The sequence below is a fragment of the Benincasa hispida genome, chromosome 12 (assembly GCF_009727055.1).
Source record: "Benincasa hispida cultivar B227 chromosome 12, ASM972705v1, whole genome shotgun sequence".
Lineage (NCBI taxonomy): Eukaryota > Viridiplantae > Streptophyta > Magnoliopsida > Cucurbitales > Cucurbitaceae > Benincasa > Benincasa hispida.
Genome location: NC_052360.1, coordinates 11,351,142 through 11,423,230, shown reverse-complemented (window position 1 = coordinate 11,423,230; position 72,089 = coordinate 11,351,142). Strand labels below are relative to the sequence as shown.

The following is a 72,089-nucleotide window of genomic DNA, read 5'->3' as shown; positions in this document are numbered from 1 at the left end:
GCCTATGATACAAATCCCCCTTGGTTGACCCGAACTTTCATTCCCTAATCCTTCTTAGTTTCGGAATCCTAGGTCCACCCTATTATAAATAAGAGGTCATAGACATCACCTAAGATAAGTTCTTCTTCCGACTTCTAACTGACTCTAACTCTTAACTAATTATTGACTTAAATATTGGAAGTTTTGTGGTAGGTGCCATAATAGTGTTCTTTTCTTCTCTATGTCGTAGGTTGTCTTTCTTCTCCTAATTACAAATTTACTGTTGAGGGCACGTGAAGGTCAAGTGAGTATTCCCGTTTAGATTTTTCCATAACACCCTATGTCAGAATTCATCTGAAATTCAAAATTATAAGATAATTAATATATATGATCTCAAGGAATAGATAAAAGTAGAAAAATAATCTTATGTAATACATGAAAATCCAATACGGTAGGAAAATATTTAGGAGTGGTCAGATACACAATAATCAAGTTAGTCAATGAGCATTTTTAAATTGTCATTGAAAAAAAAGAATGAATTATACGTGCGTTACCTCTTCAATTTAGGAAATTAAATGTTGATGTTGAAAAAATGTTGAGACGATAAAAGGCCAATATCGATGGATATTTATGAAAAAAAAATTATAAAAAAAAGTTAAAAAATCAAATCATTTTAAAATAAATTAACATATTTATTATTTATATGATATTTATATTAGTGATATATTGTTGCTTATTTTATTATGTTTGGTAGATATAATAAATTTGTTGATTTCCCTCGTATCGATGTCGCATTCACGTATGAAAATATTGATATGTTTGAGAAAATTGAATAGCATGGTTTATGTTATACACTGTCGTTTCCCTTTGGTATTAAGTCCATACATGACGAAGCAGGCAATCTTTTGGGCCAAAAGGCCAGTGACCTTTCTTTGGGCCCAAATATGTGTTCATAGCAGACTTCCAATTTTTGTTTGGAGACTCGTACAGTTTCACATGACTAAAATTCAGCAACAAATTTCGCCATCGATTCTTATATTTCTTGTACTTGAGTTATGGTGACGCATTCGGATGGGGACAAAATTCAGTCGGAGAAATTTAGAAAAATATTGGCGAATGCGTCTTTTGAAGTGACGTATTCGGATGGGGATAAACAAAAAAAAAAAAAAAAAAAAAACCGTTTCCCTTAGATAACTTCAAAATACCCTTTTTCCTAATTAAATTTCAAAAGCACCCCAAATCTAAATAACCTGTTTTTGATGCGAGTGGAGTTTATAAAAAATTGAAATTGAAATTTAGAAACCGTGACTTATGCAACGTTGTTGATACCTTTTTGTCAAGTCTAAGACTTTGTAACTCCATAATTACCTTAGACGTCAAACTTGGATACTAATTTGCATGGAAAAGATGTAAGAAATTAGAGAACAATATAGGAAGTTTCTGTCCTTATTTGAAGATTAAGGCATCATATTTTAAAATCATCGACAACAGCAATCTCTCCATCCTTAACCATAAGTTGAGCCCTTTGAGCTTCCTTTCCCCAATCAATCCTCCCAACAAACACCATTAACAAAACCAAACACCCAAACATCCCAACCAAAAACCCAATCAACAACCCACTAAGCCCAACCCCAACTTTAAACCCCAACACCACCCCCAAAGGCAAAGCCACTCCATAAAACCCACCAACACTCGCACCCAACCCCATCAACGGCTTCCCCACTCCTCTCACTACTCCGCCGCAAACCGCCACCGGAAAATTTACCACCTCAATCGCCGCCATCAAAACCAGCATCTTCCTCACCATTCTCACCACCTCTTCATCTCTAGTAAATATCCTCCCCCATTCCCCTCTCCCAGCCACCATCGCCGCTGCCCCCATCAACCCAAACACCACGCTCCCCACCACCGACACCCCCGCCGACCACCTCGCCTCCGCCCCACGGTTCCCACCTAGCTCGTTCGATACACGCGCCGACGCACACGTGGCTAACGATAACATAACAGAATAAAGCAAATAATCGAAGTTTAATACTATAGCTATGGTCCCAACGGCTTGTTTGGCATTGGGAAGACGACCGGTAAGAAGAATCAGAATCTCGTAACACCACCATTCAAGGCAGGTGGTTAAGCAACACGGACCTGAAAGCTTCACTAAACGAACCCAATCCTGAACCGTTTGATCGAACCATCCACCTTCTTCTTCATCATTACTCCTACTCTGTTTCAACCAAACGTAAATCGCTAGTGAAATCATTGCTACAAAATCAGTTAACCAAATCGCCATTGAAACCCCAGTTAAGCCTTTGGATTTAGCGAGAAAAATGTTGACGGGTACATGAAGAGCCAGAGCTAGAGCAGAGGATAACATGATCGGAAGCGTTTCGGTTTGTGAACTGAGATAGGATTTCAATGGGCAGAGGAAGGAAGTGATTACCAAATCAGGGAGGAGGTAGAGGAGATAGGTTTTAGCAGCGAGTGAAATGTCCTTTTGTTGACCGAAATGGATCAAAATTGAGTCGACGTTGAGCCAGAGGAATGAAATTGGGAGTGTAGCGAGGAGTAAAAGGAAGATAGACATGAGGAGAGTTTTGTGGAGGAGTTTGAAATTCTTAGCGCCGAAGGCTTGGCCGCAGATGGGTTCCATGGCACAACAGAGACCGTTCAAAACAGAGAACCCAGTGACGTTAGCGAAGGTGAAACCGAGTGTTCCAGCGGCTAATGGAAGGTCGCCGAGACGGCCAAGGAAAGCGGTGGTTATGGCTATCTTTACAAACCATGTTAAGTTCATAGCGATGAGTGGAAGAGCGATGCCTCTCTGTAATTTGAGCTCGGAAAGAATGGAGTTAGTGAAATCTTTTGAAACCCATTTTGTAATTCTGGGGCTTGATCCAGATTCCAATGTTGAAGAAGATACAGACACAGACATCGAATTTCTTTTCCTCAATGAATTGGGGGAAGAGGTTGTTCTTGAGGGGTTTTTGTAATAGGGAGTAAAATAAAGATTTAGTTGACGTGTGATTGGGATACTCATGCTTTTTATTCTGTGAATCTATTCCCATGTTGATATATTGAACTTTAGTGAATTAAAAAGAAAAATGTGTATATGACATAGATATAAAGATGATTGGGTCATTTTTTTCCCTATATATATAGCACTAACGGTAAAGCCAAAGACCATAATGCAAAGTTTGGCTCAATAATAGCCTTTCTCAGATGCATGCAAAAGAAAAAGATGGTGTTCATTTTTTTTTTTTTTATTTAATCAGACAATTGTTGGTTTTAAATTATAAATGTGCATCCCAACAATATCTATATTTGTGTATCATAATATGATAAATTTCTTCTACTTATTATTATTTTTTTAATATTTCAATTCATTTTTTTTATCTGTGGGATGCATAAAAGTGCATCCGAATATGGCTCAATTCAAGTATTACTCTCTTATACATCCCATATTAAAAAATTACCAACTTATCATATGTGTAGCTTAATTTATTTATTTTTTTTAAAAAAAAATTTAAGAAAAAAAACCTTTTTTTGTATACAAAGGATGTCTGTGATAAAATTCATAAGCGATGCTTTATGTGTATTCTCCAACTGGCTAAAGTTGAAAAATCCAAACTATATGATTGATGGACAGGCGAAGGCAGGTAATGCACATCAAACTTTATTTTTCTTTCTTTTTTTTTTTTTTTTTTTTTTTTTTGTTAAATTTTTAAAAATACTCTTATAAGCTTTTGTGGTTTAAAAAAAGTCCTACTTGATCATGATAAATAAAACCATCTTTTGTGTACTATGTAAGATTAAAATTTTCATCTTCTACCTTCACATTATTTCTTTTCTTTTTTTCAAAAAAAAAAAAAAAAAAACTTTAAGATGTTTAAGCATTAAGATTTACATAGTGTTAAATGATTGCCTAAAACCATTTTGTTATTATATTGATATTTAGATGAACATTTTACACTTTTTTTTTTTTTTTTCTTTTTTGAGATTTACATAATTTAGGAGATAGACAAAACACATCTTAAACAAACTTTAATTTTACTAATATGCTTGAAGTAATATTACTTTTTGTTATTTATACTTATTCCTTTCAAAATCACGGCTACAATAGTTTATATCTATCTAATTTACACAAGTCATTAGTTGATTATCAATATATTATATTACATCATACGATTGAACAATCAATATCAATTTGATAGATTTTAATTAATTTAAACATAACTTAACTTGTTAAGATACATACATTTGACCAAAAGGTAAAAAATCCGAATCTCCATATTAACTTGAGTGATTATTTAAAATTATATTTTTCCATCATAGTCAAATAAAGTCTTATAATTTCAATTTATGTGCTAATATATCATACATAGAATGAAGTAAAAAAAAAAAAAAGAAAGAAGCATCACCCATGGGTTTTACTAGAGAGTCCATTATTAAATCTTAAAATGTAACCAATACTTCCCATAAATAAACTAAAATTCGAATTAAGTTGTTCAAAGCTTATCTAAAAGAAGCATGGGAGAGCAATAATTATATAATATGATATAATGCAATCTTTATCTCCCTCTTTTTGTCTTGAGTGAGACCCCATTGCCATTCCCACTTGGTTACCCATTGTGAGAGTGTGATGCTTTCACCCTAATCCCACTTACCATATTTTATATTATTCCCTCTATGATTCACCACTAACTCATCTCACACACACAATTTCAACTATTTTTCTATCATATATTTTCTAGCTAAAAAATTTAATTTACTTACTTATCTGTCTTTTTTATTATTTTTCGTTCAACAATTATATCAAAATAGAGATCAAATCATTAATCTTTTTGAGATGGTAATTTATATTTTTATCAAAACATACCAATAATTTAAAGATTTTCAATATCACGTTAGATGAATGATGACAAAAGAGATAGATAAAACGAAAAAGAAAGGTTAGTGTACCGTGACTTTGTACATGCGTAGGAAATTAGGTTTAATCATACAGGAGATTATTGGAAAGAAATTCCATTTAGTTACATTTATAATGGTTGCTTTACTCAATGCAACATTCAAAAGAATACAAGGTAGATTTTCTTTTTCTTATCCGTACGATATTTACGAGGAATATTATTAGTTATTTTTTAAAAGAAGAATATTTGGGTTGGTATTTCTGATATGAAGGAATACATATCTGAAAATTAGGCATCCAACCCGAAAAAAAGGGGGGAATATATGGAGTTTCTAAATGAAATAAATTACTTTTCATGGCCAAATTAAAGGAAGAAGATAGAAAAATGAAACTTTAACAGAATTAAGCACCCATTAAAGTTGATGCAGAGCTAAATAAATCGATCATAATTTAACTGACATATAACATAGGTTAATTATCGTAAAATTTGCATTCGAATTTCTATCTCTATTCTAAAAAAAGAGAGAGATGGTGCAATAATTTTAGAAAAGGTTTCTTCTCACTTTTGTTTCTCTTTTCTCCTTCTTTTGAGAAACAATCTCATTGGGATAATCACGATTTCTTTGATGGAATATAAACAATCATTTATAAAAGACCCTTTTCAGTTATGAATTTATAATTAACATTATTAATTTGAAAACTAAATTATAGATTTGTATCTAAGCTTTCATTTTTGTTTAACTAAGTTGTTGATATATTTATTTTTTCAAAAAAATTAATTGATCTATTTAATATAAATGTGAATAATGTGTGGCTAAAATATATTGGAACTCTATAATCTTACCTTTGTGTTGAGTAGATTTGTGAACCTTTAAAAATTTTGGTATATGTCGGAGACGTATCAGACACAAATTTAAAATTCAAGGATCTATTAACATATACAAATTTGAAATTTAAAGATCTATTACTAGACACAAATTTAAAATTTGAAGACCTATTAAACACTTTTTTTTTTTAAAAAAAAAATAATAGTTCATTAAACCTCAAGGGCATATATAAACATTTACATCGTTCTTACAAGCAAGATCACCAAATTTGGGAAATTATTACACCAAACACTCGAGAGCCTATAACATCTAGCTCTCTTTGTAACTTCATGAGCTACCAAATTTAAGTGTATAGACCATAAATTTGAATATACTTAAAGATACACTTTTTAAGTATATAGACTAAATAAACATAAAATTAAAAGTCCATGGATAAGACTTGTAATGTTGAAGAGATTGGCTTAAAAGGAAGAAAAACAATCTCTTTTTGAAGAAAGAAACTTTTATTTAGAAATACAAGGATGAACACTTAGAAATTACTCTTTCACTCTCAAGACACTCACTTTTCTACACTAGCTTTCTAACTTTATTTGGCTCACATATAGGGTCACACCTCCTATTTATAGGCATGAGATCTTAGAAACCCGAGTAAAAGAATTTTTCTAGGCTATTCTTGGATCCTACAAACATTCTAGATATTTAGATTATTCTTATGTAAAGGAATTTCGAATTCCTTGAATCTATGGAAAATCTAGGACATTTCTAGATTTTTTTCTTTTGAGATATTTATTTTACATATTACAACATGTCTCTAGAAAATAATCTAATTTTACATTTTTATGTTATATATTAGATACTTGAAGAATCTTTTAGACTAGTTAATGTTGCTATATATTTAACACTCCCCCTCAACACTAACTGTTTTGGGTCGTTTAATCATCCCGAGCTGCTGTTGAAACTTTGCATGTTCATTTGTTGGTCATCCTTTTGTAAATATATCTACAATTTGATCTTTTGTCTTTATTGGCTTCATCTCAATTTCCTCTTGAAGTACATTTTCTCTAATGGAGTGGTAATGTACCTCCATATGTTTGGTTCTTGCATTGAATACTGGATTTTCAACTAAGTGAACTGTAGATTGGTTGTCGCAGTATAAAGTCACTACATGATTAACTTCTTAGTGCAAATAATTAATTAGTTGCTTTATCCACATATTCTTTTGTGCTGCCATGGTTGCTGCTCTATACTCTGCTTATGTGGTAGATAATGCAACTGTTGGTTGTCTCTTGCTACACCAAGAAACTGCTCCATGACCAAGTTTGAACACTTAACCAGTAGTTGATCATCATGTATCGTGATCTCCAGCTTAATCAGCATCGCAGAAGCCTTCTAACTTGAAATTCTCCCCTTTCTTGTATAAAAGGCCATATTCACTTGTTTCTTTTAGATGTCTTAAAATTCTTAAAATTGCTTCAAAATGAGGCTTCTTCGGATTCTGCATGTAACGACTCACAACTTCAACGGAATATGAGATATCAAGTCTTGTCAAGGTAAGGTAGATTAAACTACCTACCTACTGATGATACATTGTTGAGTCAGCAAGATCTTTGTCTTCATGTATGCAAAACCTTTTATTAACCTCCATCGGTGTAGATATTGGCTTGTAGTCACTCATGCCATACTTCTGTTATCTAAGGAGCAATCCTTTTTCTAAGCGTTTTATCTTTAATATGAGGAAATGCTTTAGTTCTCCAAGCTCTTTCATTTCGAATCGGACTAGTAGATTCTACTTTATTTGTTGAACTTCTTCTACGTGGTCTCCTGTTATAATTATATCATCCACATAGACTAATATGATTGTGATCTTTGAATCTTGAGCTTTAACAAATAAGTTGAAATCTACTGGAGCTAATGCAAAGCCACTTTCAACTAGAAATTCTGCAATTTTTCCGTACCAGGCTCTTAGTGCTTGCTTCAAACCATATAAAACACTTCTCAATTTGTAGACGTAGTCATGATGAGCTTCATCCTCAAATCCTTTTGGTTGCTCCATATATATTTCTCAATCTAGCTCTCCATTTAAGAAAGCATTCTTCATATTCATCTGCCATAACTTCCATCCCTTACTAGTAGTAAGTACTAATAAGACTCGAACAGCGGTGAGTTTTGCTATAGGACTGAACGTCTCAGCATAGTCCAAGCCATACTGTTCAGAAAATCCTCAAGCCACCAGTCGAGCTTTGTATCTCTCTATCTTGCTATTTGCTCAAGTTTTAATTTTGTAAACCCATTTACAAGATATGGGTTTAACATTTTTAGGCTTCGGCACCAAGTCCCACATTTGATTTTTTCTTAATGTGCTAACTTCTTCTTCCATGGATTTTCTCCATCAAATATTCTTTGACACTTCTTCATATGGTTGCTTCTCAAATCTTGCTAATGTCGCATTCACGTACTTGGATATTAGGTTTTCTTAGTCTTGTTGATCTTCGTAATTATAGCTCTTGACTATGTACTCCATTTTGCCGACTTTGTGTCCTCAATTACTCTTTTTTGTCTTCGTTGTTTTCTTCTTCTCTTTCTATTGGACCTTATTATACTTGACTTATTTCTTCTTCTAGTCCTTCTTTGAAAGATTTCTCATCTTTGGACGTCTTTTCTAATTCGAGTGCCCACCATGATGATGCTTCATCAAATATCAAATTCCTTGATGTATAGCATGGTCCACTGATAGGGTAATTAATTCCATAATGAGTAAAACAGTACTCATTATGGAATTGATCAACAACATTGTCAAAGCTCATGGAGGTGTATCCGTATTTGGAGGAGTAGGTGAACGTACTCGTGAAGGAAATGAACTTTACATGGAAATGAAAGAATCCGGAGTAATTATCAACACATCTCCACCCTTTTCTTTGGTTTTCATATCCAACAAAGATGCATTTGATTGATTTCTTGTCAAACTTATTTCTTAGATGATCTGGTACAAACACATAACACATACAACCAAATACTTGAAAGTGTCCAACTGTTGGCTTGATATTTAGCAATCTATCATAAGGCGACTTGAACACAAGCCTTTGTTGGGGAAGTCTGTTAACCAAATGGGTTGTTGTTCTCATAGTCCAAAATCTTCCTGGCACGTTATTTACATGTAACATGCTGCAATGCAAGATGTCTATTTTTTCTTTCTACCACTCCATTTTATTGTGGAGTATTTGGATACATCAATTGATGACTTATCTTATATTTTTCAAGTACTGAGAGAATTTATTAGACGTATATTCTCTCATATTATCCGTATGTAGCCATTAAATTTTCTTTTCTAATTCACCTTCAACTTGTTCTTTGAAGTCTTTATACTTTACAATTGTTTCAGACTTCTCTTTCATAAAGAAAACTCAAACATACCTGGAGAATTCATCAATAAAGGTCACCATGTAGCACATACCACTGATTGAAGATTTCTTGATACGACTAAATACGTCAGAATGTACTAGCTCCAATGGTTTCTTCACTCTGAATTTGGACTCCTTGAATGGTAGTTGATGTGCCTTTCCATATTAGCAACCAGCACAGATCATGTCTTCTTTGATATCAAGTTAAGGCAGACCTTTAAGCATAGACTTGTTTATTTTTTTTTGTGTTTTATTCACGTAGATGGTCTTTGCTGACATGACGAAGATGAAGTCCATTATTCGCCCTTCCATCAACGTTGTACTACTGACTTTGAGGTTATGGTACATCTTAACATCATCAGGTCCAAACACGATAAAGTTACCTGCTGATGTCAATTGAGATACTGACACTAAATTCTTTTTCATTCCAGGCACATAAAATACGTTCTTCAATTCCACTTGATTGGAATTGGAGCAAGGCATTATCATAGTTTTGCCAACGTGGACTACTGACAACTTCGAGTTGTTTGTAGTTACAACTCGACTTCCTTTGTACTCATATGTGTTTTACAGTTTTCTCTTATCTCATGTCATGTGGTTAAAGCAACCTGAATCGACAATCCGATCATTTTCATAATTTACCTCTTCTGCATGGAGAGCCAATACTTTGTTCTCCACCACAATGGATGTGGACTGGGAGTTGGGATCTACTGTTGCATCTGCATTCTACTCTTCTTCACTCATGCTCTTAGCCTGGAAAGTGACTATATTGCTTTCTGCTGCCTTTTTCTTTTGACGACAATCTCTAACGTAGTGGCCTATCTTTCCACAGTTATAATGTTCACCCTTTTCCTTATGCTCGTGATTTTGATTAATTTTACTAGCTCCCCCTACTTGAGAGTGTTCTGAAGTTCCTTCATCTTCTTTTGATCCTTTTTCTTTTGATATTTTAATTGACCTTTTCTTTGGCCACTAAAGAGCGGTTTTTTGTTATTGCTCTTTATTGTGACCTTCGACATATGCTTAGCCAATGTTTCTTAACTGTAAAGCATATTTTCTTGGTCAATTAGAGAAGGTTGGACTGCCCAACCTTGAATAGTAACAATAAAGCTTCTATATTTAGGTTTAACTCTATGAATAATAATTCTTCTCATCCTTAAGTCTGAAATAGCGGAAGTAGGATCTAATTCAGAGATTTCATGGCATAGAGTTTTTACCTTAGTGAAGTAATGGTTAATAGTCATCTCCCTTTGAGCAACCGATAAGAGCTCATTCTTTAGAAAATGTAATCTTGCATCATTTTTCTTCGAAAAAAGTGAGGCAAACATATCCCATGCTTACCTTTGGTGTCTCCGTTGTATCTGTCTCTTATACACATCTAGATGTGTATAAGAGACAGCCGTTGTATTGATGTGCTCCAACATTTCTTCATCAACTATAGGTAATTGCAAACATGGCCTTATCCTGTCTCTTATACACATCTAGATGTGTATAAGAGACCATTTCTTCATCAACTATAGTTTTGATTGTAAACATGACCTTACCTGCCTTGATATTCGATTTCTTCAAAACATGACCTTACCTGCCTTGATATTCGATAAGAGCTCATTCTTTAGAAAATGTAATCTTGCATCATTTTTCTTCGAAAAAAGTGAGGCAAACATATCCCATGCTTACCTTTGGTGTCTCCGTTGTATTGATGTGCTCCAACATTTCTTCATCAACTATAGTTTTGATTGTAAACATGACCTTACCTGCCTTGATATTCGATTTCTTCAAAATAGCAGCATCCTTAGGTGGACTGACTTCAATGCCTCCCATAACATCCCACAAGTCTTAGCTTTGGAGATACGACTTCATGCATGTGGACTATGTTTTGTAGTTCTGAGTGTTGAGCTTCTTGATTCCTCCAAAAAATTGAAAGTCTCCCATCATCTTGTAGTGATGAATACACTCTACGAGTAGCTGTGTCCCAGTCAACAAGCTTCACAGTCCCAGATTGTACTCGATCTTCAGAAGCTCAATCACAGCAAGCTATGCTAGCTTGGATCTAATACCACTTGTTGAAGAAATTGGCACAAAAGGAAGAGAAACAATCTCTATTTGAAGATATAAACTTTTATTTAGAAATATACAAGTATGAACACTTAGAATTTACTCTTTCGCTTTCAAGACACTCACTCACTTTTTTATACAGTTCTCTAGCTTTGCTTGGCTCACATATGGGGTCACATCTCCTATTTATAGGCATGAAATCCTTGGAGCCCAAGTAAAATAATTTTTTCGGGTTATTCTTGGATCCTACAAACATTCTAGATATTTATATTATCCTTATCTAAAGGAATTCCTGGAATTCCTTGAATCTAAGAAAAATCTAGGATATTTTTAGATCTTTTCTTTTGAGATATTTGTTTTACATATTACAACATGCCTCTAGAAAATAATCTAATTTTACATTTTTATGTCATATATTAGATACTTCAAAAATCTTCTAGACTAATTAGTGTTGCTATATATATTTAACAAGTAGTTTAACTGTATTTCAATTTACATTTTATTTCATTCAATTTCCATGGTTAAGAGTGACGAGAAGATTTCATGACGTTAAAATACAAAAGTTTAGGGACTTCATTGAATTATTATAGAAGAATCCAAAGTAAGTTTACATCAAGTTTTAATTCTGAAATGAACTATATGCATCGCAAAGAGATGATGTTTCAAATATAATATTTAGAATGTAAGGCAAAAAATTGGATTTGATGATTGATGGTCGCATCGCTACAAATAAGAAAAGGTTATTCCTTATAGAAAATATAATATAAAGTAAAGAGATGTGATATCAAATATAAAGTTGTTGCTTAGGATCAAAGTTTGGGTTTGATAATTAATAATCTTGTGTATTCTTCTCTCTTACTTCTCTTTGAACTTTTAGAAAATGCAAATGCAAATGCATATACATGATTGTTTTTGAAAGATTATTGAAGATGAACAGCAAAAGGGAGTTTCCCCACATACACATATATTGTATAACCTAATTTAAAGAAGGTTGAGGAATCTACTTTCTTTGAACTTTTTTAAATGAAAAGGATAGATGTGGATCCACTTTGTTTTATTTGAGGACATTTTAACTAAACCCATTTGCTTTCAAATAATTGGGATTGGCTTAATAACAATAGAATTAGTCAAGGACAATAATACTTTTAAATGGCCTTTATAGATGCTTCTCTAATGGGTAGCTTGAACAAAGAATTTTGCAATATCTATATATATACCTCCTATGTTTGCCCATTTTTTAATCAATGGGTTGCGCAATAGAATATATAGAATTGTAAATATAATATTTTCAAACGGTAATTATTTTATATGACAAAATCGTTGGAAATATTTTTAAATATAGCAAAATGTTATTGTCTATCAATAATAGATACTAATAAACGACTCATATCAATAGATATCTATTATTGATAGACAGTGATATTTTACTATAATTGTAAATAAGTTGACTATTTTTTTATATTTAAGAATAGTCATATTTCAAAAGATAATTTAAAATATGAATAGATATATATGATGTGTGTCATAAAAATTAGTATGGTTATTTCATTTAGGATAGTCTTTATTTATATTTATCAATAATTATTGCAAAATTTTGTTTTTATTATCAAATCAATCGCTTAAATGTTTTCCCCCTAAAATAATGTTATAGTTTTGCCAAAAAAAAAATCCTTTAAAAAATTTATATTTGCAATTAGCTTTTATAAAACTTTAGAGAATAAAGCTACCAAATGGAATTTTTTTTTTTTTTATTTTTAAGATTCATAACATTTTTCTCATTTTTCCACAATAACAATTGATATCATCATATCATCATCATGAAAAGAACTATTGATATCATTATTATTAAACAAAAATGGAGAGGAGAAAATGAGAGCAAGTTATTATTTTTATAATTGGGTTTTATGAGTGGCTAGGAAGATTCTTAATGGAATTAGAGTTGTACCTCTCTACTTTGCAAAACCAATAAATTAGATATTTTTTTCTTAAAAAAAAAGGAGCTTATTATATTTAAAATATTTGAAATATTCCAAATATATTTCAAAGAAAGATTAAGATATTTTTCATTTTATACTACTTAACACCATCACCTGATCTCCACTTTGCATACCTCAACATCATGCTTCTTTTTCTTTCTTCTTTTTTCTTTGTTTTTTTTTTAATTTTGAAGAATTTGTGCAATTTCTTCACTATTCCTCAATTTTTTGTTTCTTTTGGTTCAATCATTGCTTACTTTTTATAGTGATCCATAAGCATACACACATATACACATATATATATTCATCCCCTTTGGTAAGAAAAATTAAATTTATCTACTCAGTTTTTTGGTTTAACCTTTCTATTGATTTTTGTGATAAATTTCTAGAGCAAAAGAAAATTTTGGAAATTATGATTTATTTTAGGGGAAAAAAAAAAGAAGAAGAAACCATGTGCTTGTTTTGTAGCAAACTTTTTTCGTTTTGAAATTATTATATTTTTTTTTTTGAAAAAAAAAAAGTTAAAACATCTAACTAATCTTTTTTAAAAATAAAATAGAAATACAAAGAAGAAAGAAATAAATAAATGGTTTGCGAGAAGCTTTGAAAATAAAGGTTGTGGGTTTTCTTTTTCATGGCTTGTGAGAGGTCTTTATGGAAAGGTGGGATAAGGAAGCACTTTCAATGATTTTCAAGTGATTTTTAATTTTTGCATGACATTATGAGGGAAATATCATTTATCCTTTAGTAATTAAATGAAAATAGAAGCTAATAATTCGGACCTAAAATTTTAAAAATTATTAATGTCTTCATATGAGACTTCATCCACAAATTAATTGGCAAGGAGAGAGAGACATTTTTTTCCTAAAAATTTTGCTAAAGGAGAGAAATAAACTAAGCATTATATATATATATATGAAAAAATTTGGGTGCAGCTCGATTGCGGACAACCTCTTACTGTATCTAATTAAAGGCTGCCACCTAGCAATTTGTATTTTTTAAAAAAATTATTAAAAAATTATTTTTTTTTTCTATGCGTATAAGAAAAGGGTGCATGGACTTCTCTTAATAACGATTGTAAAATTGAAAATTTATACGCCCCTAATTAAAAATAGGATACAAATTTGAATTATACATTTAAAAATTCTCTCATACATCAAACGGTTCAAAACTGCCCACTAATTTCTCCAAAACCCAATGTTGTAGTATTTATAATAAACCAACATAATAAGACCAACGGTAACCAACCATAATGGGCATGGGCCATGTTAGAAAGAACTTAATGGATGAGTTTAAGGCCCAAAAGGTATTGGGCTTTAACACATGAAGCCCAATGAAAATGACATTTGGGCTTTCCTTCAATTTATCAAAATGCACAATCTTATGAACATAGTTAGTTAGTTGCATATATCTAGAAGTAAGAATTCCTTTCATGTTAAAGCATAACTCAATTAGTATAAATTTATATAATCAATTTCAAGATTTGAAGAATCCTCTCATCTGTATATTATTAGAAAAAGGTAATAAAAATAAAAATAAATTGAAGAACTCATCTCCATATATTTTAATTTTAATCTTATACCAATGAGATCTTGATCCCAATTTAGAAATTCTTGACTGCGAATTCATAGTCCAATAATCTCGAATTCTTATAGTTTACCTTTTTTTTTTATCAATTATATTCTGTTTCATACAACTTTTTTCAAGTCATTGTAACTACTTAAATATTACCTTAAAATAGTCTAATTATTTTGTAATGTAACTATCTCTAAATAAATACTCAAAACAAACACAATTTAATTACTAGGACAGAAATCTTATTCTTTCATTTATCTCATATACTTTTTTTTTTTTTAAAAAAAAAAAAAACAATTATTTCCATGCTAGTTAGGGAAGTTCAAGAAAAATTGAAAATAGTTATTTACGTATACATAAAGTTCATAATCCTCCCTCCGAGTTTGGAGACCTATAATCTATTAATATATGCTAAAAAGTTTATATAAATAAGTTTAATACATGGCTTAAATTATAAAAATTATCACCCACATTAAAATTTATTTCTTTCTCTCTCTACTTGTGATAAATTTATGATATCCAACGAAAAGATATGATTATTATACAATAGGGGTATTTTAGTGACTAATATATTCCTAGAAAGAAACTAGTTTAAAAAAGAGCCTTTTTTTTTTTTTTTTAATTGAGAATCAACATAGACAATATGATTTTTATGAGATTTCCAAATATTGTAGTTTTTGTTGTTGTTGTGTGTGTGTGTGTTTTTTTTTCCTTTTGGGTGTCCGTACAATGGATTAAAGATTTCAATGCCTCCGTAGTTGTAAATAACTTTTCCTTTTTCAAATCTTTAATTTATAATTTTTCCTTTTCTTTGCTCTTTTTATTTTATCTCCAAATCCAAACGTACAAAGAATGAAATGTATCTTATCTTAAACAGTATTTTGGAACTTTCAAGGTTAATTAATTAATTAATTAAATACTATATCAAAGTTTCTTTTTTGTAAGTTAAACTATCAAATCATTATTATAAAATTAATTTGATAATTCCTATATTTGCTTTCTGTATGAATGTTGTTATAAAGTTTTAAATAATATTTTGGAAACGAAGGGGCATCCCCCAAGATGGGAGATCCATATATAAAACGAATTTGGATTTTGGGTACCCATTTCCCTTTTAACTTTAATAAAGATTTAATGAGATTGGAAAAACATAAATTTGTTTGGTTTTGTAAATGAGTTCAATAAATTATAGGTTATATGATGATGAGAAACAAACTTGAATGGAACCAAAAGTATAATAATTATTAGCTTCAAAAGGGGAAGAAAATAGATACATAAGTAAGAAATTATATCTTTATTGATATAAATATTTTTAAATTGACGATATTATATTATTGTGAAGATAGAAATATTTTCGTTATCCCTAACGAACTCAAATATCTTTTATAAGTATAAATAATGAAAAGAATATTTCAAAAATATATATAAAGAAAGAAAAACATGTAAATTCATCCACTAATCAATTAGGTCTCTACGGTACAATTAGGATTTTTGTTAGATGGAAAATACCATTTTAAAAAAAAAAAAAAAAAAAAAAAAAATTCGACCCAGTATTCATAAACAAAATCCCACCCATTGAATAAATTGTAATTTATAATTATTAATGAAAGCACCATATTTTTAACAGGTCAGTACGGATTTTCTTCTTTTCTTTTTCTTTTTAGTTTTCTTCTTCTTAAAATTTAAAAAAATAATAATAAAAAAAAAAAAGAAGAAGAAGAAGAAGAAAAAAAAACTGGTTCGATAAGGACTTTTTGTTTCTTTCCTCTTCTTTTTAATTGGAAAGAAAAACAGAAACATGCTTGAATAATCATTTATTGTTTATAAAAACGTCAAATTAAAAATATAAAAAGTTTTACATGAAAGTTTTCAAAAACTCTTATATTATATTTATTTAAAAATATTTAGTATGCATTTTTAAGTAGTAAAAAAATGATAAAATACTACATTTATTGATGTTTTGGAAAATACTAGAAATAAAACAAAAAAAAAAAATGAACTTGATTTATTTTTAATTTTTATTTTTTAAAAATTAAGCTTATAAACATTCCTTTCACCTTTCTATATTCTGCTTTGTTATCTACTTCTTATTAAAGTTTTCAAAAACAAAAATCATTACCTTAATTATCAAAATGGAGTTTTGGTCTTGTTATTTTCAAAATTTCTACACAATTTTAGAAACATCTCTAAAAATTAAAAATAGTTATTAAAATAGGAAAATTTTCACCGATAGAAAAATTATCAAACTATCTATAGAAATAACAAAAAAAATACTGATAGACACAGAGTAATAGACAATTGATATATCAGTATTTATTAGTGATAGACTTCTATTGACTTTATAAAAAAAAAAAATTATTTAGAATAATTAATTTTCTTTATTTTTCTATTTTTGAAAATCTCCGCATCAAATATTTCTCTTTTTCAAGGAAAAAAAATCATAATCAGTAACAGTATGAAGCTGATTAAAAAAATACGAAAGTAACAAAAGTATTGAAAGTAGTAATTAAGTAAAGGCGAGTTATATTGAATCCTTAAAAAGAAAATAATGAAATGTTTATTTGATATAAATTTAATCTCCCAACAATTAGTGTAATAACTAAATAGTCAACTGATAAGGATGAGGTTGGTTGAACCAATAGGAAGCCAAAGTTTAGATGTTTTTAATTAAAAGAAAAATAGAAAGCAAAAAGATTCTAAAAAAGAAATCATGTGGGTTTCTTGAGCTTCCATTGTCGTGTAGCTCGAAAAATCAAACCCCTCAAACGCATCATCAATTATAAAATTATTTACATATTTTTTTAAAAAAAAAAAAAAAAAGAAAAAAAAAAGAAAAAAACTGCCTTGAGAAAAGCAATTAGGTGGAAATAGAGAAGAGTTAGAGAAAGCATCCCAGATTCGAGGCATATTATTGTTGCCTCTCACATGCCCACTTTCTTCCCTCTTCAATATCCACTTTTATCATTTTTTTTTTCTCTTTTTTCTTTTTAATTATTATTAATTAATTAATTACTTGATTAACACATGATTTTAATATTTATATCTATAATTTTGCGTGTCACTTTCATCATTGCCGTGACAGTTTCCTTAGCCCATCATCCTCATCTCTTCATCTTCTTCAATGCCTTTTTAATTGCATTTTTTTATTATTATTATTATTATCACTCTTTTCCCTTTCTTCAATACTTCAACTTTTCACCTCTCTATTACCTTACCAATGCTGCCTTTTTCTCTCTTAAATAAATCACTAACCTTGAAAATTTATCATATATATTTTTTTAACTTTTAAAAGGATTATTACAAATATAACAATCAAATTCAATGTATTTACCATTATAATACAATTTAAAGAGAATTTATAAATACAACAAAATTTAGATTTAGTTCTCATTGTCTTTTCATGATAAACCATATCATTAATGTTTATCAGCGATAAAGTCTATCACTAGTAGATTTTGCTGTATTTATAAACCTTTAAGAAAAGTATTATATACTTAATTATTAATCCTAAAAGTGCTATTCTTTGTAATTATACACTTTTATATTTATATTCAATTAGTTCATGAACTTTGAAAATGTATAATGAATTCTTAAATTAAACTTTTTTTTTTAACTTTACGTTATTAGTTCACTAAAAGTTTCAATTGTGTGTATATATAAACTCACGTATCTATTAAACCTAAATTGAAAATTTAGGATTCTTTTAGACATAAGATTCAATTTTATATCTAATAAAAAGATTATTAATTAATTTTTTTAAAAAAATTGAATATATCAAAGACTTATTTGATAAAAAAAAATTTAAGTTCAACAAATTGTTAGACATACAATAAAAATTCAAAATCTATCCCACTTTTAAAAGTTCAAAATTTAAATAGTTAGGAAGGTTGATGAATTAAACTTTAATTTAATCCAATTTTGATGTAGCTAATTTTAGTTTTCCGATTCAGTATATATCTAGGTTGAAACTGAAAACCGTTATTGTTTTTGGTGTTTTGTAGGATACGTATAATTTTGGTCGATTAATTATGGACACTTTTTATGTAAGATTTTATTTGGGATTTCTTTTTTATGTCGAAATATTTTAAACATTTGTGATTTTAAAATGAAATTACGCTTCTTTCTATTAGAGAGATCAAGATTGAGGACTGAATTTGAAATTATTTCATACCATATGGATTGTATTTATTTTTAATTTTTATTAGACCCTATCATTTTTTAGATATATATATATATATATAGTTTCTTAGAATTTGATTGTTGTTATTCTAAATTAGACCCGATTGAAATTCTATAAACCGCTTTAATTCTTAAAATAATAAAAATAATAATACTCATATATAGCTAAATATTCTATTTTTTATATCATATAAATGGAAGCAAAAAAAATTAAAAGGAATTTGGAATACCTTCTGAAAAATTGTTGCTGAGTGAAACACTTTTCCCTAAGCACCTTGGGAAGAAAAATATTTAAATGCTTGGTCTAATTTTGAAAGTACTTTAAATACCTCTTCTATTACCTGTTTTCAAAATTTCTCTAACTATTTTCTATTATAAATCTACGTTGAGTTTTTGTTCTATTTTGATTGTTGTATTTTCGACTGTTTAATTTTAATTTTTGTAGTTTCAAAATAATTTTGAAAGTTAGTTTAAGCAACTAGATTATTATTAGTAGTTTAATGTTGCTTTTATAAATTGTGAAAATAGATTCCTCTACTGTCTTTTCTTCATGAAAACTATTATTATGAACTAATTTTAATAAAAGAATTTAACCTTAAACAATTAAATATAAGATTTGTTGAAAATACAGTAATTAAATTCAAAATTTATTGGATGTGCATCGATTAAAATTAAAAAATGGAATGAAATCTTTACAAAATTAAAATACATTTGTTATTGCTTTCTAAAATTTTAACCAAACACTATTAATATTTCTTAAAAAAAAAAAAAAAAAAAAACTAACTAGTTCTCTCAAAATGAGAACTTTTGTTTTTATCATTAAAATTCATATCAATTTCTCTCTTTTCTGAAAAAAGAAAAAAGAAAAAAAAAAACATATATATATTAACATATACAAGGAAACAAAAATGAAAAAAAAAATGTCAAACTATTTAAAGAAATAGCAAAAAAAATATTGATAAACATGAATAGACTTTTATTAGCGTCTATCACATAGTATCAATGATAGACTTCTATCCATTTCTATCATTGATAGACTATTAATTTCTATCGATCTCTATTAAAAAAAATTAAAATTTGTTATTTTGTATAAATAATTTCTCTTATTTTTTTTTTTATTTTTAAAAATCTCCCTTAAAAAAAATTCAAAACTTATGGCACATTTGAAGTAAAAGTTATTTGTTGAGTTATTCTCCACCTCGATTATCATTTTAAAGTATAATAATATATGGGATAGAAATTTTACACCATATCTAATATTTTTGTCGAGGAAATAACAAATTAAATGATAATAATATTTAAAAACTATGTAATTAGTTGTCCTTTTATTAATTTTCATTAAAAAAAAAAAAGGCTTAGTAATATCTAACAACTGGATGATTAGTGAGGTATAAAAGAATAATTAATTTAAGTAGTTAACTAACCCATTGATTTTATAATCCTTAAATTGAGGCTACAAATGTTGAAAATTGGTTGTGTGTTTTTCATAAATGGGTGGCCATCATTTCCTTATCAAAGAATGGAAGTTGCCCCTACATGACCTAAATCATTTTGTCCTTAATAAACACCTTTAGGTTTTTGGTTTCCTTTACCTTTTCCTCTTTAATTATTCTTCCCCTCTCTTTATGCTAATTAATAAAAATTTAAAGTCAAAGCAAAAAGGATAACACATAATGTTTTCTTTTTTCAATTTTAAATATACCTAATCTTACCTGTTAATCATCATGAAGAAGCTTAAGGAGTGACCAATTCATTTAATCATAATTTATTAAATGCAATATTCATTTTTTTTAAAAAAAAAAAAAATATTTTGATACAACAAGGTAAGGGGACCAAAATATAAGGGAAATTCTCCCTAAAGACTGAGAAAGTAACTTTCTATGAACAAAAGTTATATTTCCAAATGATTTCTATTATTATTCTAAAATGAGTATATATAGTTTTACAAGAAAATAAGATTATTAACTAATTAGTTTTCAAATACTAATTAAACAATAATTAATCTAAATAAACATCTAAACAAATATTAAACTCAAATATACTAATTATCTCCTAATTCTCTCTATTATAGCTTAGTTTTAAAATAAATTTGTATTATTAAGTGGATAGGAGGTGATATATATAGTTGATGGTCTTTTATTAATATATATATATATATATTTGTGAATTCTAAGGACTATTTCACTTACAGGGGGAAAAAATCATTTTCTAGCCTAAACCTTAATTCTTAGTGCTTAATGCTTAAATATTTTATCTTTTAAAAAAACAATTGAATTTAAGTCCAATTCAAAATATAAAAATAAAATGTAAATAATTATTTATTTTTTTAGTTTTCAAAATTTAGCTACGGATTTTAAAAACAATCTTATAAGTTAGATAACAAAACAAAAAGTTCAATAGACCCTAGTGGACTAATCAAAGTAGTATTTATAAATTTATTTTTTTTTTTTTTTTTTTTTTTTTTTTTTTTTTAAATAATTCATCGGAGTCGAGTGCACAGAACTAAAAAGCCAATAGGTGGATTCTAAGGGAAAGAAAAATGATAAGAATAAGATTGACCTTGTTGATGTATTACGTAAGATGTGATCAATAATATATCAATAAATTAATATGTATAATTTAAGATTATATGTCTGACCTTTAAACTGTCATTTTCTTTCCCTGTAACATCGATGTTTCCTTTTCCCTAATTTCCTGTCAATTTGATGATTTCGGACAAATATATGTAGCTGTCTTGACTTTCATATTAATTAAGTTGTTGTAAGCAATAACTATTTAGACATGTAAATTAAATTAAAACCAATTTAATGGTTACAAAATTACAAGTGGGACTACTGATTTTGGAGAGTATCAAAGGATCTATATGCAATTAGATTGTGTCTTAATAATAATCATTTTGGATAAATAAAACTGATTTCTAAAACCACAATTACAATTGTGAAATTTTCTATATGTGTGTTTAATTTAGATTCTATCATAGATTAAAGTTTTTGTTTTTATTAAAAAATTTAAACTAAATATCTACACAAATAAGAAGTTGATTTTACAACATCAAACGTAGAGTTCTTATGAGGTTTACAGTTGATTATCTAATAATTTGATTAACCCTAAATTTTAAACTAATGATTGACAGTTGTACTTTTATAAAAACCAGCTGTTAAATGAAGTAAATTGGTATTTGGTAAATTTGAACTTAAGCTTGAAAAAAATAGGTTATAAGTGTTCGGTAAATAAATACAAAAACACCTTATTTAGATATAATAACTAAAATAGACTTATAAATATATATATATTTTTTATTTTTTTGTAATTTAAAATTTTAAATACTTGTCTTGAATGATATATTTTGTATGTTACAGATTAATCTTAAATATTAAGAAAAATAAGTTTATTTTTTTAAAAATCAATATGATATATTTTAAAAAAAATGATACATTCACCTCTCATGAAAATAAGAAAATAGATTTGATTAGGTGAAATATTGATAGATATATAAAATAAATCTTACTTTTAAAGTATAAAATTGAAATTTTAATTTTAATTAGAAACTCTACTTGATTTGGAGAGAATTTAAAAACTAGTAGAATAATACCTTTGAAATAGACATAAAATTAACGTGTTTTTAAAAAGTAATTTTAACCGATTTTTAATTCAAATATATATATATATATATATATATATATATATATATATATATTATAATATATATATTATATTTATTACTTCTATCTCTTCCGAAAATAATCCCAAATGCACGTTAATTTATCTTGAGAATAGTTTAACTGGTTAAGGCATGTATATCTCCGACCATTAGATTAAAAGAGCAATTTTAATCTATCTTGAGTTTGTTTTTTTCTTTTTTTCTTTTTTTCTTAAAGAATTTTTGACACGTGGGAGTAAGAATTTAAATGTTTGACTATTTGGTTTAGTATATAATTGTTTCAATGAATGATAAATGTATTTTTTTTATAAAAAAAATAATACTTATATGTTAATTAAATAGTGATAGATGTATTTTCTTAAAATAGTGTGTTACAATACATGTACGTAGTAGTATACAATCTTTTAAGATTTAATATATATTTTGGTACTATTGAATATTTGAGTGGGTTTTTCAAATTTAGCTCCCTATTGTTTTTTTATAAGAGAAAAATCAATTTGTTCTTTTTTTTAAAAAAAAAAAAATCAATTTAGTGAATGTTAATTGATGATAAGCTTACTAGCATAATATTTAACGAATTTCCAAAATCTTAGAGGAGAAAAAAAAGTCATCTAAGAAAAGAAAATCTCTAATCCCAATCCTCTTCCTAAATTTTAAGAAATTGAAAGAAAATTTTCAAGTTTTATTTCATTAGATAACTTATTTTCTCTTTAAAATTTTAACAAACAAATTTTGACATATATTAAAATGTTAAATCATAAAAGCCTTCACTGAAAAACCTCACAAATAAGAACATCGAGACTCAAACATATATATATATATAGGCTAATCCTAAATAGGGATGAAGAGTAGACAATGTTAGTAAAATAAAAGATAGGGTTTACCAACAAATTATGTCATTGTTTACCAAAATTAATGAGCTATTAGAGGAATAATTGATGTATTTTATAAAAATTGTTAAAGAATGTTATCTTAACAACAGGTGGAGAGAGGAAAGAAAGTAAAAAAAAGGAGATGATGAGGAAAATAAGATGCGAGTGTGTGTGTGTGTTAATTGGTTAGTTGTGTGTTTAGAAAGTGAAAATAATAGGCATTGGAGGATGAGAAAGAGACCGACAGAAAGCATCTTTGTGGTGCATGACTTTGCGTTCATGGAAGTTGCAGACTCACAAAAAAGAGAGATTAAGTTTTAAGTGGAAGTGGAAGGAGAGGGTATGTTATATGTTATGTTATGTGCTGCTTTTCATTGCTTTTATTTCTTTTATGCTTTCTATATCAATTCACGACAACAATGGTGAATTTATAATCTAAGGAAGGCGTAACCTACACAATAACAAAAATTTAGACACCAATTGGATACTTACCATGATGCCTCTGATGCCTAAGTTAGTAAGAGATTTTAGTCATAGCATGAGTTTTAGGAATAGAGATGAACGCTTACTTCTTTTGAAATAGCATTTATACGAAATTCTTAACATGGTGTCCAAGTCAGATTAGGCTTATCCTCGAGCCAAATGGATTGGGGTATGCATTTAACATGCCTCGTTCATCAAATAGGAAAAGTTTGGCCTCAACCTCGTTGGCCAAGGCTAAGCAGGGCATTTAGGACTTTTTTCTCTTTTTGAAGTTGAAATATGTTGGGGAACCAATTGAGTATGGTCGGTTTATTGAAAAGAGAGTCTCATCCTCGACCAAGCTCGAGGTCTAATAGATTAGTTTGAGTCTTTGGCCCAACGTTTCTTATATATTCTTCATGAATTGGGTCCAAGGAAGTGATTTTTTATTCGAGTTTTGTTGTTTTCATGTTTTGACATTATGTGGACTTGCACAAAGTCGATTACGTCATCTAGTCCAACTCTACCCATAACAATGTATAAATTAGTTTCTAACATAATTAGTATACATATTAAAATTTAACTTATTTATCAAACATAAAAGTGAATTTGTGTCTGATAGAATGCTATAAAAGCCCCATTCGTTAATGTCTTGTTTTTTTATGATTATGCTTGTTTTTCATAAATACTTTATGATATATAGTTTTGGTATTTCTGAATTAAACGTTTAAATTCCTTGCCTAAAGTTCTGAAAAACTTAAAACTGATAAAAAAAAAAATTGAAAACTTAATTAAACATTAGTTTTAAAATCTATCAAACATCAAATGGAAAGTTTAAAAAAAAAATTAAAAATCTTTTAAAATTAAAAAAGGTATTAAATGAGGACTTTGATTTCCTTGAAACCTAATTAACGCAAACTTGAAAGAAAAAAGAAAGAGAGTTTGAAATTAAGATTGCAATTTAAGATGCTTTAAAGAAAATGTAATTTAAGTTTGTTTAATAAAAAGATTATACACAGAGATGGGAGAGGGATGCATTTGTCACTTGTCAGCGCAGCCCACGCGGCTTTACCTCCCCCGACACTCTGGATTATGCGCTCAAACTCCCCTTCCTCTCTCTCTTTATTTATATATATATATATATGTTTTATGGTTCATTTGACCCATAGAATAATATTTTTTTAAGTTGCAAAAAAAAAAAAAAAGTAAAATAATTTAAAGTTTAAACAGTTTTCTTAAAACATTAAGCTTTAAGATTAGGATTGTAACACTTTAATATACGTTTGGAAAGTTTAGGATAAAAATTAATTGTTTTGTTAAATATTATTATCCGAAAATTATAATTTCTAATTAAAAGTATTTTAAATTTTTACATTATATTAGAACTTTGTTGATTGACTCTATGTTTTTTTAAAGGTTGCATATAGTGATTTTGTAGTTGTCACAATTGTTTTCTCAATAATTGTCACAGAAGATGTTATTTCCGTCATATATTTTCTTCTCTTATCTAGAAATATTCTGCATATTTATTTTTGCCTCATATTTTCTTTGTTTGAGGCTTAGTTTATTATTATTATTATTTTTTTTTTTAAAAAAAAGGATCGTGTTCCCTTTCTTGGCTTCAATTTTGGAAAAGAAAAAAATGGTGTTCTTTTAAGACTGTCGCATTTGATCATTATTAGAGACGCGTTTCTATTATTGGTGGCCGAATTGTGCAACATCATGTTTTTTTTTTATCTCTACTCACTATGTTTTGTTGTGCGATTTCATTAATTTATGTCCTAGAGGGAGCTTAAGGCACTACTCTTGAGAAGTGATTCATTAGGGAGAGCCTAAGACTTCATTTTCGAGAAGAAATACTTCATCTTTCGGAGTACCTAAGATTCTTCGGTGAAGGGACTTCACTAAGTAAAAGAGAAAATAATTTGTTAGAGCGGAGTCTCACACACTTAAGGGTGTCCAAAAAACCCATGAGGTCGTGACCCTGTGGGAACTTGCCCTAAATGGGACTGGGAATCCTCGAATACACAGGGAATGAGAGAGGGTGTGGGGATTTTTTTTCCCTGTTTGCAATTCGAGGCTGGGGACGGGGAATATATTCCCCAACCCTGACCCTAATCCCAACCCCGCCTCGACTTTTGTATATATATATATATATATATATATATATTGTAGACTTTGTTAGGATAATTATGGAAGTTTTAATTATTTAAGTTTAAGACTTTATTATTTTAATTCCTTAGATGTTGTATTACTTAAGATAAGATATTCTAATTATTGAATTTTAATTTATAAAAATTATGAGAAGTTGACATTTTAGCCATATCTTTTTAAATTGAATGTATATTATTGTTGTTATTACCGAAATTGATAATATTTTATTTAAATGAAAGTTGTATGAGATATGTTTAAGAAATTGTTAAAAATATATATTTCATTAAAATAAAAAAAAATTGTTTAGAAAAATGATGGCGGAAAAATTTTCCCGCAGAGAATCCCGTTCTCCATGAAATCCCCGGGGGAATCCTTGCCCCGAGGACGGGGAATGGAAAAGAAAGGTGGGGACGGGGACGGGGAGGGTATCTTCCCCTCCCCCCTCTGTGGACATCTCTACACACGCTATCAGAAGTCAAAATGTTCAACACTAATATTAACATACTTAGGGTGAGCTCAAGTTCCAGTGAGAGAGAATCTCACATCTAAGGGGAGCCTAGTTGATTTATGAGTTAGGCTCTACGTGAGTCGTTATAGTAGTCATTGTATTGTATAGATAAGTACTACGTTGTGATTGTTTGATTCTTTAATATTAGTGAATTATCTTTCATGAACACACTACTCCCAGACATAGGTGGATTTTCATCGAATTGGGTTACTAACTTCTGCGTGTCTTTACTTGATTTCTTGTTGTTAGTATTCTATTGTTACAATACTTGTCTATGTCTTTTGTTTAACATTCATGTTCTGATGACGAGTCATCTTATAGCTTTTTTAATTCATTTAACATCGGCCATATAAAATGAAAAGAAAAAAGAAAAAAGTATGTAGAAACTTCTACTTTTAGCAACTTGTAATCTTGTATAGAAATAATAACATACCCTTTTCCTGTATAATATAGTTTACATCTCATGCTTTGTGTTTGCTGTATCATTTACTTTTGAATCTTTATAATTTGTCGAATCTATCAACTTTAATTTTAAGATTTTGGTTGTTTCTCTAACCATTATAATAACAAATAACTAATATAAATAATAATAACTAATAACAAATTGGAATTAAAAAAAAATGTAGACGACAAACTACAGCCATGACATATTAAAAAGTATACGACTTTCATCAACCAAATTTAATTTCTTCAAATTCCAAAAAACAGTTGTATTTGGATTTAAATTATTTCAGTCTATGCCTTTAATTTATTTTTCTTCTTCTATTGACTATATTTTATCTTGTTCTCTACCGTACATTTATCTTATATAATATGGTGCCTAAAACTATCCATTAATGAAGTAGACATAACCATATAACTAGAAATTAAGTTTTTTTAATACAACAAAATAAATAAATGAAGTTGAGAATTTGAACTTAGGGATAGTACATGTTAATTAATGTTAAGCTTTGATAAAAATTAAGGTGATAATTAATGTAAGAACTACTTTTCTTGTTCAAATAAACATATGAATTTAATTAAAGGGGTTACTTGTCCCTAAATTTTGGCTCTAGTTTCTATTTGATCCATAAGTTTTAAAATGTTACATATTTAGTCATGATCTTATTTCAATTTAGTCTCTCAGCTTCAAAATATTACAATTTTGCTAAGGTTTGAATTTTATTTCAATTTGGTCCCGAGTTTCATGATTTTATATTTTTAACTTCAATTTTCATTAAATACTACTTACTTTCAAACATTGATGTCAATTTCTATTAATTAATTAAAAATATTATGAAGTGAATTTTAAATTTAGTTTTAAAAGTGATAAAAATAGTGAAATTTAATTAATTATAATTCTTTTATCGTTTTTTAATTTATTAACATAAACTAACTCTAAAGATGGAAAATGAGTGTTACCGAAAAATGGAGATTAAAAGTATATATCTTGAAACATAGGGACCAAATTGAAGCAAAACTCAAATGTCAAGCATAAAATTGTAGCATTTGACAATCTATAAACTAAAATGAAACCAAACTCAAAATTTAAAGCCTAAATGTATAACATTTTGAAACTTAGGTTCTAAATAGAAACTATACCCAAAATATAGGTACAAAAAAGATATTTTTCTTTACTTAAAAAAATTGAAAAAATAATTAAAATATGGAAAAGCATAGTGAGTACTAATTTTAGGTTAAAAAATTGCTTTTAGTGTAATAACAATTTAGTCCCCTAATTTAAATCCATAAAGATTTAAGTTTTTTAATTCAATCTCAATCATTTGGCTTATAAATTTTAATAAACAGCAATTTAGTTCCAATATTTTATAATTTATAACCATTAAGTATCTGCCATCAAACATATTATTAAGTTTTAATGAAATTTTTTATGCAGGTAAAATTGTTAATTTAAGTAGAGATCAGATTTATTTATAAACAAAGAAAATTAAGTCAATATTAATATTTAAGTTTGATGAGATTTATGATGATAGGAACTTAAATTATTAAGTTCAAGAATAAATAATCATAAAATCAATCTCTATAGCTATTTGGTGAAATGAAGCAGATTGTGTTGGAAACTTATACAATATTGACATGCAGCATAGATGATAAAAAGTGTGCCTCCCTCAGGCATGCTCTTTTTAAATTAATTGTTACATATTAAAATTTATAGATCCTACAGACATTTCTTTTTTTTTAATCTCACAGCTGAAAAAAGGTATTGTGCATGGTCTCTATTTTTCGTTAGATAATGTTTTTTGAATTATTTTTAATAATTGGAATTTTATTTTATTTTATTTTTGTTGATGGAAATATTAAATTAATAAATATATAGATATACAAGGGTCTTATTAAATATAAAAAAAAAATATTTACACTTAAAAATTAAAAAAAAAAAAAACATTTTTCTATTTATAAGAATTTTCCTACGTATAACCCTTTAATAGGAAGAAAACAAAACCGCCTGCAATCATACTTTTTTTTCGAAAAAAGAAAAAAGGAAAAAAAGTTATGTGGGTGATTCCGGTCACGGTGAAATAGACCCGAAAGAAGCGGGGGAGAATACACGTGGCGAAATATGTCTGTGGACCCAACATGTTTAATAATAAAAAAAAGAATTAAATTATGGTTAAAGCATTGTGTTGTGTTGTGTGTGCCGAGTGGCTTGACTTCGTCTAACGTGGGAGTAGATGATGTTTCAATCTTATCTCTCCCTCCCTCTTTAATTTTTCCATTTAATTTCCGTGATCTGCTATTAATTCAAAATCATACACATTAATTATTTTCTTCTCCACTTTTTTTTCCTTCTCTATTCTAGGAATATTCTTTTTTTAGTTATGTCTGTCTGATAAATATCAAAATGTCAAATTATCAATTTGATGCACGTAGGTTTTCCCTATGTTTTATAACTATACCATTATGGAAAAGATTAATTTTAAGATAAATATAAATGTAAAAATCAGTTCTTCCAAAAATAATTTTTTACAAGTCAATCCAAATAAGTTCTTAATTACCAAATTCACCTTTAATTTAGTAGAAAACATCAAAGTTATTGTCACATAAATGGAAATGTCACATATTTAATAAAATAACAATTGGGATGATTTTATGATATTTTTCCAAACTATATGAATAAAAACTTAAATGTGTCTAAGATTACATTAGTAATTAGGTAGGTTTAGTAGCATTTTTTTTTTTAAAAAAATTAAGTCTATTTATCTATATTTCTTACCATGAATTAAATTTTTCTTGAGTACAATGGTTGAATTTTTAACCAAATTAAAAAATAAAAATAATTTTTTGAAACCCAATCTCCGGTCAAATCGGGGATTTTCCGCCCCAATCGGAGCAGGGATCTGTGGAGATTTTTGTCAACCCTACCTATATCTTCAAATTTCTTCTTTTATTATCTACTTTTCACCAAAGTTTTAAAAAACTAAAGCCAAATTTTGAGAACTAAAATAAAGTAGCTTTCATTTTTTTTTTTTGAATTTGACTAAGAATTCAATAATTGTACTTAAAAATGCAAATCATAGTAATAAATGTGGATAAAATAGACTTACTTTTCAAAAAAAAAAAAAACTAAATGATTATCAAACAGGGTCTTAATAATTTACCTTTTGTTATTTTATGAAAATTAAAACCAGCCCTTATTTTTTTGTTTTTTTCTATTCAATATTGTATGGAAAAAATAGTTCTTATTATGATTATTATCACTTATTTAATTGTTGAAAGAATCGAATAATTATTCTCTAATTCATAAAATTTGACCAAATCATTGCGACAAGGATTGGTAATAGAAAAATTGTATAGTTAATTTTTAAGGATCATTTTCTATACCTATTTACATTTTAATTATGTGAAAATCAATTAGATTTGCTTTCTAACCATTTTATTTTTTTAGTAGTATACTTTAGAAAAAAAAAAAATTTGACAAAGGAAGTATATCTTACTTTGAAAATAATTTCCGAATTCGTGAAAATTAGTATATCTAATTCTAAAAAAAGGTCCTTTTTAAAAAGTCTAAGAAAAATATTTTTTAAAAAAATTGTATAACTTATTCCTGTTAAAACAAATTGTATATTTATTCGGTACCTTTTAAATTTACAAATCATAAATAAATAAAACAGAAAATAATATCAATATTTCTCGAATTTTGGTTAATTTTTCAAACATTTTTATTACTATGAAAGAAACTTACCTATTAACAAAAAATGAGAAATTTCACTAGGTAGCATTGGGTTAAAAAACAAAATCACAAACTTTCAATGTTTCCAAATAAGATAACGTAGGTTTGACTCTTTTTAAATTATGTTTTATATTTAATATAAAATTTGAGCTTGATTTGGATCATCAACTATGCCTTTATATATATAAAAATATATATAAAAACTAGTATATTCAAAATTTCAAAAATCGTATCTATTTCCTGCCGGTAAATACCTCTAACAAATAATCATGATTTTCAAAAAAAATTATTTTTATTTCTTTTTTGGTAATATCTGCTTACTTTTTAAATATTTTTTAAAAGTAGAAAAAAATGTGCGAATGAAATCAAATTATATAAACTTAATTTTGAGAAATTGTAAAGCAAAGGAACCATAAATAGAGGTATACGTCTTGTTCATTATTCATATTTTTTTAAAATATTAAATTACAAATGTGGTGTGAAATTGAAATTTAAAACATTTTGAAAGAGTTAGAGATACTTTTAACAATGGGATTTTTTATCAAGTCTTAAAAATATTTAGATCTCATGTCAATAATGAATGGTTTGAAGTTTAAATTAGATTTGTCATTTTGTATATGACTTTTATTCAACTCAATAAATTTATTTATAGTTGCCAAGTATTTTTTAAATACAATATTTACAAGGCTTGTTCAGATCTCGATAAGAAGCTCATCCCATCTCCTCAATTAATTACTTGATATAGGATCTAAGTTTTGTGAGTTTATTCTTATTTTAAATAATAGATTCTCTCCAAGCATCATTTGATTCTATATAGATTCTTTTTACATTTTTTTAAAAATACTTGACAAATAATTTTCATGACAATATTTTGAAATTTTTTCCCTCTCAAATTATATATAATTTTTTTATTCTACTTGTTCAACACCGTCAAAATGAGTTCAGTTTAGTAGTAATTAACATTCACTCCATCTTTCCTTTGAAGATTTGAAAATAATACTTGAAAGGAAATTTGAAGTTGTTTATGCAAAATATTAGTTCTTGTAGTATACTCTTTTGTTTAGTTTACTAAACTTGGTTGTATGTATCTGTGATAAACTTTAAAATGTTTTAATTATATTATTGAAATATTGTTGATTTTGATTTTATTTTGATTTTAATAAGCCATTGTCATTAGCATCCTTCTTGATTTACGTAGACCGCTTATTAGAATTAAAAGTGATGATTTGTCACAAGATGTTACACTAGAGAGGAAACCAAAAAGTTCGGTGAAGCGGATAACTTAATAACCAAATGTATGTTGAATTAAAATTTTAATCCATACACCAATTACTTAAAAAAAATAAAAAATAAAAAGTAGACTTTTATTTATTTATTTTTTACTGTATATATAAGACAACAGATTAAACCTCAGACTTCAAAGTTGGTGGTATAAATTTATGTTAGTTGAATTATCCACATTTAAACATTTTCATGTGTTGTCACGTATCTTATCAAAGCATTTATATGTTTTACTTTACATAGCTAATCCATTGGTTTGTATCACTTTGTTGTCATGTCTTATTAAATCAAAATTCATTAGATATATCCGATAATTTCATTAACCTTATTACCTTATTTGAATAGGCATCTCAAAAGAAGAAGAAGAAGAAGAAGAATAGGCATTAGAATGATGTATTATAATTAAATTTAGCTAACAAAATGGGAAAATAATATCTAAGAAGAACCGTCACGTGCCTCTTGAATTCTTCACATTAGATGCACGTGTATTCTGTCCTTTTCTTTAAAACATGATCGTGTTGTAACTTAATTGTATGCATGTGAGGGTCTTTTCCTTTTTTATTTTCTGTTAAAAGAAAATGTTATATAAACTTATATAAAATTACAAAACTTCCCCTATATTCCACAATATTTAACTTACGTGTCAACCGGAGCGATGGAGTTTTGTATGTGGGGAACATTAGCTTCAATACTACATTAGTGGCAGCGACTTTGGAGCTTTAACAATTTATAAGACGACTTTTGCTTTCGATAAGGACAAAAATATTTATTATTTTACTATTACATGCTACTATTTTAATTAATATCTGCATTTTGTTCATCAAATTAATTCATTTATAAATTCAGGTATAGTTAAATTGGTTGCTTTCATATATTTAAATTCATGCTTAATGTTCATTAACTCAAAGGGTTGATCCATTCGAAAAACATAATTTAAACATATAATCATCTCTAATAATATCGTGGATATGGTTTGATCCTTCACTCTTACTATACTTGAACCAACTTCAAATTTCTTAGATTAAACAAACAATAATAATAAATAGTGATTCTTGAATTGACTATTTATTTCTCTTTTTTTTTAACTCTACTTTCCGTGAGGGAAAGATGAACTTATCTTTCCTTGAGAAAAAAATAACTTTTGTTCAGAGATGCCCAAAGAGAGGCAAAAGGATACTGGGAAGAGCACAAGGGAAAGTGCTGTTGAGTTTTTGGCAAAATATTAGAAACACACTTTGTCCCACATTGGAAACATGGAAGTAAGTGATGGACTCCTATCACTATAAAAGAAGCATATGCCTTTAGTTTCAAGTCGTTCCAATTAGAAACATTTTAAGTTTAACGTGCTAACTCTAATTAAATTTCTTTTGTAGTCTCTAGTTTGAGAGTTGAAAAAATGTGAGTAGTCAAAAACTTTTAGAGAGTGTTGTTGTAATTGGGTTGGAAGAGAGAGTTATTTTGTGCGATTGTAGTAATTTTTCACACAATGGATTTTTATTGCTTTATTTTAATTTCTCTATTATTTTTTCCGACATGCGCATTAGAAAAGGGCGAAATGTTAGCACCTCGGGTTCTAGGCCAACCAACTGAGCAAGTGAATATATACAAATTGGAGAATAAATGAGCCTACATCGATGGTCTACTTAGCTAGGAATGACCCTAACACCCCTACCATCACACGCGTAGCTTCATTCAACTAGGGGAAGAGTAAGTGATCTCCTAGAGAGAGACCCAACCTTATTTTTTTTTTTTTCGTGCTTAGTTGAATTAACCACTTCTAATATTAACTTAAGCCTCAAAATGTAGTAGGCTCAACACACCGGTACAAAGATCTCTTACGCAAGACAGGGAAGCAAGTCGGAGGTCAAGGCCACCACATACCCAACACGAACAAGATCCAAGCGTAAACAACTTTCTTTCAAAATTAAAAAAGAAAAAAACAAATGAAAAGCATAGTTAATGAGCATGTGTCTTGAATCTAATTGGAGGGGGAGACATAAAGTTAAAATGAACAAAATTCTAGGAGACAATTAGCTTAGAGAGCAATTTTTAATTTTCCTAAAAAGTCGATTATTGAGAGAGAGAGAGAGAGAGAGAGAGAGAGAAACTAGAGTATTGATAAACTCATCTCTTTGAAATCCGTTTTTACCTAAATAATTTATATACAAATGTAGGAGTACTTTTAAGTACTTAACAAGATTGAATCCAAAAAAAGAAATATATATATAAAAGAAATCTCTCCTAACTTTGACCATAGTATAAATAGCAATCAATTGAACTTCCTTATCTAAAATATAGAATATAATTATATTCAATGAGGGAGCTAATAGGATGTGGTTCATGCCACTTAGCATATAGATTAAATAAGAACTAATTAACTAATAACTTGCGGCAACCTTATTTCAATTTGTGGCTTATATTTTTTTTTTAATAAAATGTTTGTGACTAAGCTTATATAGTTCAACTACCATAAACTTATATTATCGATTTTAAAGTTAGAGGTTCGATTTTCTAAAAAAAAGTAATTGAAATGTTTTTTTATTTTATAATAAATATTCCTAAAATGATTAGTATTGAGTTAAAATAAAAACGTGGCACGCTATAAGTTTGTGTAAATAAAGAAAAATATAGTGAGAAAAATGTGTTAAATATGCATGTAATAAAAAGTTTTATACGTAGAGAAAATAAAAATCACAAAGAAACTAAAAGATTTTTAAAATACCCCATGTATAAAAAAAAAAAAAAAAAAAATGTTGGCGATTAAAAAAAATGGAAATCAAAAGATAAGATATCCAAAGGAAAGAACTATAAAATTATCTAAATTAGTTAAGAAAATGCTTTTTGAAAAGAGCTTATTTAGTAAGTTTGGGATAACTTCTTTTGAAAATATTAATAATTTAAAGTGTGTTTAATATGGTTTATTGAGTTATTTTAGGTGATCAAATTTTATTTTATATAATTCTTACTAAATATTTACAAAACTTTCTAAAGTTGTGTACAGTAGAAAACTTTCTAAGTTGTGTATGTTTAAATCTTATACATTGAAATAAATTCTAATAATACGAATTAATTAAAGTAAATGATGTATTAAATACAGCATAAACAGTAGGTCGTCTTATTCGATAATTGTTTAATTTCTTAAAATTGCGTGCTTGTAATTTTCACAATTTCTTAACATTGATATCTTCGTTTTAAGAACATTTTAACTATTAGTCGAATTTGAAAACAAAAAATTAGTTTTTAGAAATTACTTTTCTCATTGTTTTAAAATTTTGATTTGAATTTTGAGAACATTTTTAAAAAATAAAAAATAAACCAAACATATTCTTTTCATATCCTAAACCAAATAACTATTAAACGAGAATTTATGAGTAATTCGTAAAAAAAAAAATGATAGACTTATTACAAACCTCCAAACGGGGAGACAAAAACTATGTAAATTATCCTTAAAGAGGAAAGAAAAGAGAATTTCTTATAAATAGAAAAATCAAACAATATTTACATTTCATAGCAAAAAGTTCAAGAGTTCTTTTGAAACTTTTGCTATAAAGTAAAAATATTTTAAAATATTTTTTATAATTAAAAAGACCCTTACTTTCAATAAATCTTAAATTTAGTCCCACAAAATTAATTTTTATTAAAATTGATTAATTAATAACAATAGTTTTCTTGCAAGGAAATACAATATGTGAATATGTTTTCAAAATTTATAGTAAAAATGCTGTAGATAACCAAAATATTTTATTTTTTAAAAAAATTAAATATAAACTAATATTGGAGCCTTAATTTAAGATTTATTGAAAGTTTATTATTAAAATTGGACAACTAAAAATATAAAGATTAAATTAAATAAATTTCAAAATATTGGATCAAAATAATATTTTAACTAACAAATCATACTAAGTGGCTAGCTACCTTTAGTATTTCACTCTAAGAAAGTAACTGCAAAAGGCACTCTAGATTTAAAAACTAATTAGTATATCTTAAGTCTTACATTAAATTTTTATAAAGTCAAAATAATAAAAGTTAAATTTTTATTAATACGTACCTACATTTTCATTGATATTTCTATACGTTCATGTGAGTTCAACATCAATATAAAGGATAAACTGACATTTTCATATATAATCCAAACGTAAATATAATATGAATAACAAATATGTTAATTACTTAAGCATAACTTTTTGTTTAAAAAAATTTTCTAGAAATATCCATCAAAATTTATGTAAAATTGAGACATCGAACTTTTCATCGACATCAACGTTTTAAACCTTGATTCTATAATCCATCGAATGCTACATCTATATTTGTGCATCATACCTTCTTACTTTTTAGAAAGAAAAAAAAAATTGGGTACATTTTTGTGTATGTTATAATTATGATTAGAGTGAAATGTACAAAGATAGACAATAATTAGGTTGCACCTAATGTAATTAAAAAAATCAATTAATTACTTTGAACATATGACATACTTTTATTGGGTGTAACTTGGACGACACAACGTATAAGTGTTGTTTTCTACAAAGATATAGGTGTATTCAACTATTACTCTTAAATTTATATCTAACTCTTATTAGAAGATAGATAAAAGTTCCTTTTTAAGGATTATGTGGGATGGGAATTCTCGAACTTCTAACTTCGAGGTTAATAGTAACCTTTGTTGTAATTCTTTAATTTTGTTTAGTCGTTATCTCATGAAAGAGTAAGAGTGTAAATGGTGAAACTTTATATGAATTGAATTAGAGTGGTTTAGATAGATGTTTGGAAAATGTGACAGAAGATTGAATAATGGAGGAGATTTAGAAGTTGATTAGAGAGAGAAAGTAAAGAAGGGCATTAGATGAAGTGAGGAGAGAGAGAGGGACCCATGGCACCGCCCATAGGCATAAGCACGCAGCTCTAACGAATCCCAACCCATCTCCCATCTATTTTTCTCCCTCATCTAACCCTAACCCACAATATTACTCTCTCTCTCTCTCTTTCTTTCTTTCTTTCTCTCCTTCTTCTCTTCCAAATCTTCAACCAAATCCAGTTTCCATTCTTCTTTCCTTTTCATTTTCCTTTTCCTAATCCTTTGTATGCTTCTCTTCTTCATAAATTAAAACCCCAAATCTTAGGAATTCAATTCCCATGGATTCCCACTCCCTTCCCCCTCCTTTCCACACCCGTGATTTCCATCTCCAACAACACCAATTCCATAACAACAACAACAATAACAACTCCGAAGAAGAACACAGCACCACCACCACCCGCCTCAAACGCGACCGCGACGATGACACCAACAACTCCACCGGAGACGCCGCCCCCGGCCCCGCCGACGGAGAAATCACTCGACGCCCTAGAGGTAGGCCTGCTGGATCCAAAAACAAACCCAAACCCCCTATCATTATCACTCGCGACAGCGCCAACGCCCTTCGTACTCACGTCATCGAAGTCACCGATGGCTGTGATATAGTCGACAGCGTCGCTACCTTCGCTCGTCGTCGCCAACGTGGGGTTTGTATTATGAGTGGTACTGGTACCGTCACCAACGTTACTCTCCGTCAACCCGCTTCCCCTGGTGCAATTGTTAACTTACATGGCCGGTTTGAGATCTTATCTCTTGCCGGCTCTTTTCTTCCTCCTCCCGCTCCTCCCGCTGCTACTACTTTAACTATTTATCTCGCTGGCGGTCAAGGTCAAGTCGTCGGCGGTAGCGTCGTTGGTACTTTAATCGCTTCCGGTCCTGTAGTTATCATGGCTGCTTCCTTTAGTAACGCTGCTTATGAACGGCTTCCGTTGGAGGATGACGACCAGCCACCGCTTCCGTCGTTGCAAGCCGGCGGCGGAATTGGGTCTCCGGATGAAGTTGGACAGTCACAAACGGCGCATCATCAACAACAGCAACAAAATCAACAACAGCAGCAACTTCTTAACGACGGGAATGCGCCGTTATTTCACGGTTTGCCTCCGAATCTCTTGAATTCAATTCAAATGCCACCGTCTGAAGCGGCGTATTGGGCAAATTCCCGTCCTCCGTACTAACCCACCACCCAAAAAAAAAAAAAAAACCATATCCTTTTGAGTTGTTCCTTTAGCTAGCCACTCAGCCATGGAGATTAATCAAATTGGGGTTTGTTTTTTTTTTTTTTTTATCAATTATTTTTCCAATTTCCTCAAGTTTGTTTTTTTTTTTTTTCATAATTTTCAGGATATTTCTTGATCTAGTTGGTAATCAAATTAGATTACATGTCAAATTTATCATATTAATTACTACCTGTTTCTTCTTCTTTTTGTAGATGTGAATTATGATTATTAATTCCTCTACCTCCAATTTAATTTTCCTACATGAAATTTTACAACTTTTTTCAATATTACATATTATTGGCATGTTTCTGAAATACCCATGATGGAAAAAAGAAAACTTTTTTAGGTAGCTGAAATCAGAAGCCAAAATGATATATCAGTGAATATTTTTGGTTGAATTATGAAATGGGTTTTATTGTTTATTCTTTTTATTAGTTCCCCTTGCCTTATGGATCATGAGCTGATCAAAGTCAAAGAATGGCTAGCTTCAACATATAAAAAAGTCAAAAAAAGAAAAAAAAAATAGTGGATTAAGGAAAAGTTTAAATCTTTTTGTGATTTATATGTAAGTGTAATTTTGGAAGATTTTATGATGAATGAATTGAATGAATGAATGGGTTTTTTTTTTTTTTTTTTTTTTGTGAAATTGTGGAGAGACAAATGAAAGTAATTGACACGTGCAGATGTTGAGATTCCAGAGCCAAAGTTCTTTCTCGAGGCAAAATTTACAATTCCAATTAATGAAATAATGATCTCTTCTTCTCTTTTTTGTTTCTTCAATTTGACAGATTCTTTTTGCAATGGAAAGTTTCAAGCTGTGGTACCAAAAATAAAGAACAGTGTGTTTAATTTTGTGTATAATATGTGAAAGTTGTTGTTCTTGCAAAATGGGAAGCTTGTTTTTTCGTATACAGGCAATAATAGGTGTGTTTAATTTGAAAATTACTTTTATTTGTTTAATTTATTGCACAAGTTCCTATACCATTGCCGGCTCAAAATATGGAGAGATCACATTGATTCTCTTGGTTTCTGTTGAATTTTAATATCTCATGATTTCCACACTTTTATTATTTCTATTTTGATATCAAAGGAATGAGATCTCTATATAATTTTTTTTTTTTAAAAAAAACCGTAAAATTACTAGTTGAGTGCTTGAATTTTGAAATTTGTGTTTATTTGAATCATATACTTTAAAAATTTAATGGATTTTTGAATTAATTGGAAATTTTTAAGAATTTATAAGTCTTTACGAGAAGGAAAAAGTGAAAGTTCAAAAACGAATTAATCCATAGCTCATGCTTAAGCAACTTTAGAAAATTTAGCTTTTGTTGTCTTGCATTTACCTTCATCTTTGAATAATTTTACTTGACAGGAGTATCACTCCAACTACTTCGCAAACTATTAGGAGACTTTTGGGCAAGAAATTGTTATTATAATCGTAGGTTATTATATTTGGGTTACAATAGTTTATGTTTAGGTGGAGATTATTTTAGTTTGGGTTAAAATAATGTGTTTGAGGTGCCAACTATTTTAGTTTGAGAATGAAATAGTAAATATTATAGAAAAGAATAAAAAAATTATGAATGTAAAATGGTAAAATCGGTAGCAAATAGTAAATATTGTAGTGAATTAGAATTTTGAAATAGTGTTGAGTGTAGCTAATTGGAGATTACAAAATAGTATTTACTAGAGGTGAGGACAATTCTGCCTCAGACCGTCCTTAGACTTTTTGGAGTTGAACAAAGGTTCACCTAGCAATAAACTCTATTCAATAGGCTAATTATTTGATTTTTAGCTGTACAACTCTATGATAATGGGTCATATGTAAAACTTTCTTCTTAGGAATTCTCTTTAATCAAAATTTATTAAATTTTTTTTTTTTATCTTATGGAAAAAAATCTTGTAAAGAAACATAGCGGGGATTAGAGGCTGGTTGAATGGTGGTATTAACTCTTTTATATCATCCAAAAATTTTCTATTCTAAGTCATATTTGACATCAATATATATAATTTGTTTAAACGATTTATGAAAATGTCCAGTTGATAGTTCTAAAATTAATAGTTTCAAATAAATTATTGAATTGATAAACAAACATGTTATTGGTTTTAAACTAATTATAATGTTTATTGTTTATGTTATATTTACATTTGTATCATTTTGTTGTTTTTCTTTTTATATTTTATGAATTTTTTAGGATATAATAAAAATGTTGATTCACATCTTAGATTGATGTTGAACCCATAAAAATGTATAAATGATACATGTAGGCAAAAATCTAATCTATGAAGTTAATTTTGATAAAGAAAAAGTTTTATGGATGATGGTTAACATGAACACAACTAACATAAGCCAAAAATAAACTTACATTCCCAATAATGATATACTATTACTTTTATTTTATGTTTTATTTGTTGTAAATCTTACTAATGTCTAAAAATTAATAATAATAAATAATAAATAAATATACATAAGAGTAGTTTTTTGGTGTCTTTTTAAAAGAAATGATTTTTTTTTTTTTTTTTTTGGGAATATTAAAAAAAAGTTGTTTTTTGGGATTTTCCTCTTTAAGCGTGACTTTCCTTTCTCATATATAATTTTTTTTTGTCTTGTTTCTAAAAAAAGGAAGCGAAAATTCTATATATAATATATATATTAGAAAGTACTCAAATTTTTTACTTGAGTTTGTTATGTAGCTTCCTTTTTTAAGAGTGAATGATTAATAGTACTAAAATTGTTTCAAATGTAACATAGATGAATAATTGAATTAAATCTAATAGTTTGATCATATTGTTTAATACAAGAATGAATATCATCTGTACACTCATGCCTCCTAAAATGATAAGTGTTAGTTAAACTTGGGTGATCAATGAGTATTAGGGAATTTAGATGTATAATTAAAGTAATTAGGGTTGATATTATGTTGTTGATTGAAACCAAAAAACCTGGTGGATTTCAAACAAATAAACCTTCCAAAATGAGAATTTACATTACATGGTAAACCCATAACTTTTCTATTTAGCTACTTTTATTTACTTAATATACAAATCAATTTACACACTAAGTTTGAAATTACAGATCAGGCCAGCTCCTCAGTCTGCCTCTAAGAAATTAATATGATTTGATAAACTATTACAACACCAATCTCACACTACTTTTATGACAAAAATTCAGCAGACTTCTAATTTTTCTTTGACAGGAAGCAAAGCAGGATGCAAGCCAGACTTTGGTGCCATTTCAGATATGATTGTGCTAATAAAGATAAAATATTTCTGTCAAATCTACCACCTTGAATAAATCAATAATCTATTCGTAATCGTCTCATTTCAGCTTGAAATGTTGGGCTTGATATTAATGTTCGATGCGCAAGAGTTCTTATGTCTTCCCGTGAACAGTCCCGTGATATCCGAACCAATTCCCACAGGGCACCTCCACTGATCATGTCTTTTGCATTCACTTCTGCATTATCAGCAATTTCATGGTTTTTCGAGTAAATATTTTCGGGATTACTTGTCAAGCTAAACGATGAAATTCAGACGACAGAGATAGAGAGATTGAGATTACCATGCTGTGCTAAATGACAGAGTGCAAGTTCGATATGTCGTTTGATCGTTGATGCTTCATTGTTGGCATTCTGTACAATCCATGGGAGTGCTCCATCTTCAATTAAGAAAGACTTTCCTGCCTTTGTCCCTGTTCCTTTCAACAAGCCAAATCCGGATCAGATCATGAAACATTCTTGCCCAAAACGCTTCCAAGATTTAATGTTAAATTAAACGCTGAATCAAATTGAAGGAAAAAAAAGGGAGGGAGGCTAGAGAGACCCCATATTGGAAAGCTTACCTTGTGTAGAGGCCCTCGACTCGCATTTTGCAAAATTTGCAATTCCTCTAGCAACTTGTGCAAGAACATCAGGATGTCTGCATCTTACCATACCAAGCAATGCCTTAATACCGCCTTCTCCCCTTAGCTTCGTCTGCAACTTATCTAGATAACATAATATTATAACTTGTGAGAGTATAATGTTGGATTGTGAATATTTGACCAGCAGGAACAAATAAGGAACATAAATTTGCATACGTTAATGAATGAGCCTTAGACAGATTGCAACACTTACCATTGCCACACAAATTGGCAATTGCTCCGGCAACCATACGAAGCGTTTGGGGATCCTCAGCATTGGCAGCGGTCATGGACAGCAAACTAATACCTCCTTGGGACATAATAAGCTCTTGGTTGGTCTCTGTTGGAAAAGACAAGTCAAAAAATAAAAGTGACAAAATCTCGGCTTAGAAAAGCAGACAAGCAAGTGGTATGTGTTGGGTATCCAAATCTGTAAACAGAAAATACCCAACAAGACAAATCTCAAGAAACAGAGCAATGTTCTAAGATATTTTTATTTATGTACTTCAAGGGAAAGAACACAATGGAAATCCACAGTACTGAAGAACAAGAAGAGAATAAGAGAAATAGCAAAAATGGAAACCAAGAACCAGCCAATTCGAGTGGGTCGGAAATCTCTCCTCCAAAAGCTGCTCCAGCTTCTCCAAAATATTCCACACCCCTCCGACTCTTCCTCTCTATTTTATAACCAATTTTGTGGTCCTCTCAACAACCTAGTGGTCCCCTCACCATCTTTTCCCTCAATTTCCATCCCCCTGACTAATCCCTCCTTCACTTATGATTTTTGGTGTAATTCCACTTCTACCCTTTCTCTTATATGTGTGAATAATCGGGAGTTTAACAGTATGAAAGGTCGAAGCGGGAGATGTATTCCCATGAACAAGGAATAGAAACTAACCATTCATAGCCAGATTTGCAATTGCACCTGCAGCAACTCTGTGTATTGTCTCATCCTCAGTGCTTCTGAGTAGCATCAGCAAAGATGAAAGGCCCCCAGCCTCAACAATCTTTTGCTGATTTGTTTCTGCATATTTGAAGTAAGCATATAATTGCGCCTTTCACAGAAAGAAATATTATACATGTGTTCAACGCTGACAGTTAAAATGCTGCATTATAATACCAAGAACTACAACACGGCTCAGATTTATGAAAGAACCTAACCAAAAGTAGACAATACATTCAATGACTAAATGAATCTCACAGCCACCGTTCCATTTCTGCTTATATTCATCCTCCTCCGTCACTCTTTCCACAAAAAATATAATAGAAATCAGTGGCATCTAAATTACAAGGATAAAGACCATTGAACAGTGAACCAGGTAGCAGAGGTTAGCAGTTATGTCCTGCCATTTTCATTAACCTTAAATCAGCAGGTGGCATTATAATAATGACTTCAATATCAACCTTAATCCAGCCATGTTACTTTGTCAGAAGTATAACAGTAACTCAAGAAAGCCAGAGAAGTACAGGAAAAGCAATAATGTCAGATTGTCAGTGAACATTGTAATGCTTTTTTGTACCTTCAGCTGCTAGATTTGCAACAACTTTCACAGCATGAATTCTGACATCGTAATCTTCAGCTTCCAGCAATGATAAGATCTTTTGCAGTCCCACTGTCGAAATATTATAGAATTAATGGACAATTTGAAATGAAGTACAAGATAATACAGGAAGAGACTAAAACCTTGCTCAAAGAGTTTGGCTACAGAAGCCTTCTCCCCATTTCCAGCGTCCTGAGCCTGTGAGTGCTTAACTTGTTGTACGAGAGCATCTAGAGAACCCATGACTTTCCCAGGCTCACCTCTGTCGAGTCGCCTACTGGTCTGCAAATCAAGGAGGTTCTTGTTAAAACATAAGACTAAACAAACAAAGTCAAGAAAAGTTGAGCCAAAACTTACCTCATCTGCTTCAAAGCTCAATTGCAACAACTGGCTTTGTAGCATAGCTATATCTCCTTCTAGTTTCTTTTTCTGATTTTGCTCATCTTCCAGAGTCTTGCGGAGCTTTGAGATCTCGGAATTGCATGACATCTGGCACATGAAAAGCACCATTAACATAACAACAGCCATAGGTCTAGAGTGGAAGAGCTTGGGGGTGACAAAACAAGACTAAAATTAGTTACAGAGTTAAACCAAATATACCTCTGATCTCTTCAGTTGGGCTACTTGATTTCTAAGATTGTTAACTTCCTCTTCAGCTGCTTTCCTCAAGAGCGTTTCCTTTTTAACCAACTTCTTTAGCTCTACCACTTCCTTGTCAGCAGACGCTGTCAAACCCTATATCATTCAAGATAAGATATACATGGTTTAAGAGAAGGTTGGAACTGTTGTAACAATCCATGTAACTGCTGCCATAGTCCAAGGGGCAAAAGAAAAAGAAGCTACTATTGACATAGACTTTCTGTTAACATTGCTATTTGATGAACAATTATACTGGATAACCTTTTTTCTTTTTTCTTTTTACTTCTCAAATCAGTCAGAAATATAAAATTGATATTGGGACAAGCAATAGGTATTGTACTATAGACTCATGCTTCAAAAGTGTACGATCTTATCATATTAAATTCGAAATTGCCAAAATGAGCATAGCTCAACTGACAGCAAATATATACTATAAACCTCGAGGTTAAAGGTTTGATTCTCACTGTATATATTATCCAAAAAAAAAAAAAAAAAAAAAACCCTGGAAGCTTGATCCCTGCTCAATCCAAAACCAACTTTTAGGAGCTAGGAGCTATAGAATATGAAGAATATCGAAGCACGAAGTTTTGAAACTATGAAGAAGATAGAGATGTGAAATGGAATGCACTAACCATCCCAAATTCTATTTTCATATTTGAATGAGATTAAGGGGATGAAGGTAACAAGGGAGAGATATTAGGATCACAGAAATCTACAACAATTTAATTTGGTATCAGATATGAGTTAAGGTGCAAATCATACTAGAATAATTTAAGTTCTAGCACAATCAATAGAGAATCTAATCATGCGAGGAAAATAGCATATAGAACTTTTATATTCCATCTGAAACAGAAAGAACAGCTGATGCATACAAGGTAACAGGATACCTCTCCATTAGCAATTACACTAGAAGCAGAAGCAGCAACCTCTTCATTAATTACTTTCTCCCCACCAAGCTTCTTCTGCTTCACCATCAGCTGATCCTCAAGCTTCTTGATTGATTCCATGTAATCCTTCTGATATTTCAGCCTTTCCTTCTATAAAAACAATAACCATTCTAAGACATTAAATTCGTAAGTGATCAAACCTTGAAAACTACATAGGCAATAATCAATCCTAGATAATTTAATAAAAAAAAGAACCCTTACCTCCAGGGCATTTGAATAACTTCTTTCAGCCTCAGATATGCGATCCTGTGCTTCTTTGGTAATTCTTTCAATTTCATTCTCAAACGCCTTTTGCTGCCTTTCATGTTCTGCAATCAGTTTGTCTAGTTGAATGTCTAATCTTCTTGACAAACTTTTATAATCAAATTCTTCTTTTATCTTCAGCATATTTTCCACCTTCATAGCCTGAGGGCAAAAAGTTTTAGAAATTAGAATCTTGGAAATGGAACAGAACAAAATGCATTAAAAAATTAATAAATAAGGCAAACAAGAGTAATGGTAATTAATATGTCCAAACCATGCAACTTCCAAATTATTTAATGGTAAGAATTTCAAAAGGTTCAAAAACTAAGCACCCATAACCTACCCGTTGGCCAAACATTATTGTACTCGTAGTCTCTCCACGATGTCGAGGTGAAGGACCAATAGTAATAACCAATGAAGTTCTCGCTGTTCCTGTAAAATTTTGCTTGGTCAGATCTCAGATATCATGATTAGAATGCTAAAACAGGGAAGCATTACTGCGAGAATTAAAACTAAAATACCACCAGAGAAATACAAGAAATATTACCAAGTGAATACCTATAAGCTTAAACTTCAAAACATGTATACGGTCTGTTGAACTTTCTCCTTGGTCCTCTTTTCTTTTTTTCTTTTTTTAAATATTTTTTCAAAACAAATTATATTCACTAAAATAACTATATAAGCAAGGGGACCTGAGTGAAACGTTATATAAAGCTCTTGAAATCCAAATAAAAAGAAGGAAAATATTGAAAAACTCTCATAAGAAAAAAAAAGTTGAAGTAAAAGAATGCACAATTTAACTGCAAGACCATCACCAAAGCATACGAGAGAAGAGGACAATGGAATAGGTGGGTGAAATCTGAATCTCATAAGAAATTTTGCTTGTGAATATTTGGGGATGGATTTCTTTACAATGTCTTCTTGATTACTTGATTTTTTTTTTTCTTTTTTGAGATAAAACAACTTTCATTAAGGAAAAGAATGAAAGAATACAAGGACATGTAAAAATCAAGGCTGCAACAAAACCCCTCCTAGAGAAAGGGTTTCCAACTATGTAAGATGTTTGCCTAGGCCAGGGAATAATTACAAGAAGTTTTTGATACCAAAGCCCAAAGAGAAACATAGAACCTCACCAAGGACCAAACTTCATCGGGTACCTATTTACCCCTCTAAACACTTTGTTGTTCCTCTCCCTCCAAATATCCCACAACAAAGCGTACACCCCCACAAACCACAAAAAGTGACAATTCTCTTGGAAAGGGGAATGGAAGGACCTCTCCAATCATCAAACGCACATCCTTTGGCAAGCTAGCACAAAATCAAATTCCTGGAAAAAAAATGTAAAAAAACAATTCTGCACCGACATTGCAAACTGACAATCTAGAGAAGGTAATCCAGGTTTTCCTCTGCCTTCCAACAAAGGATACAACAAAAAGGACCCATTAATAAAGGCATTTTTCTCAAAAGCCTATCCATCGTGTTCACACGACCAAGCAAAATTTGCCAAGAAAAGAATTTTGGTCTTACTGGGGTAGAACTTGAATATATCTTTACCTCTTTTCATGCAAATTCATACTGACTTACTGTATAGCTAATGCCCAAACCTCCTGTAGTGTTGACAAACAACTGTGTTTCTAAACGAATGATAAGAAACATATCTTTCATTGAGTGGAAAAAACAAAGAGCAGCGGAAACATCCGCTCAAAAGCCAACGAGATAACAGGAAAAAAAAAAAGAAAAAGAAAAAGAAAAAAGCTCCTGTTTGCATTAATGGAAAAGGACCAACAATTACATGAACATGACAATCCAGACTAAAAAGCATGCATCAATATGATCCTAAGAACTAAATTAAATCCCAAAGATCCATCCATCGTCCAGATTTTTTTTCAAAGATGTAGTCTATTTCCAACACAGTTTCCCAAAAGACAGTGATAACGGTAATGAACCGAAGGATGTTAGCCTTCCATCTGAAATAAGGATTAGCAGGAGGCAGTCCAATACAATCAAATATTGTTGTGGGAAGTACCAAGATAGACCAAAAGTATTATACTTCCAATTTTATCAGATGTCCCTGAAGGGACGACCAAAAGTATTACACCTATAATGTATATATGGAATTTTAACCTCCCAAAAACTAAATTTTTTTCATTTAGTCCCTTCAATATGGCAAAGTTACTATGGGTAGAATCCACAAAGAAAATCCCCAAAATTATTCAAAGATTCTCACAGGGACATTTTAAAATCAAGGAATCTAATCACTTCTAGACTCTCTTTAGAAGAAGACTATGATCTCTAGGAAAACAATAAGAGAGGCCAAGTCCTTTTCTCCCAATCTTTAACCCAGATTCTAGCTATCTCCTCTGATACATTCAAAACCTTTGAGTAGATATAGAATGCTCTGATCTTTTTCCTTTTAAATTCTGCTTTTCAAAAAAAGTTGAAGATGAGTTTCAAAATTGGTAATCTCGTGAGGTAAGCATTGAAGGCATGACCCTACAGATGACTTTTGGAAACAGCGTTGCTGACCCTTTATATGTTCATTTTGCTAGCCCGCTCAACAAAACAATCATATCAAATTGGATCCTTAAACATGGCAATAGCAAAGTTGTTTGGAAAGCATTTTATGAATTCTAACATGCTTACAATAGCTCCTACCTGGATTTCTTTTTTGAAGTCTCAGTCACTCTTTCTTTTTAAGGCAATTGAAAGGCACTCTGGCTCCCTGTTCCTATCGAGGGAGAGGAGATGACAAAGAAAACACTCATCTAAACACTGATTATGCAAAATATCCTATCTAGGTACCCCGGGGAGGAAAACGGAACCCAGAGCATACTTCTGAAGTTATTGCTTTAATATATCTTTTAAGTTGGAGATGTTTTATATGTGAACTTCAAATTTGATTACCTTTAATAATGAGCAATCCAACTTCCATAACTTCATTTCGTAGGTATCTTAATTAAGTAAACATAATTTGGAATTATATGAAACAATAACAAATTTGATCTGTAAAGAGGTACCTAAAACAACATTAAAATCAGGTTTTACCTCCAAATGAATCCCGAAGTAATCTTGTCAGCTTTGAATCCCTAACTGGAACATGTGCACTATTCTCAGCAAGTGCATTTATGCATTTCCCTAATGCACTCAGGGAGAGATTGATGGATTTGGCTTCTTCAAGTGTATGCCCTTCACTTCCTGCCTCAAGAAAGACAAATAACAACCTTCAGCAGAGTGTTGACATTTGATTGAGAAAGCTAAGTTTTCTTATGAAAAAGTTGAAAGACAATGTAATATATATAAAATTAACTAAAGCACGGAAAGAAGCGATAACTCGTTAGTAGTTTTTTTAAAATATATATATATAGAATAATAATAATAAAATCAACAACATCAAGCGAAGGGAGTAACAACTTAATTCCAGTTGAGTAGACAACTAGCAATCGACTTCTAGACTTGGTGCTAAAGTCAAACACCACTGAAATACTAGAAGTCTAAAAGTATGTAGGCGCAGTATATTGCACCAATGTGGTGGCCTAGTTGTCAAAGGGCAACCTATGAAGCTAACTGTATTTGACTATAGCTGCATATACACACCTGACTTGTCAATGCGCTCAGAACCAGCAAGATCCACCACCACTAATTTTCCCTTCCGAATGATTGGAGGTTTCAAGGTCTTAACCAAATGAGAATTCCCACCAATATCACTTGACAGAGTTGAATCCCTTCCTTTTAGAGACCGCTTTACGTGTACCTTCAACAAGAAGTAAACATCTAATTTCCATAAGCCACTAGCAGTTTTTGAAAGACTGAAATACCTCAAAGTAACCGGCATTTGCATACCATGAGAATTGCATGACTACGAGAAGATTCAGTGTTCAGTTTTGTATTTGCAGCAAACCGATGAGCTTCCCCCAATCTTAGTAGTTCCACAAAGCTCTCCTGGTGTCTAATTTCTACAAGGCTAGCCCCAGGTACCGAAACATCACCAGTTTTAGGATCTTCTACAATGGAAATGTTATCGTTTGCAGGGTCAAGAAGGTCCTGTATGCTCTCCATATAAAGCTGGACGTATGTTTGTAGAGAATAGATGTTAGCCAAAGGTACACTTCTCTTGAACATACAAAGAACTCAACTTTGGGCACACAAGGACTTCTTAGAGAAAACACAAAATCAAAATTGCTCATCAAGTGGCACTAGAATTTGCAAGCTACTTCTAGTAAAAATGGAAGCAGTGTCTTCAGAAGGAAACAACCTGCAGGTAGGATACTGAGACAGAATCTGTCTCCAAAGAAACTTCAGCCAAGATGTCCTCCATAGCACGCACCATGATTCCACGGTCAGCGGTATCTTCCTCTCCAAGTCTTCCAAGCGTATATGTTTTACCAGTACCAGTCTGTCCATATGCCATAATTGTTCCATTGTAGCCATCCAATACACTCTTAAGAACAAGAAAAAAGGCCAGTCACTCAAAGGAAGTTGCAAAAACATTAAGAAGGGGACTGAAAAGAATAAACTTCAGGTGAAGTTACATAAAGATCAGAAGGGGATTATTTAGAAAAGTTTTCATTTCATCACATTCCTGCTAGGAGGTGTATATATGAATAGATATTTGAGTGATTTTTTTTTTTTTTTTTAAAAAAAAAAAGATGAATGAACAGAATTAACAAACATCATTAATTTTATTATTATTATTTTTTTAAGGAGAAATATATGAATTTTGATGGATACTGATAATATAATGCAAACATACCTCCACAACAGGTTTAGCCACGACTTCATAAACACGTTTTTGAGATGCAAACTCAGTTAGCACTTCATCAAACTCATACGTATCTGAATCCCAGTTGTTCTTCCGAAGTTTCAACCTTTTAAGCTGAAATAGATTGTGATATTCTGACTGACTCCATTAAGACTATAATGATGGTAAAGATGGTATTTAGTAGTGTAATATTGTGTCCATTGTACCTCTGGCTGTAGTTCTACACAATCAGCAAAATCAGCATCGGCTATCAATTCTTCTGTATTTCGTGGTCGCAATCTAACAGCCACTCGAACTCTTCCAGGAACTACACTCAGCCATTACGAATAATGTGTGAAAAAGGAAGACCCTATCATTAAAGTGACTCTTCTTGACTATGAAAGTAATTCAGGATTTTCAAACAAAGCTATAAAACAGCAATTAAATTATCAAAAGGTTAATACCATTCAAAGAGAATTAAATCATTGGTGCAAAATGCAAGAGATGGAATTTGAAATTTGAACATGGAAGATTATTAAGAGTCAATCAGCTTACCAACTTCCCCGAGCATTCAATAAGGAAACTTTGTCGAAAGCTAACTAGCTCTTTCTAGAAAAACACAAGACATGTTAAAACGGTTCTTATTTTCCAGAATCAAAACTTCCATCCTATTTGTGAATTGAAAGGCTTGAAATAATACCATTCTTATTCGAACAAAATTATAGCCTTTTCATTACAAATGCAAGAAATCAATACAAAATCCCCAGTGTAATTCAGCATCACCTAAATCATCCTTTTCAAATACCCTCAATTTCAAATCACTTGGATGCAGCAACAAAAACCCACAAACGAAAAACCAGGATCTCCACAATAAAATTAAAAAAGAACACAAAAAAGAAGAAATTCCCACAAAAGAAAAGGCAGAAAATCGAAGAAACAGACCTCCACCATCATCCTTGGCAGCTCCGAGAGATGCAGGGCTACTACGGCGAAGAGCAGAAGTGGGAAGAGACTTTGACTTGAGAGAAGACTTGGGGTTGGAATTAGCAGAAAAGGGCTTATCGAGCTTAAGAGAGTTTCTGGAAGTGGCACCATTTCTATAACTAGTACCCCCAGAAGCGGCCATTGCAAGAAGGACAGAAGATTTGGGGGAAATGGGTTCAGCAAGAAGTCATCGAAGAATGGTCTGTTTTTGGTTTGAGAGAAAAGAGAAGAGAAGGCGGTGAGAAATTTTGAGAGAGAAAGGAAGGGAATGGGACCCAAAAGAAGAGAGCGAAAAATGGTGAAAACGAAGCGTGGAGGAGCAGTAAGAAGAGGTACAAGTGGAAGTGGACCTTAATGGTGTGGGGGATGTGATTCAGACAAATGAAAATCCGTTACCTTTTTCTTTCTTTCTCTTGCTTTGCTCTTCAAATTCAAGCTCAGAGACAAAGACGAAGAGGTAGAAGAAAAGAGGGCAAAACAGAACAACACGATCGAAGAAGAAAGATTCAGATGATGGATCATGTAGCGACTGTACACACCGAAACGACGCCGTTTTCTCCTCAGTATTCACAGTAACTAATTACGGGTTTCGTCTCGTGAGAGTATTAACTAACAAAACGAATCACGTCGCCTAAACCATTATCATCATGCGCTTCCCCATTTACTATTTTGACCTTCTACATATATATATATATATATTTCCCTTTTATTCTCTTAAATTTAAATTTAAAGAAAATTACAAAAACCCACTATCAAACCATTGAAAAAAAATACATTAGTTTTTAGTTTAGTTTATATTTGGTCTTTAATTTTCAATAGGTAATACTTCTGAGTCTCGAATTTAATTTCTATATAGCCTATTAATTTCAAAATGTCCCATTTTTATCTTTGAATCTTTGAGTTTAGTTTTCGTTTAATTTAATTTCATTATTCTCGATGTGAAATTTTAATAGTGATGGAAAATTAATAAGAATTAAATTAATTCTTTTAAATTGATTAATGACATTAATACCCATGACTAAATATGAGTATTTAAATGAAAAAAATCAAAGATAAAAATGTAAATTTTGAAATCCTATCTAGAACAAATTGAAACGAAACTCAAAATTTAATAGTAAAAATGTAATATTTTGAAATCTAAAGACCAAATAGAAAATTAAATGAAATAGGATAAAAACATAATGTTTTGGGATTTAGAGACAAAAATGTATATTTTTTTTCTTTTTAATTTGATTGATTGGCTATCTAACCTTTTTTAAATTATCAAAAGATTGTAAAATACATTAATCATGAATTACAATTTTGTTTTGGCTGATTGATAAATTTGGTTGATGAGCCAAAAAGAAAGTTGATCTATCTACAAAGTTATTTCTTAATATGTCATAATGCATATGGAAACAATATTTAGAAATCATAAATATATTTCATGAATTGACCAGATAAACTAATAACAAATCACAAAATTTTCGAAATTCATCTTTTTTGCCGACATGAGCAATTGGTATAGTGCTTTTACTATCAACCTTGAAGTAGTATTTAAACGATGATTTAATTAACCAACTAAAGTATTAGTTAATTAGTCTAAAGATGGCTTATTTTTAATCACAAAGTTCAAATTCTCATTCTTCGATATATAATAAAATGGTTACTAATTAAAAATACTGTAGGAAATATATTTTATAAAGCCAAAATTGACGTAAAAAATAAGGAATAAAAATGGATGCTGCTTTTTATTATAATTTGTCGTTATTTCATCTAAGATTCTATTTGATTATTCTTATAATTTGTCGTATTTCATCTAAGTCCCCTATTTGACTTTGGTTATATCCCTAGAATATTTTGGGACTCTTTTCATGTGTTCTAGAAAGATTTGGATTTTTTTTTTTTAATTTTATTTTGTAATACTCTGCCACAAGTATATTTAGAACTATACTTAAAAATTTTAAAAATAATTTTTGTACTTGTAAAAATAAATATCAATTAAACTATCATACACTCTATATCCTTTCGATCCAGAGTTTATAGGTTCGAACAATTTATAAAAAAAAAATATTACAAAAATATTTTTTAATAAAGTATCTCCACTATCATCTTGAAAGGTTGATAATTTGAACTTGATAATTGACTTTCACCATCTTTTAAGTTTAAATTCTATAGATATATTTTTTCTAAAGAAAAAAAAATAATAATTAAGCAATATAACTTTTTAAATGTCAAAGGTAAATGTAAGTGGAAACTAATTTAGCATTGCAACTCATGACTCTCCCTTTTCCTTTTTCTTTTCTTTCTTTTTTCTAATAGATATATCTTCCTTTTCATTCTACCCTCAAATTCAACTTAAAGCAAAAGCAAATTTTGAAATCTATATGTGAATGGCATCATCATACCCCTATAAGATAGTTGGATATATCTTTATTTGATTAAAAGAAAATCTCTCCCCCTCATTTATTTATATTTTTTCTTCTAACAAATGAGAAATTGTAAAATTATAATTTTAAATATTTTTTAAATAACAATACAAAAGAAGATATATCATTTTTTAAAGAATAATAATAATGAGATGGAAAATTTAAACTTCTAATGACTTACATATCAATTACTATTAAACTACATAATGTATAAATTTGAATTCAAAATTAAAGCAGGAATAAACTTAAATTTCTTTTTTTAAAAAATGAGGATATAGAGAACATTGCATGAAAAAGCAAATGCAAAAGACAGTGAAGATTGAATGCCTTTTCTTCTTTTTGTGGTCTCTTTCTTCAATGATATGTACAAAATTTTGAAATGAATTGGTGCCAAAAGGGTCAAATTTACTCAACCAAAGATTAAAACGTAATAACATAAGAAAATCTCATTGTAATGATGAGTTTTCCCACATCTTCAAATTCCAATGAAAAAATTAGATTCAAATCTCTTCCACAAACCCAATTTACAAGCTTAAGCACTACTAATTGAATCCCACATTTTAAACAACTCTACATGAAATTTCCCATATTTTATTTTACTTACATCATGAAGAAAGAGAGAAAATCAATATTCAAATTAAAAATTAATTTGTTAATTAATCCATATAAAAACAAGAAATATTAAAATTAGTAATAAGTTCATGATTCAAAAGATATATATATTTCCCCCTTTACTCAAGAGGGGGCCTCACAATCTGTTTAAAGGCCCCTCAAAATCATTCTTGGAGTACTTTTATTTCTCAACTTTTGATTTTCCTGGGCATGTCATTGCACTCCAATAATTCTAAAGACATATGGACAAGAGGACAAAGAATTACAAGAAACTATAATAAGAAAATAAATAGGAATTTTTCAATTGATCAAAATGGCCTTAACTTTAATAGAAAGAAAAATAACATTTCACCTGGAAACAAAAACAATATAATAATAATAATAATAATAAAAAAAAAGATATTATAATATGTGATGTATTATGTACCAACTTTTATATTATATGGTTCTACATTTTATTCAAGTGTCTCATTATAAGCTTTATAGTAAGGTTATGACAAGAAATCATAGGTATGAAAATTGGAGGAAAAATTGAAGTGTTGAAATTCACTGTTAATCACATGGTGGGTCTGAAACTTTGGTTGAATTAAGGTACAATGATGATAATATTTGGAGGCAACAAAGGTGGGAAGCTAAAATCATTAAGTGGGCAAGTTTTTATCTCCAAAAATTTGATGGTTGAAAAGGTTCCATCTAATCTTTACCTACCAGTTTTTAATACATGTCTGTGAATAGAATATGAATCAAATTCACAAAAAGGAAAGAAATTTATTTTTCTTTTCAGATAAAGAGTACTCTAGGCAACCACCAAATAAGGTGGTTAATATGTCTAGTTAATCAAAGTTCCTATGTAACATCTATTTATGCCAAATTTAAGTGGAATCATCTACCACACCTCAAAAATTTAAGATTTTGTTGGGTAATCATTTCAAAAACAAAAATAAAAAATGAAATGATTATTAAACGATGTCTAAATTGATAGATTAAGATAAATTTAATATTATATCTAACACTCTAACATATATTTGTGTGTTCGAGAAATGTAAAATGTGAATAGAATATTGTGGTAATAATTATGATATCGATAAAAGGTTGAAGGGTATGTATCTTGTGGGAGTCAAATTTAGGAGACATCGAAGGACAATATACTTTTGTGAATGCCTGCAAAATAGTATATGGTTGAATTATATTTTTCTAGAATAATCCAAGCTAAGGTACCAAACAATTGAAAATGACAAAAGAAGAGGGTGAAGAGTTTGTTGCAATTAAATCTCAATTTTATCGAGGTCTAAACTTTTGCCAAATGTGTTTATGCAAAAAAATAAAATAAAAATAGGGTGTTTCAAGTAGTTTCTTAAAATAGAAGATGACTGTTTTAATATGTTTAGGAAACTCATTCTCTTCAAAAATTTGTTTTAATAATGTAACATCTTATACATAATGATAATGCTTTTAGGGAAAGTTTTAGCACATTAACTTTTGTTTTTTTTTCTTTTTACGTGAATTATTGAAAAGTATAGAATTCTTATTTATAAGAATCATTTGTTAGTATTTTTCTGTCATAGTTTCCCTTTTTAAGAGTAGGTTTGATCTATCATTTTCGTATTTATACTCGATAAAAAGATCATCACACTAATTAAAATGATATATCTTAATTATTATATAGTTCTAAAAGTTCCAACAGTTTGTATTTGTTTTTTAATCATTCAATTTCTTCTTTTGTACTCGATATATATAGATTGTTATAAATTATAAAGATTTACTCTTTTTTTTTATATAAAAAAAAATTCTCATCATCAAGTTGAAATGAACTTTTTTTTTTTTTTTTTGTTGACAGAGAAATCAATTTTCACCGATTACAAAGAAATTAACCATAGAAAAAAGATACTATCGTTACAGCCCCTTAAATTAATTAATTCCTAATATGTGATGTTGATTTTATATTAACTTAACAAATATTTAGTATAATTAATCGTTTAAACATTTTTATTTTTTTTTATTGACTTAAAGTATTAATATACTTTTTGAAATATTACCTCAAGGGGAAAAAGAAAGAAGGAAGACAAAGGATATATGGGAGCTATGAATTTAATGCGTTTTTTTCACCCTTCATTGATATCAAATTCGGATGAAAAATTATCAAAATCACTCTCCTCTCTACCTCCCTCATTCTCTTTCTTGCTTAGGCTCTCTCTCTCGTTCCTTCCTCACTCACAGATAACTCTCCTTTCTCTCCTCTCTCACAAGCAGAACTAGTGCATGGTTTCACTGAAATTAGTCGCGTTAGAGAAGAAAAAGAAGAAGAAGAAAATAGGAGAAAAGGAAAAAAGGAAAAAAGAATTTCACCAAAGTTGATCCGTCGGAGAAAAAAAAGGAAAGAGCAAATAAAAAAGAAAAAAAGAGTTTTAATTAAGTTGATCTACCGAAGAAGGAAAGAGGAAAAAAGGAAGAAAAGAGTTTGAAGGAATGGTAAATTCATAACTTCACTTGTCCATTACTGATAGCAAAAGATCAATTAATATTATTTTCAAAAAGTGGGACATTTTTCGTTTTGGATCTCTAAAATAGGTCAGCGGTGCAATTCTTTTTTTCTTCATCCAAATTTAATATTTTGAAAACCTATTATATTTCTTTACATGAAATTTATTCTTATTATTTAGCTAGTTCGATAAAAATTAACTTTAAAGAATTAAGTTTTTAAGAGTTATTAAAATTACCAGAACTAAAATTAGACACTTAAAAATATTATTAAAATTAAAATTGGAAAGAGATCAAAATGGTATTTTAATTTTTTAAAAATATATTATTTTCTAAAATATTCATAGATTTTATTAATTTTCGAGTAAATATACAAACATTAAAGATTTTCTTAATATCTATCAAGATGTCACTACACTCTTACGAAAAGATCGGTGGGGGCATTAAGTTTTAAATTGAAGAAAAATATAAAAAATTAAAGGAGAAATATTCGACTCCAAAAGTGACTTTTTTTTTTTTTTTTTTTTTTTTTTTTTCCTTATGACGTTAACACAACTTGGAGAATAGTTGGATGCGGTCAATTCATACTCGTAATAATAATTACAAAATAGCTAAACATATGTCACAATACATTAATAGCAACGTTTGACCTCTAAATTCAATGTGGAATCGATAAAATCTTCAATATTTGTATAAAATAAAAAAAAGAGAAATATTGTATTTCTAAAATAAATATAATAGTAAAACATTTTGTTTATTTTTTTAGTTTAATTCTTAAAACTTTTAATAAATCTTAAATAATTTATGGTTGTGCATAATATTTATAAATCAATATTATTATTTAATCATGAAAATTTGTTAATTTTGATGGTTATTGATCGTATAATCCTAAACCATTATTGTTGTAGTGCTTATAAATAAACGTAACTGTATTTTTATAGTAGTAGAAGATGATATACAATTTAAGGCGAACTAATATATTTTCAGTATTTACTTTTCTTCCCCTACTTTGTTATTATTGTTTAACGTAATTTGCTTATGGAAGGAGAGGAGATATATTAATTATTTCTACCACTTTGAGTTTTTCTCCCAAAAAGTTTGCATATCAAGAGAATCTTATATTATATATTAATATAACTCAACTAGTTCAAATATATATCTTCAATCAAAAAGAAGTTTAGAAGTTTGATCCCTTCTCTCCATAAATGTCGTGTTGAACTTAAAGGAACGTAACATTGTCTAATAATTGAACCGACATAGTTTTTTACGAAGAAAACTATATAACAAAAAGGAGAGATTTGAATCTTCGACTAATTTGTTAGAGACAAAAGCATCATCCATGTACACATATGTATGAACAGTAGTAAACCCGAAAGTCCTCTTCATCTAAAACTCATGAAACCAAAAACAAGTTGTTTTGGGGTTGAGCATCACAATTTGTATTGCAAACAGTGAAAAAGGCCATGTTGCAATTCCATTATTTTGATACTGACAATACAAAGAAAGTAAATTAAAAGAGAGAGGGAAATGTACCTACAAAATCTGTGTGTGTGTATTGCAAGTTCATGAATAGTTGAGACCAAATGTATCATTAGTTTAAAGGATATTAGGCAACAACTTTTGGTACACGGCCATGACTGTCCAGTTTTATTCACATTAGATTCTTTGAATCTACAATGGTTTTCAAAAAGATATACACATGACCTTTGCAGCCACAGCCAGACCCTTTTCTTTCTTTATGGGAAATATGTAAAGCTATTTTTGCCACTTTCATACCAATTCACTTTATGTGGCTTTCCATAGAGATGCACACGAGTTGAATTGAGTTAGGTTTGAGAAAATATATTTTGGACTAATTAAAAAATTCGAGTTTGTCGAGTCAACTATTCAAAATACTAGAACATGATCTCTAACATAAATCCTATAAAATTTGAATTGGGCTAGATTAGGTCATTAGGTTATTGTTTTCTTTTTTGATCGTTGTTTCCCTTTTCACCCTTTATGACTTTCTCCATCTTAAACCTTGTGATTTTGAAAACATATTCTCCAAATACAAACTTTAGATCAAACTACACAATTTTCTCGAATATTCTTGATTCGAAACCAATATCTCAAAACATTCTCTCATATATCTCTACAATGGTATGAAATATTGAGTAAAATATAACCTTTTATAGTTATGTTTTTTATTTTTTATTTTCTGTAAAAGTAGAGAAAGTGTCCTCTATTTATCTAGATGTTCTTATCTAGCTAATATAATACTTTGGTGGTATTCTCAGTAAAGAAGGATTAAAAGAGAATGAAAAAAGAGACAGGTTCTGCTCCACCATATGGTGACCTTGAGACTTGAGTTATGTAGAGCTGCCTGATATCCACTAAACTAAATAAGATGGACAGGCTTTTGTTTAATAGTTGGGGTACCCTGCCCTTCATTATTTTTATTTGCTTGTACTTTCACTTTTCTAGTTGACCCAAGTTCTCATCCCTTTAAGAAAGTTCATATTCAGGCCCTTGTGGTCCTATATAACACATTCTTAATACTTCAAACCTCCCTGTTTTCACTTAAATGAGCCATCAACCTCTAAACTTATGTTCATATTCATCACAATGAAAACACTGCAATTTTTTATTCTCCCTAGGTAACCATGGAATTTTGACTCTTGCCCTCAAAGTTCCCAATTTTCTTTCTTAAACTACATTATTGTCAACTCAAAAACTATGAGTTTTAATTTTATGATATTGAATTTTTAAACCAATGTTCAAGGCAATAACAAATTTCATTTCTTGATTTTAATTTTGAACTACGAACTAAACTATATGTATATTTCAACGTCAAAGACTTTGTTTAGTATGCCATTTAGATTCAAACAAAATAAATTTGGAATTATATTTTCTTTTTACACATATGAGGTGTGGGATCAAATCTCGGACTTTGAAATTGATAGTATAAGTTTTATATTTGACTATATAAGTCAGTTGAATTATGTTTATGTTGACTTTAGACTATGTTTTTATTGGTTAATCTCCAATATTGATGTCAAGCCTTTAGATTTACATATAGATTGATATATCGAGATATATTTTAATAATTGAATTGGAAGAAGATATGAATGAGATATTAAAGAACAATGGGTCTAACAGAGAAAATAATGTTGAAGTGAAAGTAAAAATGTAGGGCTTTATTATGATAGCTTTTTGAGGTGACATGCCTTTATTGTTGATAGGAGTTTGAATTTTGGGAACTATCTAAACCTCGATTTTGGTAACATTTTCATTTTTTATCTCTTGTTTTTTTGTTTCCTCCTGTTTAGTAAATAAATTAAAATTACTTTTCTGATCTGTTTCTTTGTTTTCTTCTTATTAATATTGAAAACAATAGGAAAACCATTTTTTTTTTTTTATGAGATTTGAAATTTAAAATGTACAAAAATTACACGACAATAAATTTTTAAAATGAAATATTAAAAAAATTATATATTTATTAATCATGATTTAATAATGTAAAAAAAATTATCGAATAGTACTCCTTATCGTGTGTTGGAAAAAGCTTGAATAGAACCAAAAAAACATACAAAACTTTATTTCGGTTGTTCTAGAAAATTTTACATAATTTTGGGTACCTTTCTTAAAAGTAGTGAGAAACGAAAAACCAAACACGTTATTATGTTACTTACAACTCGAAAAATAGAAACGTTATCAAATGGACCTATATTATTCAATAATGGTATTTTGTGGAATTCTACTTTTATAAACTGTGTGTCAAGCTGCCTTTGCTTTGCTACAATAGCTGGTGGGATAAGGCCAGCCTTTTGGACTTGTTTCATTGAGTGCACATGCAATGCAAACTCTTTACTTCATTGCTTCTAAGCCATAACATATCTGAAATTGGGACATTCTCTTCATGCCCCCCAAAAAAAAGTTGCTTCTTTTTTCTTTCTCTTCTTTAAGTTTTGGAGTATTGTTGAACACTCTTCACACCTTTCGTCCCATTCCAAAAGTTGGAAGGTGACATTTTTCTTTATGTTTAAAAAGAAAAAGGTTTCTAGACGAGGAGAAATCAATGTGATAACATCTTTAGAAATTATGTTTTACGTCATCTTGAGCACTCGTAAAAACTAATTTATACTTGTGATATATTATTTGATGACATTTAAAAACTTTAAGAAATATTTAATATTAGGTTGAAAAAGGTAAAACAAAACAAGTCAATGGAGATTTGTTTTAAAATATGCCATCTTGTAGCATATAACTATTCCACAATAATGTGGTACCTCAATTGAAAAAGAAATACCAACCACTGAAGGTTCATTTCTTGCAATAATCGACCCTCTATTTTCAAGACTTTTACAAATAATTCTCTTGAATTCTTTTATTTTAATTCCAAAATGATTAATAATCTTGAATATATCTACCTTTGTGTTTGAACTGTGGGTTGAAATCAAGTCTTTCATCTATTCAAACAATTTAGTCAAAAGTCGATTAATTTGACCTACATTTATTGTGTGGTATTTTAAATATAACAACTACAACTTCATCGCCAACCTAAGCATAGAAATAATTTCCAAAAGGAAAAAAGACATAATATATCTTCACCGAGATAAATAAATAATACAATTTCGTCCGTTTATTTTCTCTGATTTCTTTCTTTGCTCAGTCAAAGGATTAATGTCTTTGAGTAATTGGTTTGGTAGATTTCTCCTTCGCAAAGCACCAGGCATTGGGTTAGTCTAATAGTTTATCGATTCAAATAATGGATTGGCCTAGTGCTAAATAAGAAAACATCTCCTTGATAAAGGACTAAGATTAAGCTAAAAAGTTGCAGCTCTCAACTTTGAAATTTCTAAATTTTTCTCGTTCATGTATAAGTTATGCCCCTTCTTTGAAACATACACTATTATCTTTTGTAAATTCTAAAAAAAAAATGATAATCTTAAATTTCTATAATATGTTATTATTTCTTGTAAACTCATATCCAGCAACACATCAGTCATATCACAAAGTGTGATTCAACAAAATGTCAAGAATTGATTAAAAAAGATAATCTCCATGTGAGATGAACTTCTAGCAATTGTAATCAACAAATTAATTTGCATAAACATGAAAATACAAAATTGATCAATGAATTTTATTGGAAACACAGCTTAAAACTTTATGAGGATAGTTTATTTCACTTCAATATGACTTGGGTAATATATACTCATTAGCACTAACCCTTGATATGTGGATCAACGCACTTTGAAAGAATCGCTCCATAATCAATCCTCTTTTGTTTAGATATTCTCTAATTTTAAAATGAATTCAAAACCAACCCCTTTTCAGATTTCATTTTTCTATTAAATTTTTGTAAAAAAAATCTCCACTATCAACTTGGAACGTGGGAATCACGGGCCAAATAGAACTTCCGACTACCGGAGATAGCTTCCCACGAGAATTCCAATGTCAAATTCAAATGGAATTCAAAGTTTGATCAAAAAAGAATAATGAAGAATGGTTGTTTTTGTGTTCATCTTCAAATTTCAAATTCATAAAACCACTGAATGCCTAATCTTTACAAACACTGGAGTAAACGAAAAGGAAAACCAGAATCAAAAGGAATCAAACTTGCATTATTCACCCATAGTTGCTAACTTCCAAGCAAACCAAGCATAAGAGCTTTCCCCACCATCAAAATAAACCCCAACCCAAATAAACAGAGACAAAAAAGAAGAACAAAGACGACCAATCAGACCAACAAACCCACTAAGAATTTACCAAATTCCTACCCAAACCCTTCTCAGAACTCAGAACCTTTCAACCTTGTCGGCCTTCACTACGGGATTGGCTGTGGCGATCTCCTCCCGCCCAATACTTTTGAAGTCGTAACAACAGTTGTGTTTCTCTGGGTACCGGTGAAGTCCACAGAAGGTTAGCTCGCACTTACACTTGAACCCCATCAATCCCACCTTCTTATTGCAGCTCCGGCACCGGTTTGGAACATCCGGTGATGGAGATTTGTTGGAACTGCCGAGGGAAATTCCAGTGGACGATGATGGTGAAGCTGAATCCACTGGTGAATCGGAAAACACAACTGGAGAATTACCTTCTGCCGGCTTTAAAATTTTGGACTGAAGGGATTTCTCCATCGCTGCTTTGGCCGAAGCCGCTTGCTCTTCTTTGATTCGAGAGTCTCTGTAACACTTCGAGCAGAGATTCTCAGTACCAGCCGAACCAAAGAAGCCGCAGTTGTTCGCGCAGAGCTTCGGCTCCGATGGCTGGTAGCTTGTGCCATCGTTCTGTTCCGAACCCATGGTTTTCGAACTCGTTTGGTCTAATTCCCTGTAGTTTCAGAAAAAAGGATACGAAAACGAAGGAACAAAACTCTATGTTAGGATTAAAATTGAACATATATTCGATCGATTCCCTTTTTCATCTTCTTGCTAGAAACCCTAAAATTATTAGAAAACCCATAAAATCCAATCCAAATACAGTAACAAAATCCACAACTCATCAAGCAAAAGTATATAAAGAAAACTTCCTTCAGAAAATCAGAACTTGACCAAGTCTTTCCAGTCTCATACCATAGCAAAGAATCGCAAAAACATCAAACAGAACAAAACGAAAACATCTACCAGAGTAAACAAGGAAGACGACAGAACAAGAATAGAAATTCAAAACCTCAGAAAACGTAAGAAACAAAATTTTTTCTTCACATCCAAACACAAATGATCTAGATTATTCCGATTCAATCGAAGTCAAACATGGTTTGAAAAAATCCATACCTCTTTAAGCCAGTAGAAGATCGAAGGAACTCAAAACTCCAAAACCCTCCTTCTAGGATACAAATTCAAAAAAGGAACTAGAATAAAAATCAAAGATTCAGAAAACCCACTCGGCAAATGAAGGAAAACAGAAAGAAGAGGAAGAAACGCAGAGAAAAACCGATTATGTTAAGGTTTAGGGGCTGATGGAGCGCTAAAGATGAATTACCAATTCTGCAAGCTACCCCTTGTTTATCATTATTTCCACGGCGCCCCCTTGTTTCAATGTCGGTGTAATACTACACTACAGCAGATCTACATTGCACTCCAATTTTCAACCGTTCGATCATCTTCATCAATCTAATCACGCGATCATCACTTTAAATCGGACGGTTGGGATGTTCTAATCCGTGATAATTGTTTTTCTCTTGGAATCTTTCGTGATGATTTCTTGGCGAATACGAATGGGCCTTTTGGTAATTTTATGTTTCACATTAAAAAAGGGAATTTTTCTTTTTTGGTAACAGAATTAAATTATCGACCCTAAAATATATATTTAACCTACTTTTACCTTTTCTTTTTCCTTCTTTCTTCATCTTTTTTCTCTCTCTTTTAGAAAACATAAGAATAAAAAAAATACCAAAACTTAATTGATTCAAAAAATATATTTTATGCCATTTAATTTTTAATAATATTGTTTTGCTGAATATCTAATGCAATAAAATAATTTATCATCATTATTTTTCAATTTTCAATTGATATTTATTATCTCTTTTTAATATTTCCAAAAGTGTGCTAGTTTTCTTTTTGTGGTATTCATGGTCCACCATAATGAAATTTTTTCTTAAATTGATTCGATTGTCTCCTTCAATCTCGTTAAGATATATTTAGTGTATTTTACAAATATTGAATTGAAAAAAAAAATTGTCACAATTATTAAAATCGCCACGTGTCGCTATATCAGAACTCAATGATCTCTCGAATAACTTCTGTCCGTTGATGATTACTTTCTCCACGCGCCTCTTCTTCACAAGGTGTCTGAGCGGTAAACCCGGTTCGATCCGAATCATTAACATTAGACCGGTTGGTTCTGGGTCCCACGTTTTGCGTGAAAGGTCTTTGCTTTATCCAACCTTTAGCCGTTAAAACGGCTCTAAAATTGCGGCAGAAGTTTGTAATTAGTGTTATTTTTAATACGAATTTATTCGAATGTGGTCACTCAGACGATCATGGAAATGAATCTTTTAATATCTACCATTAGATGTGTGGGGTCCATGAAATTGAATGGGTATGATTTGGGAAGTTTAGGTGGTATTCTGAGATTGGTGTATGCTAGTGAGTCTTTTTTTAAAAAAACAATATTGGGCCGGCTAAAGGCCGCGGGCCCGGCTTTTAGGTTCGACGGCGAAGCTTTGGTTTGAAGGGGGGGTAATGATTCTGAGCGAGCGGGCCTTCGAGGTCTTATCGTGAACCCTTCTTGATTGCCGCTTGATCAGAGTATTGATTCTCAGGCGTTGGATTATGTCGGCATTTAAACTGAAAAAATTATTAATTCAAACTATGAGATTTTTAATTTTTATGAAAAGATTTTAGTTTCATTAATTCCGTCATTATCATATTTAATATGCAAACACGGGCATGGTCTAATAATTATTGCATTATTTCTCCTTCCAAAAAAATTATTGCATTATTTCTCTTTCAAAATAATAATAATAGTAATAATAAATAATTGATCAATGACTGATTCTTAGTTTAAGAGTACGGTCAATATTGTTAGGAATGTGACTAAGGTCTCACTTTATTGATATTAGATCTTTTAAAGTGAAATAAAAAACAAAATTATAATGAGTTTGTCTTCAAATTTGACAAAATTGATATTGATACACAATAAATAGAAGAGTATATAGGAAATTGTCCCAACAGCAATGAATCTAATGACATTCTTCCAAACGAAAATTCAAATTTGGACGTACAATACAATTTCTAAAATAATAATAATCTATATTATCTAAAAGATGTTAGGGGAGAAAGATTTGATTTCATCTTTTGTTTTTTAGTGGATGGTTGATATATTAGGTAATTGTACATTTAAAATCATTAAATACATTAATTTTGATTTATTTTTAAGATTTGATTCAAATCAAATTTTCTTTATAAATTCAGCTTCTAATTTTCATCGATTATCTTTTTCTCTCTTTCTTTCTCATGTTTTTTTTTTCTTTTTTTATTTTGTTAATAACTTTTTTATATGTTTTTAACTCCAACTCCAATTATTCTTTTATAATTGGTAACGTATTTTTTTTTTCCTGTAATCTATTTCATTTTATATGGTCAAACAATTGAATATTAAATATTGATGAGTTTTGTCATTGAAAAGGGAATATCAATCCTCCACCTGCGTTTACCTTACTCCCACCGTTTTTTCCTTTTTACGAATAACTTTTTTATAATTGGTTGTGAAATAAATTTGATTAATTGTATACGTTGAGTTTTGATTTTTAGAGTTAGACTATACTGAATAACAAATTGTTAATTTTTCAAATCAAAGAAATTAAGGCGTTAATCAAATCATCTAATAGAAAAAAGTAATATTTGTTTGAAATAAAGTTTAAAATCAAGAAGAAGAATTGCAAATAAGTTTTTAGGGGTTGTGGAAAAAATAATATTAAAATAGAAAAAATTAATATTTTAGTTTAAAATAAAGTTTGAAATTAGAAGATAATCACATCATTTAAATCTAAATTAAAAAGACTTTTTTTACTACATGAATTATCACGAAATTAAAATATTAATAAAATTAAAAGGACAATCAAATCATCTCATTCTAAATAAATAGGTAAAGATTTTGTGGGTGAAAAGTTATATTACTTTCTAATTTAGAGTTGATTATCATGAAATTAAAAAAAATAAATAAATAAAGATCTTTTGGTTAAAATGAAAGTTCGAAACTGACAACATTAATAAAATCATCCAAATTAATGTAAACAAATGAAAAAATGTAAACCAAGAAATGAATATCACGAATTTAAAAAAGAATGAAAAAAAATATTTTGTCGAAAATTAGAAGGATATCTAATTAAAAAAAAAAAACATATGAGGTTATCACAAAAAATTGAAATTTATTATGAATATTATAATAATAAATAGATACTCATTGTTTAGTATCTCAAAGTTATGTGTCACCCTTCATGTTGTCCATGTACCTTATAATTATTCATGTTTCGTGTCCATGTAAGTCTACATTCTACTTGCCACTTTGACGGTAAATAGTGTCATTTAGTGGATCTTAAAATTACACATACATTGGTGACCATTTCAATTCAAAATTCAACTAATTTACATATTATCCAATTTTATATTTTAAATTATTTTATGTTTTTATTTATTTTATTTTATATTATATTTTATATATTTAATATTATTATACAAATATATTATTATATTATATTTTCTTTATATCCGTGTTCCTGTTGTGCTCCTCAATTTCACAGCATGTTATAACACGAGCTCCTATCGTTTTTCTCGCTAAATGTAGGTCTTAAAGATATGTTAGTTTTTTCCTAAATTTAATGTTATTTTGTATATTCAATATCTATTAAATTTCTAACATAAGTATAATATTTTATAATAGTGTTGCCATGACAAATCTCACAAAATTAGAATTTTTCACCCTTGATATTAACAACAATAATTATTTGTCATGGATACTTGATGTCGAAATTCACCTGGATGCTATGAACTTGGGAGAAACAATTAAATAATGAAATGCGACATCCAATCAAAACAAAGCAAAAACTATGGTTTTCCTTCGTCATCATATCACAAGGGATTAGAAATGGAGTATCTTACAATAAAAGATCCCCATATCTTGTGGAAAAAATTGAAAGAGAGTATGATCATAAAAAGGTAGTTATTATTCCTAAAACTCGTTATGAGTGGATGCACTTGAGGCTACAAGATTTCAAATCAATAAGTGATTACAACTCCGCATTATTTAAAATCAATTCAGAATTGTTGTTATGCGAAGAAAAATTACTAATGCTGATATGTTAGAGAAGACATTTTCTACATTTCATGTCTCAAATATGCTTCTGTAGCAGCAATATCGAAAGAAAGGTTTTAAACAGTATTATGAATTAATTTCATGTCTTCTCGTAGTCGAACAAAATAACGAGTTATTGATGAAAAATCATGAATATCGACCAACCGAAACGACACCATTCCCTGAAGTGAATATTGTGAATTTTAATAATAATCGTGGTGATTTTTTTAATAATTCAAATTTCAAAAGGGCCACACAAAATGATGATAGCAAATGAAAAACTCTACAAGATAAGAGTTCAAAAAGTATTGAAAATAAATGCTTCCGATATGGAATGACTGGGTATTGGTCACGTACCTGCCATATGTCAAAACACTTAGTTGACATCTATCAAGCCTCCCAGACAGAAAAAGGAAAAAATGTGGAAGCAAATTTTGTAATGATATATTTGACCCATCCCATATGACAAATTTGGATGTGGTAGACTTCTTTAAATCTCCTGAAGAAAAGATTGGTGCAGTTGATGGAACATCGAGTGCTTCTTTTGATTTTGAGAATATCTAGACTTAACATTATTGTTTTCTTTTATCTATTTTCATGTTTTTTTTAGTAACTTTTGTATATTTTAAGTGTTGTTTTTCTTATTGTAATTATTTTCTTTTAATGAAGAAACATGAATCATTTTCATATGTTGGGTGATTAAAAAATGAGCAAAGAAGATCAATGTTTGGCAGACAGTGCAACTACATACACAACACTTATAAATAAAAATACTTTCCAAGTTGACAATGTTGAAAGAAAAAGTAATACAATATCAGGTTCTACAAACTTGATCGAAGGTTTTGGAAAAGCAAATATTATTTTGTCTAAAGGAACAAAATTTACAATTGACAATGCATTGTTCTCTAGTCAATCAAACAGAAATCTTCTAAGTTTTAAAGATATACATTGCAATGGTTATCATATTGAGACTAATAGTAAGAATAATGTGGAATATTACTATATCATATCCACTGTCTCAAATGAAAAACATATATTGGAACAATTGTCTGCTTTATGTTCTGAATTATAGTAATTGAAACATATGCAACAATGAACCATTTTATGAACCCAGGCATATTTACAATTTGGCATGACCGATTGAGTCACCCAGGATCTATTATGATGAGGAAAATGATTAAGAATTCAAATGGACATCTATTAAAGAGCCAGAAGATTCTTCAGTCTAATGAATTATCATGTGATGCTTATTGAAGGAACTCGATTTACAATATTTATGAGCGGAAGTGGATCATCTAAATCCCATTTTGATTGAAAACTAAAGTTTATAGTAAAACATATAGATTATGCATCTTAATAAAAATTATAGCATGCTTTTAAACAAGAAACAAAGGTTCATAGATTATACCTTTGAAGAACACTTCTTCACATAAATCCCTCGAACTTTCATGAACTCTTCGAACAGTCACGAACTCCTCGAACAACAATAGAACTTGAACCAAAAAGGGAAGACACTACCACTTAGTATCCTCGATATTCTCAGGATGAGAACCTAGGAGTGGTAGGCTCTGACTATTTTGGTTAGGAGGGAGTTTGTGAGTTTGGAGGAGGAAGATGATTGAAAAAGAACATACTATCGTATAGCAAATTCTCCAATTGTGTAGATCTTATAGACTCTATTGAAATCGTGTATAAGACTTAGGAAGAAGAAGAAAACTATTTTTTCTTTTTATTCCTTTTTCCACAAAAACTACTTAACCACCCACTAAGGTGGTTAGCGAGAAAAAGGAGATTATTATTAAAAGATAATAAAGAATATAAACAAATATAATAACCAACTTATCATATTATATTTATAACGTATAGCTTTAATATTGCATCATAAACAATATAAACTATAGTTTTTTGTTCTCTATTTTATGAAATTTAATATAAATCATATTTATATTAAATTTAACATCTGTGAATCTCATTCATAAAAAACATATTTGAATCACATTCAAATATTTATTCCTTCAATTAAACAATAATGTATCAAATACATTATGTCAATTATATCATATATAATTGAATTCCTTATTAATTTGAACATGATTCTCAACTAAATCCTTTTGAATTACCAATGGGACCTTATGCACCTGTAGCTTGAAGCTCGAACGGTATGTGAATAATTAATTAAACTCTTTAATTACATTATCCACCATCCATTAATTGTCGAGCACTCCACTAAAGACCGACAGCTGCACTCTTCGCACTATAGATATATTTATATGTCTATTAAATATAACTAATCAATAGTCCGATGACCCTTCACAAATTGCTCGTAAGTACAGCTAGGCCAAAATATCGTTTTACCCTTGTACTTACCTATAGCTTCTTAAGTACCACTAATCCCTCTAATGAACAGTTCCACTATGATTAAACCCTTATCGGGCCAAGAGAGGGTGTGACGCCACATTGTTCAAGACCCGAAATCAACCCTTAAGGGAGCAATTTACTTACCCTTGCTTCGAGGAAGGAGTGAATTCCATTTTGTGAAGCTGAGTTCCCAACTCCCCAATCAGACGAATCCCTAAAATGGTAGGCTTGTTGAATCGACGATCTGACCACTCTCATCCATACAAATCAAAGCACCACCCTCATAAGCAGGAGTTCACAACTTACTCAGGATTAAAATCATGTTACCTATAGTCATCCTAGTGAAATGAAAGTCTCTATTACGAGCAACGTTATATAATGAGACTAAACATTTCGTGGTCCGGTCTTATACAAACTTCTTTGTATAGAATATCCCCGCTTGCATGTCTAATACATGAAGGATCAGATCATTTGTAGCACTTTACAATATTTATAACATCTATAAAGTGGACCATACTCGTAGTGTCACAAGGATAAAGTACCCAGCCTTATCCATATACTACAAACCATTTAGGTTATCACTTAAACATGATCTACCTATATGTCTCCACATACATGTTTAAGTTACAACGATAACCGTGGATGTTAGTTTATTGGTTTGTGGTTAATGCAAATAAAATATCATATATTTCATAGACAAAATGAATAAAATATCAAATATAATTAATCACATACAAGTTTGTTTGTACAAGGTTTACAAACTATAGGACCCTACGAGATTTAGGGCATCAACACCAACAACTCTTAAGAAAAATTGATAATTAGAATATCACCAGTTAAAATGGGGACTGAATCACCTGCATTTTTAGAACAGATTCATGGTGATATATGTGGACTTATTAACCCACTAAGTGGACCATTTAGATATTTTCGGTATTAATAGATGCATCTAGTAGATGGTCACATGTGTGCTTATTATCAAGTCGAAATCTTGCATCTTTAAGATTACTTGCTCAAATAATTAAGTTAAGAGCAGAATTTCCTAATTATACAATTAAAACCATTCGTCTTGATAATGTTTGTGAATTTACATCCCAGACTTTTGATAATTATTGTGTGTCAATTAGGATAAGTGTTGAACATCTTGTAGCTGTTCATATACAAAATGGTTTAGCAGAATCATTTATAAAACGTTTACAATTAATTGCAAGAACATTACTTATGAGAGCTAAGCTTCCTTTATCTGTATGGGGACATGCTATTTTGCATGCAGTGTCACTTGTACGCATTAAGCCAGTAGTTTATCATAAGTACTCGCCATTACAATTAGCTTATGGTCATGAGCCAAATATTTTCCATCTGAGAATTTTTGGTCGTACAGTAAATGTTCCAGTTGCTCCACCACAACGCACTAAGATGAGACTTCAAAGGGGGTCAGGAATATATGTTGGATATGATTCCCCATCAATTATTAAATATCTTGAACTCCTGATGGATGATGTATTTACTGCACGATTTGTTGATTGTCATTTTAATGAGACAATTTTTTCAACATTAGAGGGAGGAATTAAGAAGTTGAAAAAAGAAATTACATGGAATGCATCATTATTGTTTTATTTAGATCCCCGTATAGATTAATGTGAACTTGAAGTTAAGAAAATAATTCATTTGTAAAATATAGCAAATCAATTACCATATGCATTTATAGATGCAAAGAAAGTAACTAGGTCATATATACCAACTGCAAATATTCCATCGAAAATTGATATCTCAACACAAAAAGTTGTCACTAATGAGTCTGCAACACGCCGGAAGTGGGGTAGACTCGTGGGTTTCAAAGATAAAAATCCTCGAAAAAGAAAAATAATTAATAGTGAAAAAGACTTAATTGAGGATGTAAATACCCATGAAGAAATTCTCGACATGGCTAGTGAGGACAGTGAAATACCTAAAGATAATAATGTGATTTCAATAAACTATGTCATGTCAGGAAAAAGATGCAATCGTACTAATGTAATTATTACAACATTTTTTCATATAATACTGCTCTTGATATTATATCTAAAAATAAGGATCATGAACCAAAATCTATTGAAGAATGTCAACATAGAAAAGATTGGCTTCAGTGGAAAGAAGCAATCGAGGTAGAATTAAACTCACTTCAAAACACCAGGTTTTTGGACCAGTAGTCCGAACACTAGAAGGTGTTAAACCTGTGTTATACAAATGGGTATTTGTGAGGAAAAGAAATGAAAATAATGAGGTCACAAGATATAAAGCAAGACTAGTTGCATAAGATTTTTCACAAAGACTTGGTATTGATTATGAGGAGACATATTCTCCAGTGATGGATGCAATTACATTAAGATATTTAATTGGCTTAACTGTGTATAA

The 72,089-nt window shown here is 29.8% G+C and overlaps 4 protein-coding genes across 6 annotated transcripts; 1 reads left to right on the top strand and 3 right to left on the bottom strand.

The window, feature by feature from the left end:
* Positions 1-1,409: 1,409 nt before the first annotated feature.
* LOC120067861 (protein DETOXIFICATION 56) lies at positions 1,410-3,096 on the bottom strand. The gene has a single exon (XM_039019468.1). It carries the CDS (start codon positions 3,011-3,013, stop codon positions 1,445-1,447), a length of 1,569 nt encoding a protein of 522 aa, XP_038875396.1. The 5' UTR covers positions 3,014-3,096; the 3' UTR covers positions 1,410-1,444.
* A 34,035-nt stretch (positions 3,097-37,131) lies between these two features.
* Positions 37,132-38,025, top strand: LOC120068366 (AT-hook motif nuclear-localized protein 22-like). The gene has a single exon (XM_039020104.1). The coding sequence runs from the start codon at positions 37,132-37,134 to the stop codon at positions 38,023-38,025; it is 894 nt and encodes a 297-aa protein (XP_038876032.1).
* A 3,010-nt stretch (positions 38,026-41,035) lies between these two features.
* LOC120067316 (kinesin-like protein KIN-UA) lies at positions 41,036-51,590 on the bottom strand. Of its 3 annotated transcripts, none has more exons than XM_039018876.1 (19): positions 51,019-51,585; positions 50,304-50,404; positions 50,089-50,211; positions 49,591-49,776; positions 49,179-49,400; positions 48,933-49,089; positions 48,384-48,533; positions 45,682-45,770; positions 45,297-45,500; positions 45,036-45,185; positions 44,110-44,244; positions 43,867-43,998; positions 43,653-43,791; positions 43,489-43,581; positions 42,867-42,992; positions 42,183-42,308; positions 41,909-42,052; positions 41,630-41,758; positions 41,364-41,524 (listed from the first exon to the last, which is right to left on the bottom strand). In XM_039018876.1, exons 1-19 carry the CDS (start codon positions 51,200-51,202, stop codon positions 41,364-41,366), a joined length of 2,751 nt encoding a protein of 916 aa, XP_038874804.1. In that variant the 5' UTR covers positions 51,203-51,585. The 3 variants fall into 3 exon arrangements, with proteins under 3 accessions (XP_038874802.1, XP_038874804.1, XP_038874803.1); XM_039018875.1 differs by having other exon boundaries at positions 41,630-41,764; positions 51,019-51,202; XM_039018874.1 differs by having other exon boundaries at positions 41,036-41,524; positions 43,653-43,998; positions 51,019-51,590.
* A 10,449-nt stretch (positions 51,591-62,039) lies between these two features.
* LOC120068442 (zinc finger A20 and AN1 domain-containing stress-associated protein 1-like) lies at positions 62,040-63,538 on the bottom strand. Its single transcript, XM_039020212.1, has 2 exons — positions 63,317-63,538; positions 62,040-62,873 (listed from the first exon to the last, which is right to left on the bottom strand). Exon 2 carries the CDS (start codon positions 62,843-62,845, stop codon positions 62,339-62,341), a length of 507 nt encoding a protein of 168 aa, XP_038876140.1. The 5' UTR covers positions 62,846-62,873; positions 63,317-63,538; the 3' UTR covers positions 62,040-62,338.
* Positions 63,539-72,089: the final 8,551 nt, after the last annotated feature.

Bases quoted from the DNA above. Each gene is read 5' to 3' on its own strand.
- LOC120067861 (XM_039019468.1), bottom strand. From the start codon at position 3,013: ATGAGTATCCCAATCACACGTCAACTAAATCTTTATTTTACTCCCTAT.
- LOC120068366 (XM_039020104.1), top strand. From the start codon at position 37,132: ATGGATTCCCACTCCCTTCCCCCTCCTTTCCACACCCGTGATTTCCAT.
- LOC120067316 (XM_039018874.1), bottom strand. From the start codon at position 51,202: ATGGCCGCTTCTGGGGGTACTAGTTATAGAAATGGTGCCACTTCCAGA. The intron at 50,405-51,018 runs GTCTGTTTCTTC...GGCTGAGTGTAG, and splicing joins TGCCAAGGATGATGGTGGAG to TTCCTGGAAGAGTTCGAGTG. The intron at 45,501-45,681 runs GTAGGTTATGGG...TTTTGCCCTCAG, and splicing joins CAATAATGTTTGGCCAACGG to GCTATGAAGGTGGAAAATAT.
- LOC120068442 (XM_039020212.1), bottom strand. From the start codon at position 62,845: ATGGGTTCGGAACAGAACGATGGCACAAGCTACCAGCCATCGGAGCCG.